The sequence below is a fragment of the Gobius niger genome, assembly GCF_951799975.1.
Source record: "Gobius niger genome assembly, chromosome: 13".
Taxonomy (NCBI): domain Eukaryota; kingdom Metazoa; phylum Chordata; class Actinopteri; order Gobiiformes; family Gobiidae; genus Gobius; species Gobius niger.
In genome coordinates this window covers 18,239,123-18,293,993 of record NC_136864.1, presented here as the reverse complement: position 1 = coordinate 18,293,993, position 54,871 = coordinate 18,239,123, and the positions used below count along the sequence as shown (strand labels likewise).

General features: G+C 40.7%; 8 protein-coding genes across 8 annotated transcripts; 4 read left to right on the top strand and 4 right to left on the bottom strand.

Moving 5' to 3' along the window:
- The first annotated feature begins 22,233 nt into the window (after nucleotides 1-22,233).
- Nucleotides 22,234-27,618, top strand: bcl6ab (BCL6A transcription repressor b). The gene is made up of 9 exons (XM_079569235.1): nucleotides 22,234-22,271; nucleotides 23,812-23,986; nucleotides 24,071-24,292; nucleotides 24,374-25,072; nucleotides 25,631-25,713; nucleotides 25,805-25,972; nucleotides 26,061-26,191; nucleotides 26,328-26,465; nucleotides 26,619-27,618. Exons 1-9 carry the CDS (start codon nucleotides 22,241-22,243, stop codon nucleotides 26,760-26,762), a joined length of 1,791 nt encoding a protein of 596 aa, XP_079425361.1. The 5' UTR covers nucleotides 22,234-22,240; the 3' UTR covers nucleotides 26,763-27,618.
- Nucleotides 27,619-28,167: 549 nt separating this feature from the next.
- On the bottom strand, nucleotides 28,168-31,206 carry cmpk (cytidylate kinase). The gene is made up of 6 exons (XM_079570269.1): nucleotides 30,945-31,206; nucleotides 29,950-30,096; nucleotides 29,722-29,874; nucleotides 29,207-29,283; nucleotides 28,940-29,036; nucleotides 28,168-28,511 (listed from the first exon to the last, which is right to left on the bottom strand). Exons 1-6 carry the CDS (start codon nucleotides 31,086-31,088, stop codon nucleotides 28,470-28,472), a joined length of 660 nt encoding a protein of 219 aa, XP_079426395.1. The 5' UTR covers nucleotides 31,089-31,206; the 3' UTR covers nucleotides 28,168-28,469.
- A 79-nt stretch (nucleotides 31,207-31,285) lies between these two features.
- On the top strand, nucleotides 31,286-35,057 carry fam78ba (family with sequence similarity 78 member Ba). Its single transcript, XM_079570268.1, has 3 exons — nucleotides 31,286-32,408; nucleotides 32,831-33,110; nucleotides 33,554-35,057. Exons 1-3 carry the CDS (start codon nucleotides 32,077-32,079, stop codon nucleotides 33,821-33,823), a joined length of 882 nt encoding a protein of 293 aa, XP_079426394.1. The 5' UTR covers nucleotides 31,286-32,076; the 3' UTR covers nucleotides 33,824-35,057.
- A 1,068-nt stretch (nucleotides 35,058-36,125) lies between these two features.
- slc35a3b (solute carrier family 35 member A3b) lies at nucleotides 36,126-45,675 on the bottom strand. The gene is made up of 8 exons (XM_079568978.1): nucleotides 45,549-45,675; nucleotides 40,970-41,219; nucleotides 40,124-40,278; nucleotides 39,020-39,142; nucleotides 38,779-38,953; nucleotides 36,580-36,698; nucleotides 36,379-36,512; nucleotides 36,126-36,292 (listed from the first exon to the last, which is right to left on the bottom strand). The coding sequence occupies exons 2-8, from the start codon at nucleotides 41,172-41,174 to the stop codon at nucleotides 36,199-36,201; spliced, it is 1,005 nt and encodes a 334-aa protein (XP_079425104.1). The 5' UTR covers nucleotides 41,175-41,219; nucleotides 45,549-45,675; the 3' UTR covers nucleotides 36,126-36,198.
- Nucleotides 45,676-46,180: 505 nt separating this feature from the next.
- On the top strand, nucleotides 46,181-48,059 carry imp3 (IMP U3 small nucleolar ribonucleoprotein 3). Its single transcript, XM_079568966.1, has 7 exons — nucleotides 46,181-46,389; nucleotides 46,552-46,659; nucleotides 46,729-46,803; nucleotides 46,891-46,970; nucleotides 47,060-47,111; nucleotides 47,183-47,255; nucleotides 47,337-48,059. Exons 1-7 carry the CDS (start codon nucleotides 46,253-46,255, stop codon nucleotides 47,361-47,363), a joined length of 552 nt encoding a protein of 183 aa, XP_079425092.1. The 5' UTR covers nucleotides 46,181-46,252; the 3' UTR covers nucleotides 47,364-48,059.
- A 51-nt stretch (nucleotides 48,060-48,110) lies between these two features.
- sec22ba (SEC22 homolog B, vesicle trafficking protein a) lies at nucleotides 48,111-49,444 on the bottom strand. The gene is made up of 5 exons (XM_079568965.1): nucleotides 49,261-49,444; nucleotides 48,837-48,946; nucleotides 48,595-48,755; nucleotides 48,375-48,521; nucleotides 48,111-48,304 (listed from the first exon to the last, which is right to left on the bottom strand). Exons 1-5 carry the CDS (start codon nucleotides 49,333-49,335, stop codon nucleotides 48,150-48,152), a joined length of 648 nt encoding a protein of 215 aa, XP_079425091.1. The 5' UTR covers nucleotides 49,336-49,444; the 3' UTR covers nucleotides 48,111-48,149.
- Nucleotides 49,445-49,690: 246 nt separating this feature from the next.
- Nucleotides 49,691-53,024, top strand: LOC306972188 (uncharacterized protein C1orf21 homolog). The gene is made up of 6 exons (XM_079568708.1): nucleotides 49,691-49,822; nucleotides 50,876-51,010; nucleotides 51,678-51,760; nucleotides 51,890-51,960; nucleotides 52,050-52,113; nucleotides 52,227-53,024. Exons 2-6 carry the CDS (start codon nucleotides 50,920-50,922, stop codon nucleotides 52,263-52,265), a joined length of 348 nt encoding a protein of 115 aa, XP_079424834.1. The 5' UTR covers nucleotides 49,691-49,822; nucleotides 50,876-50,919; the 3' UTR covers nucleotides 52,266-53,024.
- Nucleotides 52,252-54,661, bottom strand: tsen15 (TSEN15 tRNA splicing endonuclease subunit). Its single transcript, XM_079568707.1, has 5 exons — nucleotides 54,487-54,661; nucleotides 54,339-54,420; nucleotides 54,125-54,260; nucleotides 53,312-53,494; nucleotides 52,252-52,372 (listed from the first exon to the last, which is right to left on the bottom strand). The coding sequence occupies exons 1-4, from the start codon at nucleotides 54,532-54,534 to the stop codon at nucleotides 53,320-53,322; spliced, it is 441 nt and encodes a 146-aa protein (XP_079424833.1). The 5' UTR covers nucleotides 54,535-54,661; the 3' UTR covers nucleotides 52,252-52,372; nucleotides 53,312-53,319.
- Nucleotides 54,662-54,871: the final 210 nt, after the last annotated feature.

The following is a 54,871-nucleotide window of genomic DNA, read 5'->3' as shown; positions in this document are numbered from 1 at the left end:
TACATGGCATTACATTCAATTACCCTGTGGTGGCTGTGCATTTGTCTATTAGGAAAAAAGAAGAAGCAGCTAGATCAAAGTTTTGAGGATTAATGACGACGGATTGATTACATAAATATAATATTGATGGTCTGCACAATCATCAGGAAAAAAAAGTGGAAAAAAAAAAAAGATTGGCAATAAGCATTTATTTTAAACAAATGAACTGAAATGGGAGTGTTTTATGCACATGCACTCCTTTTCTTTGTGATATTTGATCATTTTTAACCATGTAATTTGGTCAAATACTCTCACTTATGAGTGGACAGTGTGACCAGATAAAGCTCTGGGCCCATGTTTCCATCCCAGGTGCCCCTCTGAAGTTCTGAACAATTCCTCTGTCGTACATTTGACGCCACCTGGTGGACATGTAGCTTTGCCTGACGTTTCACATTGTGTCGCGTTTCTGTGGTTGCAATATAAACTGCCCACTAGGGGGAGCCGTTACACTCGTTTTCGCGCTTATGGTTTTGAGACAGTTGTGAAATCATTTTGTGCACCCTCTCGCGAATGAAAACACGATTTGAACGATGCTATTAAAACTGTGGTCTGAAGTTCTCCTGTGCATGTGACTCCTCGTTATTAAACGCAGCCATGTTTAGCTACTCTGCTCAAAGCATCTAAAAAAAAAGAAGTGTGCTTTGCTTGCAGACTATGAGTAATACTATTGGGAAGCGAAGAGACAATGATGGTCTAATTTTCTTCCCCACAAATAAGTTGCCGAATTTGATATGATAAATTATACTTTTTCTTCTATTAGATTATCATAACATCTACATTCCTGATATTCTATTTCATAAGAATGCATTTGACTGGTCTATATTAAAGGAACAGGCCACCATTTTTCCATACGGAGATGTTTTTGGCTGAGCTTAGACGAGACGATGCGTACCTGTCTGGTCTTTACGCGTGCGCTCAGTCACACAAAACGACCAAAGATGTTGTTGGCATTTGCCCTCTCCCAATGTATTCCTATAGCTCCAAATGGGGTGAAGCTCTTCCACGGACCACAAGATCAGACAGGTACGTATCAACTCGTCTAAACTCAGGTAAGAGCATATCTCAGTATGGAAAAACGGTGGCCTGTTCCTTTACGTTACGTTTTTTTTTTAATGCTATTTCAAATTTACATGTTTTTTCCCCCACCCATATATTTCATAGGCCTAAAAATATTTTGGGTACACTTTTTTTTTTTGCTGCATTAGCCGTCAGTGCTCAACGTGTCTATGTCTAATAAACTGATGATGTAAAGCGTTGTGTGACAGGACATAAAGGACAACGGGCGTCCAGTTCTGCCACAGCTGAACGTGATAAGGAGACACTCAACAAACTAACAAAACTCTGCTGGAAACAACAAGACTCCACATTTTGCACAAATAAAGGACATATTGTCACATTGAGGATTTTAAAGATGACAAAAAGGAATTATGTTTTTAAATCATGTTCAGTTCATAGTGGAGTAGCAGTGTCCTTTCTGTCTTCTCCTTTTGTATATGACCTAAAGGATCATATACAAACTTACACTAAAACATCACTCTTTTAGTATAAGCTGTTCTGAACTTTTAACATACAGGTAATATTGTTTGTTATTTCCCCCGTCTCAAACCATTTACAGCGGATTAAAAGCCTTGAAACACTGGGATGAATTATTGGGTATCATTTGTCAGTAAGATTTTCAGCAGTCAGTTCTCCACGTGGCAGGCACATGGATCAGATCATGAAACATCCAAATCCAGAAAAACACCCCAGAGGAAAGCATTCACCACTTAAAAAGAAACAGATTTAAAACAACAATATTCTATCTGAGAGTTGTGAAAACAATGCTTTGTAAACATTTCTTTATGTCATACATTAATTATTACCACAGCAATAACTAGAACCACACATAGCCAGCCATATCTTTCTACATGCACTTCTTGAGTTACATTTTAGCTGCACTTTGCGGTTTCTACATGTACAAACATAATAGGTATATATAAAAAATGCTAAAGTCATTATCTGTAAGTGTGTTGAAATATCATCTCCAAGTGTAAAAAGGTAAAAAGGTAAAGGCAAGGTAAAAGGTCAATTAGCTCAGTACATGTGAGCATAGTCACCGTGTTTTATATGTGTCCTATAAGGTTGTATGATTATATGAAATGTGTAACATTCATGTATTCTATTTTAATTGTTTTGTAATTTTATATTGTGTCAGGACCCCAGGAAGACTAGCAACCACTTTTGGGCGCTAATGGGGATCCTAATAAAGAATAAAGAATAAAGAATAAAGTGTCTTTGCAGCTCAAGAGGCTCGATGCCCGTTTTGATGATAAAGTAAAAGCCTGAACCATTGTTTGCTGCGCACAGTCCAACAGTCACTCTCCAAAAGTGTTTGATAGTTACATTTGTCTGTGGCCTATTTACTCCTTGCAGGCTTAATATCCTGTATGTCTGCATACTTCTCAAATAAACAGACAATTCCACGTCGAGATGTTTAATCGCGTCTCGATGCTGATACCAAAGCTCTAACAGCACAGTAAAGACCGATGAGAGTTTGGTCTATTGAGTGAGTGAGTGAGTGAGTGAGTGAGTCAGTGAGTGAGTGAGTGAGTGAGTCAATGAGTCAGTGAGTCAGTGAATATCAAATTTGCAAAACCATCTGTTGAACATAGCCTATACCACTAACATGTGTCCAATGACGGCCCCTTCCCTGACATATATGGTTTTGTAAATGTATGTAGTGCTCACTGGCCAAACAACCGTGCTTTTGTCTGTAGTCACGAGCCATATCAGCAGAGTTTCCCCAAGTCCTCCTCAAAAACCAACAGACTGATAAGAACGTTTTCATAGATACTACAGAGACACAAACGCAATTGTTCTCTGACTTTGATTTGTATGTGGACATTATAATTGTGTTTCGCTCCTTCTGAACTCCCCCAGGCCATTATTAACAGTTATGTAATCTGCTTTATAATGAGGAAAGTTGAAAGTTTTAGCAACATGTTGGGACTTCCTGGAGGAGCCTGCGGGACGTAGCGGGATGTTCAGACATCTCTGGTTTTGGTCGATTAATCATCAAACTTCAAGTGGATGTAATGCTGAGGAGAGAGCTTGTTACTACAGTTATGGCTGGCCACTTTTGAAAGGGTCTAGACTAGAGTCAGGCGCTCCCATTCAGATGTTTGTACAAGGAGGGGGGGGAGTTATTTCATGGGTTGTAGGGTCTTAGTAAAATACTTAAATGGGTTATTAGATCTGTGGGCTGCAGGGATGAGGCTGTAGCAGTGTGACAGTCTCAGCAACACAACAATGTTAAACAGCTTAAAATAGGCCCATATTACTTTTCGCTCATTGGTGTCTTGTTCTACATTCAGGAGAGACAGAGATAGCACTGACTTCAGGCTATACATAAACAAAAATAGCCATTTATTCCATGAACATTGGACCTAAAACTTATATAAACTCCATGGCTGAGGCTCTTATCACAGCTGTCTGCAGTAAATGCTTGTATCTGTGTGTTACAACTGCTCCACATCACTCCTGGCTCTGTGTGCCTGTGGTCATGGGAAGGACACAAAATGTTCTCCTCTGATTTAATTTACAACATGAGAACAGGCAGAGGGCAACGCAGGGACAGCCACTTCCTCTTGCAGGTCTCAGGCAGGACTTCATTAGGTTATAGTTGTAGGAAGTGGCTGATAATTGTTTGTATCTCGAGTAAAGCAGAGTAAAGACCGCTCTCTAAGCATTTTATACAACGCTTAAACCGTCACTAATCGCTGAACCCTTTAATGTTACTCCCTACACCCTTTTTAGTGTTATCTAAGCATTTGGAGGACAAACATCAATGTTATTAGTTCATGTTTATTCATGTTTTTGATAGACCTCTGAGTTACCAGTCCAAACCTGATCTAAACCGGCACACACCAGTCCAGCCAGACCTGATCTAAACCTTGTCGAAACCAATTGAAACCTCATCTAAACCAGTGAAAAACAGCTCTAAACCTGTCAAAATCAGCTTAAACCTGATCCAAACCTGGTCCAAACCTGGACTCAACTGGTCCAAACCAGGCCTAAACCAGTCTAAAACTTCTCTAAACCGGTCCAAAACTGGTCTAAACTGGTCCAAACCCGGTCTAAACTGGTGCAAACATGCTCTAAACCAGTCCAAACCATTCCAAAACTGCTCTAAACCGGTCCAAACTAGGTCGGAACAGGCCCGAACCTACTCTAAACTAGCATAAACCAGCACTAACTAGTCCAACCCCAACCTATACAAGTCCAAAGTGGATATTCTGAGTATTACAAACTTGAACCGAATGGTAGTGATAGGCAGAATTAGAAATAACACATGATTTGATAAAGTGGGCTCTACCAAACGGTTGGGCAAACTATTAAAGGGTTAAGTAGTGTTTTGTGTTGCTGCATTTGACATCTCCACTAAAATGACTCTTTCTTGAGAAACAATAGTGGCTCTACGACCCACCTCTGAACACAAGCCACCCTTTTTTGCTTACGGTACTCTCATAAATCAATGGCGGTGGAATAGACACAGTATATCTCGTGATGGACACTAAAAATGAGCTGGACACCCAACAAAAATCCAGGAAATAAATCAGCGCCCTGCAATAAAGTAAGTCGCTGCTCTCATGACAAAGCAACAAACTGTGGCAAAAATAACAAAATGTGCAAGAATTTAAATAACTGAACAAGGGGGTTGTGCAGATGCATCAAAGAAAGAAATAGTGTCTAAATTTGAAAACATTTTGAGAATAGTTTATAGGACTATGCAAAGGTCAAACTTTAATATGTGTGCATTGTGACATCAACAGCTTCTCTTGTCAAGCCACTCATACAGCTAAATGCATGAAAACGTAACCATTTCTCAAGATTAATTTCTTTATTTGGCTTCAGTGCAGAGTGGAGTGTTGCCTAGTGACACCAGGAAGTTTAAAGGGAATAATATGTGCTGCTTGATTGGACTGATTGTCCATTAAGAGCTTAATATGAAGTCAGGACATGTTGCACTGAGGTCTCTTTCCCTCGTCTGATTACAGTCAATTGTGCCACGCTGTGTTCAGGCCTATGTCCTCACAGCCGGACCCCGGATCATTGATTTCAGCCCTACTTCCAACCGTTGCCAAGTGTTGCACTCATTGGCTTCATAAGTGTCCCTCAGAAAGTGAGTCAACCTTCTGTTTAGAAAAAAAAAAATGTTTGGAAATAGTTTGGCGGAAGCATCTGGCAGCTTGTACCAAATCAGCCAGAGCTCACACTGTCTCAAACAATAGACTAGAAATAGCGGACATTTCATTCACTTGATGAAACTCTCAACCTGTAACAATCTGCAGCTTTATTGTGTCTTAATGGTAGACAAAAGTTCTTGAGAAAACTGAGAGCTAGCACACAAAACATTTTTATTGTTGTCTATTTCAATTTTCTTTAGTGTGTAACACAGTTTACCTCTTTGGACTGCCTTCAGGTGAACAGAGGGGGAGCAGGAGGGGGTTTGTCAGCACTGTTTTGCCTGAAGTCCTTGTTGTATTCTCACTTAAGGTTACAGTATGGCTGACTTCCCTGTGTACAGTGACTTTTAGCCTCATTGCATTGAGAAACTATTTCAATTTATACAGTGTTTTTCCCCCCTGTTTCTATGGAAATGCCGCATCAGAGGCTGAGAAAATGATTACCAAGAATCAGTTAGATATCATTAGAGTTTCTGACAAAATGAGGTTGTATATGACAAGCTGATACTTTTTAGGCTTTGGAAAATGAGTTCAAAGCCAGAAAAATGTTTACTAAATCACTAACATATGAAAAATGAATGGAGTAAATGTTGAAAGTTTAAGCATACGGAAGGTGTATAAAATATATTTGACAAATATGTGTGAAATGCAGTAGCGCAGCCGATTTTATAAATTAATTTCTATCACCATGAAACACCATTGACAGTGTCCCAAGTGGTGGTCCTTTCAGTCAGAGAAGATAGTCATTATCTTGGGCTTTTGACTCTCAGTATCAGTCATTCACTCACTTCTCTTCTGTCAACTGTCACACAACCACAGAGATCCGCCCTCAGCTTCAGGCATCTCTGTATAAACAACAAACTGCTGTGCATCCAATCAAGTGTAGCGTTTTTCCATCTTTATCTAACACAGGAACGTGATCTCCAGATCCTGCTGAACTCCTGTAGCATTGTGCATCATATATGACTTGTTTTAGCACATCCTACAAATCCTTCTAGGCTTAGTTTTACAACTCGGAAAGTGTAGTTTGTTAATTGCAATTTTGGAAATGTCAGAAAAACGTTAAAAGTTACACATCCTCAGATCATACAGTTCCAGTTTCAAGTTACCTCTCTCTTGTTACTTATCCATGCTCCTGCAAACTAATCTGGCCCCGGCACCGAGCAGCTCCAGAGGTCTGTCACCTTTGGGTGTCAAATGTATGCGGTCTTACCCCTCCCACTTAACATGGCAGTTACTCTGCCTCTTCACACCTCTGCCAGCACAGGCCTGTGTGGCAGTTGTTTACCTCCAGATCGGGTTCCTCCTGCCTCTTGAAACCAAAGAGTGACCTGCAACTCTATACCTCTGAACCTCGCGGGCGTTAAAGATGCACTTGCAGCCAAAAGCGTTTCAATAATTACAACCACAATTCCGCAAAAAAAAGCTATGTGTGAAGTATTTTATTATAATTTAAATTTGATCGGTAACAAATGTGCAAGAGATGTGAAACAGTAAGTTAGTTAATAAATCTACTCTGGCACAAGTAAAAAGCAATGAACCAAGCAATTAAAAAAACAAACAAAACATTTTCTGAAAATCTACTTAAAGGCACACTGCGTAACATTTTGGACTATTCTGTTGCCTCAGTACAAAACATGACCAGGTCAACACAGAACATGCTATTTTTGCAGTGGGTGATCAAAAAATGGATTTGGATGGGAACCTAAACTATTTAAATCTCAAATTGTGCTGGTTTTAGTCAACATCACCATGGAGACGAGCAGGAGACGCACCCACTCCCGCTAAAGTTACAGTCAGGTCTTAGGAGAGTTGAGCCGCTCACAGCAAAAGCACATGTTTGTTTGTACATTTATGAGGTATTTTTCAATGATGAAATATCTGTCATCAAATAAATGCTTGTATTTCAATTTTATTTATTTGGTAAAATTCTACACAGTGTGGCTTTAAGTAGAGAGTCCGTGTTTCAGCCTAATGCCGGATCTATGTTGATGTAATTGAACAAACAAAACATGGAACTGTGGATAGACAACTAAAGTTTATATTTGTTAAAATTTTAGTCCTTTCCTTACGTCAGCATGAAAGAGTAGCCCAATACTTTTACTCAAATAAGTAGTAAGTAAAAAGTACTGTGTGAGAAAACTACTCCAAGAGTTACGTCTTGAACTGTGAGTAAGTAAGTACACCGTTTGGAATTTCTGTCATTCAACTTTGGTTTGCGAAAGAGCACTTGGATGGATTTGCATTACTAGTAAAATATTCTGTGGACTGATTAAACCAAAGTTGAATATTTTGGGAGGAACACACAACGTCATGTGTGGAAAAATGGAACAGTACACCAACATCAAAACCCTATCCTCACTGTGACGTATGGTGCAGGAGCATCATGGTGTGGGGCTGTTGTGTTGCCTCAGGGCCTGGACAACATGCTATTATCAATGGACAAATGAATTCACAGGTTTATCAAGAAAGACCTGAGACATTCATAATAGAAATAAGTAAGTGAACCCTTGTATTAAATAGCTGCTGATCCTTCTTTTGCTGGATGAATCTTGGACCATTCCTTTTTACAAAGCTGCTGCAGTTCAAGGAGATTCAGGCGGTGTACTTACTTATTCCTCCCTGTCCTGTGAATGTTTATATGTTGTGGCCAATAAAAATATGATAAAATGTAAATGTTTGGGTGATATTAGTTTAAGCAGACACTGTTTAATCACTCTTGTGATTTAAATAAAGATCAGACCACATTTTATGACCAATTTAAGCAGAAAGTTGAGAAATTCCAAACGGTGTACTTACTTTTTCTTCCCATTGTACTATCCTGAGTACTACCATGTCTGCACAGTCATTTAGAGGATGAACCAACCACTCACTCACTCATTCATTTATTCATTCATTTATTCATTCATTCATTCATTCATTCACTCATTCATTCATTCATTTACTTATTCATTCATTCATAAAGTCAGATTCTTCTTGATGCTTCAGCGCAGTAACAAACATCAGTTTTTTTGGTAATCAACACTGCTTTACAGAGAATTCACAGGGGTGTTTTCATTGTTCAGAGATGATTTATTCAAAGACCCAAATCCAAGTAAACCTGAAGCAATGTATTTTCTGATCACATAACATGCGACAGTTGAGAATAAAAATCTTCTCAGAAAAACTGATTCAACACAGACAAAATTGACCCATTATTGCTCACTTTTTTTTGTAGTTAATACAAAAAAAAAAACTTGCGGCTTGGACGAAACGCACAATCCTGCCGCACATGGTGTCACATGGTCGAACTGGTTTTACCGCCTCAAAGCAGCTTGATAATTGTGGGAATGTGTCCAGCCGTAGACACAGGGTAAACAGTATACGCTGGTTGGGCAAATCATTAGAGACACGGAGTTTCATTTTATGGCATGGTAAACAAGTAATTCTGCCGCAGACATTTGACTATAACCTCCTGGCACTGACGCAACAGTGGTCTGTTCTGAACGTTCAAGGTTTAAAAGTCAAAGGAGGCACAGAGTCACAGACACAGCAGTGAAAATAAACAACCCCCATCAAACACATGGGAAAACAAGAGTGAGAATACCTACATGCAAAATTAGCTCAGATGTTTTGGAACTCTGCCAAACTCTTGTCAGAGCAAGTTCACACACTATATGCAAATTCTGAAGGCCGGGTTAGCATTTAAATCTGAATGATGTTATGTCATGTGTGTCGATTGTACTCAAGAGAATTAACGGTATGAAAACAACACAGGAGAGTCGTTGACCTTGTTGCTGCTCTTACACTCGTCATATCAATCCCCAGTTTCATGATATCACTTTTCAAAATAATGAGTTCTATATAGTTGGTCCGAGCTGAGAGTTGGAACCATATTTTGCGTAGAAAATATTCACAAATAGAAATAAACTGTGATAATGGATCAGGAATCAATGAGATCTAATTTTGAGTGGTGTAACCAAACAACTTGGAGAGATGGTTCAGTAGCATCCCCTCAAACATGCCACACCTGCAACAAAGTGGATGGGGCATGTTTGAGGGGAGGCCTCATGCCACCTGCAACAAAGTGACTTTTTGAAAGGTACAATAAAAACGTGTCTATCTATCAAATTAAATGTTATATTGTGCATGAGGATTATTTGCACAACTCAAAATGGTAAAATATTAAAAAAAAATCCCTCTACAGACAAGAATGCACTATTTTTTGTTTCTCCTAAAATAGTAAAATGGCTGATACAAAAAAATAACCCAAAGTGTGAGTTTGAACCATTTCTTGAGAGAAATAGGTCTTGGTTTCATACTGTTCCTCTGTATAAATCACAGCAGCTTTCATTTGTGAGTTTGACCAAGACGTTTCTCCATTTGATATGTAATTGTTATACCGTACTCTCCTTCTATCTGCTGTTCTGTAGTACATTTGTAAATCCAAACCACTCACGTCGCTGTGTTTTGTCACAACTATTTTATTCTATTTCATTTCTTTCTTGTTATTGCCTGCCCTTATCACATTATTGACACTCATTACACCAAAGAAAATTCCTATAGTTTGTGACAACAGCAACAACAAGGATTCTTCTACAGGGAAGTCAAACCAGTAAGACAACACATGTGTATTTAAGAATATATGAATGCAACTTATCACTGCATGGGTGTGGCTGTCTTACTTTGTAACCAAGATGGCAGAGTGGGTTGCATGCTTGTTTTGCAATCCGAAAGCCCCTGGGTTAGATGCCTGATTACATGGAAGCACAATAGATTGGTGGTGTTGCATTCGCCCCAAATGCACTTGAATGACTATGTAGCCCGACAGCTTGCACTTTCACTCTACTGTCCCATCCAATAAGGCTGTTTTAAAAGTAGATAGCAGGTATAGCGTTATTACTGTAGCAGTGGGAACAACTAGAGCGGCTAAATCATTTTGTTTAGGGAATAAACTGTCAGTATTTCCAGACACACAAGAGGGATTATGGGGTTTGACAGGCGGCCAAGTGTCTGATATTTTATTAAAAGCAAAGTTCATGGACTCCAGGTATGCATTCCTCTGGCAGCCTGCACATCTTTAAAAATGCCTGTTTGCGCCCTGATCATCACATTGTGAACTGACAATGAGTGAGACTAGTTTACTGCTTTAACCCCACGTACACTCACTCCTGTCCTCTGTTTCAAGGGCGCATGATCTTCAAAGACAGCCTGAGTTATGGCCTCTACATAGTTCTGGCGTGCATTGAAAAATGTACTATGCTATCCATTTAGAGGTAGATTGTGATATAGACAAGCATTATGTTTGTACTTTTTATCTAATTCAGCATTCTGGAAGACCTTTGATACTTTGCATGAGGTTTTCTTACTTCTTTTCTTCGTTTTAGTTCAGGTTCATAAATGATATCCTTAAGTAATCTATCATTACAGTTGTTTTGAGTAGTGCAGGTTATCCAAACGGGGTACTTTTTCCTTCTTGGGGCTGGCTTAAACAACTTCAGATCTCATTCTTAATGCGTCATTTAAAAATCACATTAAAAAATTAAATAAACTGCAGAAGTGTTCTGGGATTGCACTGCACCAGCTGGACACAATAAATCAGGAGTGCACCCGAAAGCTCATGTTACCGAGCGGCAGATATCGAAGCGGTGACTGAGAGACGGGGCCGCTGATTCGTTGACATGGTGATGTAGCCCTCGCATGGAGACGGCCAATGGCAATGTCTGAATGTGGTGCATGCACAGGGCTGTAACTGCTGAAGGGGGGGGGGGGGCTATAGGGCTCATGTGAGATGTAAACATACATTTCCATTTACAGAGGGAAGAGTGTGTGAACTGTAACCAGAGTAGGAATCGGTCTGTACATTTGCACGGTAATACATGATCTATTCCTGCTGAGCCCTTTTAACGGCAACGACAGTGGCCTTATTCAGGACGGGCTAAAAGGCGGACTGTTTGGCTGTTAACACGCTCATCCATTTTACATTTCAAGTGAAAATCAATAGTCTTCATGTGACATTCATGGAGGTCAAAACTCCAAGAAGCGCCATGGTGTCGCTTGAATAGCAGGTCAATGTCCCTGCACTGTCCGAAGCACTGTTTACTCAAGTTAAACAATCATCTTTTATATAGTAAGTGTGGATGACTCATCTGCGAAGGGTTATTGGCCATTTTGTTTACAGTGTGTGTGAAAACTATCTACGGAGACACCGAACACTCTCCTGTTTTGTGTGTGTAGTGTGTGTTCCTATTATTACAGAGCTTCATTTTGACATCTCTTCCTTTGTCCTTATTGTGCACATAGAAAAGCATCAGAAGGCTTAAATTGTCTGGTCGTTTTCTATTCAGCTGCTTTTGGGTTACGTCTTTGGTTGCCCGGTTACCGAGGCCCTCTCTCCGCCTGAAGACCTTGATGGAAACATTTTACTGGGGCTAGCAGAGTGGAATAAGTAGCCTACAGTATATTATTGCAGATTTCAGCCCATAACAACACAGTCGACCAGCGGTTCACAGATGAATAGAACACAATGTGGGAAAGACACAAAACAATGACAAAAGAGTAAGTCAAGGCATCTTCAAATACATATATTTTTTTGCTGTCATTCATACAGTATCTGATTGATTTCACAGGCCAAACAAGATGAGGCCTATGAGTGTTTCAATCCCTCTAGAAAATAAAAGGTGGTCAGGAGTTCTTGCTCACCCCTCACGCCACCCCTCAGACAGTCTGTCCGGAGCGACAGGCCCTGACTATAGGCCAAACTCATGCCTCCACTGACCAACGGTTCTGACATGCCTCCACTGTTATTACTCACTACTCACTACTATCACTACTTTTACTACACTGCTGGAAGGCCTATCATCATCTGGTGGCAAGCCAAGCCAGATACAATATCTTCTTTACAACCAAGGTCAGAAACTATCCTCCTATATACATTCTAATGCTTAAAAGTCTATTCAAATAAAAGTGCTATGGCAACCGTTTAAGTGAAAGTTGAAGTGCGCAATGCAGCCACTGTGCATTTAATATTTTCTTAATTTCTTCCTTCTCATTCCGCTTTATTTTGTGTCCTGCATATCTCAGTGTTGATGACTGTTCCCTGTCTGCAGTACCTCACCCACAACCAGTGTTTACATTTCAGTGACATTCACGCAGCTCCAGTTGTGTGTTTCCACAGCCGAAAAACAGTTGTGCACAAGTCCCTAAAGGCCTCCCCGGGACTCCACGAATATTGGGTCAAAAACAACACATGTAGGGCCTTTCAACTGCCAGGAAACAGATCCTGCATGCCTGCATGCAAGTGCTGTGTCTTTATCACCAACATGTCCTTCTGGTTCTAGAGGGGTGTGGTAAATAAAACATGAGGTAAGAGTTTGGAAATATTTGCTGAAGGCTAAAGAACATACTTTCAAAACATTCATCAATACTGAATTTGACCTTGCGGAATGTTTGCTGAGGTATTTTAACGATTTGTCGCAAGTGAAAGATTACAGCTCAAGAGCTTTGCTTTTACTCTGTGTTCCTATTTCATTATTATGTTTAGGGGAATGGAGGCAGTCAACAACAGTATTAAGAGTTACTGCACATAATAAAGCAATAACGTGGCAATAACTAGAGAGGCATGACATGAAAAAGTGATTTTTGAGAACTATCTTAACATTTTCTACATTTTTATATTACATTAATTTGTATTATTCATACTTTCTTAAAGCTTTTTTATTCATGGTATATAAGATACCATTTACTATTTAATTGTTTGCACACTAGCCTGTTTTGATTGCACATTTTTACTGTCTATTTTGCACCACCTGAGTGTTTGTAACATTTTCTCCATTGAGAGATCAATATCAATATCACTGTGTGATTGTCTCATAACTTGGCATCAAATATGGAGACCTCCAGCAGTAGACAACTACGCTTTTTTCAAAGCCATTTTAACACAGTACGTTCCATGACCAGCTAAACAAAATGCTATATTTTTGCAGTGGGTAATCAAAGAATGTATTTGGATGAGGAGTGAACCTATTCAAAACTCATACTTGGCTGCCTTTAGTCGACAGCAGGAGATGAGCTGCCCAGCAAAGTTACCGTCAGGTCTGTGGAGAGCTGAGTCGCTCACAGCAAACACGTTTGTTTGGTCTTTTTTTTTTTTAAATGTAGGTATTTTTCAAACATGAAAATATTTGCCTTTAAATAAATGCTTATATTTTATTCTAATTACTGGATAAAAGTTACATGATGTGGCTTTAAATTTAACCAAATATTGTAAGCAATTTGTATCATTCATCAAACTTTATCAACTAAAAACTATAAAAATACTAAAGCAGAGTCAAAACTGAACTAATATCTACATATAAAAAATCATGACTAAAACTTAACTTTTGCACAGTTTTCTTTTCAAATTTACAAGGCATGTTTGTTTTATAGTTTTGTCGTGATTTGGTGATATATAGTTTCTAGTTTTATGAATATTATGTAACTTATTTTTGCAATAAAGATAATTTGCCAATATAGCCTACATGACCAATTCCAGCAAGTATCATTTCAGTTGAGCGCTTTCCTTTCTAATCCGATGTTATACTTAATGGTTTATTATCACGTTCTCCTCTCAGTGGGTGACAGGTTACCAAGGATCATCCAGTAATTTTCCATGTCTCTTCTATATGTGAGTCCCTGCCCCCTCTTCCCCCTGAGGCATTTCACTAAAACAACAGGGGATTTGCAGCTCTCTCTTCCACACACTCGGCCTGTAGCTCGGACATGTTTTTCCACAGGTAAATACGGAGTGTGTTGCAATACGTGTGTTTATATCAGCTTTTACTGCCCTGCATTCCTCTCAGTGAACATGGCACAGCTGCAGCTAGAGGCCGCAATGTTCTCTGCACTGTACACCTGGACTTTTCCCATTGACACAGACATAACACAGGCTGCTGAAAACAATCACACGTACTCCAGTTTGGCATCACAAAGGGAAACACAGCATGGAATTTTATTACAGGTTTTTAACTGTGTGGTCAAAGGGATATTTTCATGGTTTTTGGTCTGTGGCAGAAGCAGTGCAACCACGTTTGGTTGCAAAAGGGGCAGGTGCAAGTAAAAGTGGTCAGCATAATAAATTTGGTAAATCACAGACAAACTTGACTAAAAGTTCTGAATTTTCATTATACAGCCTACATGTTGTGTCTCGACCTATCCTCCATGTAGCCCAGCACTAACCTTAAAGAAGTAACTTGTTTACCTTAATAAATCCTTTTCGTAGTTCCTCTGGGGCAATACAAGTGTTAATGGGCTGATTGATCTTTTATCTCCCCCAATGTCTCTGGCCAAAAAAACACCCTTGCAACTTTCCCTGCACCGGGTCGGAGGCGCAATACACACTAATGGAATCACGAAGAAGAAGCTAACAGGCTAACGGGCAAAGCTAACTGCGGGCTAGCGCCACTTAAACAGTATTTACAGTATTTAATTGGATGCACATTATCCCTTTCTCCCTTTGTCTTTTCTGTCAGTGCAGTATTTACTCTCACAGACAATTAATGAGTAAGAAACTAAAAAATGCTACGACACTTGCAGTGGAGCCTATGGTTTCTAGGAGCATGAGTTACTTAGTTCTGCAGTAAAACACATAAAACTTATACAGTGGGAGGAAGAAGTGAGTACACCTGCCGAAACATGTAATCATTCACACAGCAGGGAGGAATAAGTAAGTACACCGCCTGAATCTCACTGAACTGCAGCAGTTTTGTAAAGAGGAATGGTCCAAGATTCATCCTGATCATTGTGAACGTCTAATATGCGACGTCAGGAAAGCAGTTATTGCTGCAAAAGAAGGATCAGCAGCTATTTAATACAAGGGTGTACTCACTTATTCACATGCTGTTGTGAATGTCTCAGGCTTTTCTGCAAAATATCTTGATAAACTTAATTTTTCTATTGATCATAGCAAGTTGTCCAGGCCTCGAGGCAACAAAACAGCCCCGCACCATGATCCTCCTGCACCATACTTCACAGAGGAGATAAGGTTTTGACGTTGGTGTGCTGTTCCATTTCCATGTGAAAGAGCACTTGGATGCTCCACAGCACTACTCGCAAAATATTCTGTGGACCGATGGACCCAAAGTCGAGATGAGATGTAAGAAGATGTAAGAAATTCCACACGTGTACTCAGTTTGACAAATGTTTAAAAAAGATGACAATGCTTTGTATTCGTACCACAATCGCTTTACTTGTGCCCATTTGTTTTTATATTAATTCATTTTGTTTTCAAGGCCAAAAACATGCATTTCCCCCTGAGAAAATTGCTCCTTGTGTTGAAGTTTGAACAAGTAATGACATGCTTTGCGAAAGGTACAGATAGCTTTTCTCTTTAAAGGGGGGGGTATTATGCAAAATCGACTTTTTCAAGCTTTACATCATGTTATTATGTCATTCCCTCATTAAAAACATGCCTGAAGTGTTGCCTTGGCACATTCACGTATTTTTGAGTAATCTGTAAAAACTCTGATGGCAGCCATTTTAGGGATAGGTTTGCCTGAGTCCTCCTAGGAATGCCCCCACCTCCTGGAGACGCCTCCGACCTTTCGTCACCAGCCGAGTAACCAACCACTGCACCTCAGCAGAACCCCCTCCCCACTGATGCCACAGACAGCGTGTGGAGGGGGCGTGTCGGAAAGGGTCAGAGGTTCTTAAAGAGACAGAGGCCTATTTCAAGACATTCACTGCAGCCATTTTGAGAGAGCAATTTTATACAAGGCACTTATTCTAATTTTACCAACAGAAGGTTTCATCATCATTGTAGTGTGATATAGACTGATGCTATGTGATTGAAAAAAGCATAATACCCCCTCTTTAATTGTATACTTTCCGCCTATATGTCCATGCCCTCGAGGGAAAGCTACAGCATGTTTAGTATTATACGTCACGCGTGTGTTAGTGTACGGCTGAAACCATTGTGCTAAAGTCATTATGTGTGTTTAGTCCAACCTCAAACAACCTCAATGACATTCACGGCTCTTGTTCAAGTTCACAGGACACACAGGGACACATCCTCCAACTAATCCCGTTGAAACACATGTGAAGTAAGTATACCTTGACCTGACCCATGTTTGACAAAACACGTTACACGGGTTTGTTATCACAGTATGGAGTTGGTATCAGTATGCTGCACAAGAAAACCAATAAGAAATTACTTTTTTTTTAAGAAGTACACAATACTTTAGAAAACATCAAAGCCTACATGGATATTGTCAAGTACAATCATGTAATGGCCAACAACAATCAAGAACTGTAATAAAAATGTAATACTGTGTGAGTGCTTACATTACAAGGGCATTCTAATAGATTTTTCTCTGTTTCATGGGCAAAAAACACAGACTATGAACACGCTGCAGTTCACAATGTGGTCACAAGGGAACATTTCTACAAATGTTTCATCATTAAAACAATCATTGATTTTTATTATTATTATTAAATGTTATTAAATGTTAATATTCCAGCCTCTGTCTATGCGTATATCAAGGTGAGATTTGTGTAGGCTGCTTCTATTGCATACAAACCAATAGGCCTGGCTTTATCACACTGAGGATGCTACATTCTTTGGTTTGCTGCAACAAAGCTTCTATTCATGTTTCCCTCTCAGAACAGTTAATTAAAGCCCAAACCACAAGGACATCGGTTTGCGTCCCTGAATGTCCCGAGACCAAAAAGATGACCAGAATGTTGGACATGTTTAGGCAACAACAACAAAATGCCGGTATGTATGTGTCTGTGTTTTGCATTTACTAAACATATTCAGTGGAACAGTAACAGACAGAAAGTGTTATCTCACTTTTTCACATAATGTACACGTTAGAAGATAGACTGTAACAGCTGTGCTTGTGTACAAAGCTCATCTCTGAGTACTGCTGGTGTCCAGAGCAGGGACTAAACACAGAGAGACAGCTAAAATCTGTAAAAATCTTCCTATGCATGAGAGACAACCTCTGGCACTGTTTGAAACCAGGCCTTTGACGGTACTTTTTTCTGTGATTGTGTATGCTTTATTGGCTTTATTTTTCTTATTTAAATAATTGTTAAGTACTTTGACTTACTCAGTATGAATTGTGCTTTATGAAATTGATGGATGATTGATTTGCAGCCAGCTTTGCAGAGGCTTGACCTTCATGATTCACGTGCTGTTAAGGTACATTTGTGTATGCTACTGGGTAATTGGAAACAAACCACATGTTTTGTGATTGACAGTCAATTTGGATTTGCATAGGTTAATGTACTGTCATTGTCGTATCGGTATCGGTATCGGTATAGCATAGCGATAACAGTAGCAAAGAAAAAAGGCATTCAAATGTCATTGTCAATGGAAGAACTATCTTATTCTTATATCTAATTAAAGAACAAACAATCCACAATGAACTTAAAGCATTTCACTACATAAACACTTAAAGTTGAAAACTGAATTGAAGTTGCAATCTCTGCATCTCCACTGAGAATGTTTTGCTGCAGATGTTTAAGAGTTCTATATAAAAACATGTGAAAATGTGTCCAAAAGATGTACAAGTTATACTTTCATGTCAAGTAATGGTTGCATGTATTGCATTTTCTTCCATAATCTCCTGAATTTACCCTGGTCATATGGCGACATGTTTCTATAGTCTCTCAGGGTGTACATGGGTCACTGAGCGCACATGGACTTTGCATGTTTGTTTATGGTTATCTGCTGAAAATTCACTATGCACCGTTTCCTGCTGTAGATTTGCTGCCAGATATTGAGCGTGTCCTTTTGATTTCTCTGATTTAAGACGTGCCACGAAACCATTTTTGTCGAACAACATTCACTGCTCCCCAAATCCAAGTGCAGGCTCTTGACTCTGGCAGAGAAGCTCATTCCTTTCGGAGTTATTTGCGTTGCCATGACTGGGGTCATTGTGAAGTCATATTTTACCAGCCTGACCTTTGAACCCTGTCATGCAACCATGTGCTGGGGTCATGTTTTGGGACAGGCACGTTGATATCCGTCTGGGCCGGGGTCAGTCGAGTTCGTGTGGCGGGGGGAGGGGCAGGACGAGCTTGTTAACATGAGATCTGCGGACCAGGCTTAAAATCTATCCCACCTTGTTGCCGAGCGGCTACAACATGTTTCAGTATGTGCTTTCCAGAGAGAATTAACAATGATAAAAGAAGGTGGGATTTTAAACATTGACCTACAAGCTTTTTACAGTTTGCACAAAAGTGTCACTTCATCAAACACCAGCACTATGACTGTATGCCTTGTTCTTCTTTGATTGCACATTTTCTGATTATCTGGAATAATAAATTGCCAATTTGCACAAGGGGTTTCAAAAAGCGGCATGGAAACCAAAAAACACACAGCAGGATGGATGACCCGGTCAGACACTGATGAGCACCAGTCACATGCAGCCACTGACTCATTTCTGATGACGAGATAAACCAAATTAATACTTATTTAGAATAGTAATCATGATTAACTGCAAGTCATGGGGCCATAAATGTTGGTGGCAGAGCAGCGGTTTCATCCCTTGCAAATTGTTATTGTCCCTTGGGCAAGCAACTTCACCCAGATTGCCTGTGTCAATGTTCAAGTAATGTAATGCAATGCAATGTAAATACAATGCAATGTAAATACTTTGGGAATCCTGAACGGCACTGTATGAATCAAAGACTATTTGGAAATAAATGTACAGTATTTGGGTATACCTGGATGTTGTTGGAAGGCGGAACGACGCAAAAGACAAACCCATGAGCTTTAAGGTAGAGCTAACTGTGCAGAACCCAGCAACACCACTTTGTTTAAATGTACTGTACTTTGTTTAAATGTACTGGAAGTTTCTGTGGCTATCGCTGGAAACAGATTGGCCACTCCTTAGAGCAGGGGTGTCAAACTCAAATACACAGTGGGCCAAAATGTAAAACTTGAACAAAGTCGCGGGCCACCATTGAACAAATGAACCTTTTAATATGGACCCAAACAAGATCTGCTTTAACATTGAATATGGAACAAGCAACACTTATTACTATACAATATATAACTTAATAGTCCAGATATGCAAAATCTGAAAAAAAATGTATAATACCGGTGGGCCAGCTCGAGTAGTCATTTGGTATAGCCTCGCAGGCCAAATATAATTACATTGCGGGCCAAATTTGCCCCGTGGGCCAGAGTTTGACACCTATGCCTTAGAGGATCCGAGGCAGTACATTCTACATCCTTGCACATTTCTCTTGACTTCTTTCACAGGACACCCTGCTGAAAAAAATCTGAGCCCCTGAAGTGCTTTTTTGTATGTGGCGCTGCACCAATTCTCAGATCCATGTTGTTTCTACGCCCCCACTGTGTATATCACAAGTGAAAACTATGGTACTGTCTGTCCAGGAAACAAGTCACCACAACTGTGTCACTGTTGCATACTGAACATTCAGACCTGCAGCATAGCACAAGGAGGCCAACAAGAGATAATGGAGGTATTAAAAATATATACTGAATGAATGTTCCAAACAGCAACAGTGCAATGTCCATAATGCATTTGCGTGAAGAGCCCGTGTGTCAAGTGTTATAAGTAAGTCAGGTTGCATGTCAAATAAGTATGCATGCTTGTCAGGTTAAAAATATGCACCACGGGGTTATGAGAGGTAACGGTGATGACACGCTGAATACCTTTGAGAAAATTAAACTGTGCAGCTATTCCTGGGAGCTATGGTAACACAAGCAGACAGGTTGGCTCTTGTGTAATTTTTTTCTCATTTCTTTTATAAAGATGTGTACACATGGTCCCTGGCTGACTTTTACACCTGTGAAAAGATTTAGAGCCATTATGTTAATTCCCAATGGCTTAGGCTTTTGTGTATGTGTACAAGCATGCACTGCTTTCAAGGCAGTGGGTAAAGGTAGAGGCTGCTCTGACTGCAGTTGATGACGAGGACTGAATGTGACGACTGAAATTAACTTTGCATGTGTCAGAGGTGGTGCACTTAGGGGAGGCCACGATAAAAACAAACAGTTGTTTTGATGAGAGAGGAGTTGTGAAGCGAGTGGGATGTGGTCTGTTACTGTAAAGTGAAAGTAACACATGATCCGTGGGACATTTTTGCTTTATTACAGGAAAGTCCCACTGGTATTGAGAATCACTTTTTCAGGGGAGTCCTGGCCCCAAAGGGAGACCTATTGTACACATTTTTAGTGGTGGGGGAAATCAGAGCACATGGAGTATTGTATAATACCAAGAATGTATTGATGATATATTGTGATACAATGATATATTGTATACATTGTTTTGTGTCTTTTTGTATCTTAATGTATTTTTAATGCTTTTTTTCTATATGCACATCCCAGGAAGAATGGTGACAGCTGTGTCATCCATTGTGCTGCACCGGTCACAATGGTAGATAGATAGATAGATAGATAGATAGATAGATAGATAGATAGATAGATAGATAGATAGATAGATAGAGAGAGATAGAGAGATAGAGATAGATAGATAGATAGATAGATAGATAGATAGATAGATAGATAGATAGATAGATAGATAGATAGATAGATAGATAGATAGATAGATAGATAGATAGATAGATAGATAGATAGATAGATAGATAGACCATCTTGATTCTAAAATATGATGTTCTGTTTCTGTACTGTTTGCATTTAGGATTATATTACCACTGTCAGCCATGTGATCCCACAAGTTTTCCTGTTTGCACAGCTACAAAAAATGGCCGCACACATAGATTTATATAAGACCTTTATATAAGGACTGGGCACAGGCCAAGGCTTCTTATGTTTAAGAGCAGATTCATAGGAGGGAGATCATTGCTCCATAGACACTTATCAATGTAAATCTCCTGGCCAAGAGCTAGGTATCGTATTACTAAGACATTCCAAGGTGATAGGCTCTGAAGATGGGATAAATCAATCACTACTGAGCTCGAGTGATGGTCTTTGCAATGGTCTGCACTCACTGCCATGTGCACTGTCCTGGGCCTAATTGAGGGCTGTACATTATTATTTAGTGTTCCTTCCTGGATTTGGCCTCACATCTGTTATTGCACAAGTTGTGAGAAAACCGCTGTGCAAAGTCAGGGAGAACTGAGGACATCCTCTGCACACAGTGTACTCATTCCTATAGCACACGTACAACTATAACATGATCTGGGACTGCAGCCAATAAGTTGTACTTTGAGGTTTAACTGTGCCTGTATTGACTGGAACACAGTGTAGAGTCCGCGTTCATTCGTGTGTTTTTCCCCCTCTCATTCAGATTGTTGTTATAAAAGTAATAATATTGTTACTGACACTTTTAATCTAGAACCAATTGGTTCCACAGTGAAAAACTTTAAAATGCACCTAGACCTAAAGCAAAACAACCAATAAATAGCCTGTGCATATTTCTCATTACTTAAATAATGACTAAAATAATTAGGTAACTGGCACCATTTTAAAAGGCTATGATAATTATCTCGACGAGCCTTTTGATTTCCAGGCACCAACAAAACGATCGTCTCCGATAAGTCCATGTCTTAACTATTGGTAATCCAACAGCAGCAAACGTAATGAGACACCAAGGAAACAAAAGAATAGAGGAGGAAAAACAGAAATATTTGGCTTCACAGCTTTTTGGAAAGAGTAAAGTTGCAACAGACAAGCAGTGGCCACAGCTCCGAGAACACACTCTCATGTTCCCCACATATTTATAACTCAGTCAGCTGACCTTGCCTCTGGACGAGTCCATTACGCAGTGAAACTGTAGTCAACGACATCAACACAAAACACAATATAACATCTTATTCCTCTTTACAATAATGCCAATATACTAAATGTCACTAACTGACAGTAAACTGACACATTTGCCTTGCGTTGCGGTTTGTTCCTGCGTAAAGACGCATGAGATGCAGCGCAGCCTCCCCGCCTCTACTCAAGTGGTGCAGTCTTCTGTTGAAATTCCGAGAAGTAAGCCCCTGTGTTTCTTAGAATTGGATTCTGAGAACTGGTGATGCACAGAGTTTCGAGGAAACTTTTACAAGGTGACTGTTTTTTCTATCCTTTCCTATTTCTCAGTAATAGACCAGAAGTTGAGGAGACGCGGAAGGAAGTCTGGGCCAGGGCTGGCATGTGTTTCAGTGTTTTGAACACTTTTAAAATAGTTTTATTTGAGTAAATTAACAATATAAGACCAATAGCCTATATTGTGAAAAATGCTGATGTTTGGATTAAGACAGCGAGCATAGACCTATTTTATCTTTACTGTTTCAGAGATTTACTTTAATTTTATGTCATTGCAGGAGAAAAGTTGTTTAAAAACGAGGGGCTATTGCCCAAAGTGTCAGACTCCTGTCAAGAGTTCTCCGAAAGCAAAGCAAAGTTCCTCAACTAGACTCGACCGTTAATTTGCATTAGGCCACATCAGTAAATAGGCCAACTAATAACTAATCACCAAGTTTATATTATTATGTGTTCGGAGGCAAAAGCGCAGAAGAAAACGGTTCAAAGCTACAACTTGAACTGACTTGTTGAACTTGGCATGTCAACGGGTTACAGAGACAAGTGGCACAAACAGATCTGCGCTGCTCACAAATGTTAGCGCGCTCGGTCTCTCGCTAGACTTATTTTAGAGGCGCTCGAAGATTAGTTGAGGCTGAGAAGTGCTGTGTGTTTAATCCGAGTTGTTACTGCGGAGGAACAGGAAACCACTGTGTGTGTGTATATCTGCGCAACTTAATCTGAGCCAGTCAGGACGGAATGTGCTCAACAGGAGAGGGGCTGCGCCAGTCCATGTGTGCGCCTGCAATACGCTGCGAAAATGAAAAACAAACTAAATCGCGCTTACGTTTACAGCTCATCTAAAAGGCGGCGATTTAGCCTGTGGATTTCTAAAATTTAGCACCAGCGTAAAAAACAAACAAACGAAAAGACTGTTGGCTAAATTGTCATTTTGTTTCCGAGGTTTACTTAAACTGTATTTTCTACAGAGTTAAAAAACAAAGTGTGTTATTTGATACTTTATTAAGTCATGCTATTTGTTACGCAATAACACTGTGTAGCTGCCCGAGCCCTTTGGCAGCTCTTTGAAGTCGATTTAGCTGCGGGATGATCCGCCCCCTGAGTTTTATTTGGGATATGGCGCCGCGTTTCGATCAAACATAGCAATTGCAACATTATACGTTTTGATCGTGGCAATAAATAGGCTACATAAATAAATAATACTAATTAAATGACTACTTGGGCACAGTTGTGTAGCAAGAAGGTCCCGGCTTTGATCCCACCTCGATGGGGCCTTTCTGTGTGAAGTTTGCATGTTCTCCCCGGGTACTCAGGATTCCCCTGCCGCTAAAAACATGTACAATAGTTTCCCTCTGGGGCCCGGAAAAGCGATTTATCTCAGTGGGACTTTCACAGTTAAAGAAAGGTTAAAACTACTACTACTTCACTAATAATAATAGCAATGAACTAGCTAACTAAATAACACATAAGATAGTGTATGTCCTTCATTATAACCGGAAAAAAAGTGCAGATTGTTGTACAGATTCTCATCTTTTAAACTTTTTTTTCTATCATATCCAACAGATTTTGACATGGCCACAGCTGCAGCTATGGATGGCTGTATTCAGTTCACCCGGCATGCGGGTGATGTCCTGTTTAACTTTAACCGCCTCCGGAGCAGAAACATGCTCACTGACGTCACCATTCAGGTGGATGGGCAACACTTTCACGCTCACAAAGCTGTCCTCGTGGCTTGCAGGTATGACCAGTCACTTAAAGCATTTACAAACATGGTTAACTGGTATGTCTTGGCAAACTGTAATTAAAACATGCCATTGCACAGTGGGTTCTTCTACTCGGTCTTCATGGATCCAGAGAATGTAAACCTCAGATCCATCACCCTGGACTCCGGAGTGGACCCGAAGGGCTTCTCCATTTTGCTGGACTTCATGTACACGTCCTGCCTTAATCTCAACGACAGTCACGTCTTAGCCACCTTAAACGCGGCGCTCTATCTCCAGATGGAGCATGTTGCCGACACCTGTGACCGTTTCGTCCAGGCCAGGTACAACACTGCGCCTCCCATGCACTGTAATGCTCATAATTGGCTTGGCTTTATTGTCTTAATGTGAATATGTACTTTTAGGCACACCACCTTGCAGACTGAAGACAACGTACATGCTTGTTCAAACCCAGCCGAGACAAGTGAGAGCTTCAAAAAATCTGAGGAGTGCAGGAGTTTTGGCCCCAATGTTTTCAGAGGAATCAACACCTCTAATTCTTACCAAGTCTACAATGACCACTCAATGTCAGACAGTAGCAGCAAGATCAGCCCGCTCTCCAGAACAGCCGCTTTCTCACCCACACTTGGCTCCGACACAATCCCGATCAGATTTCAAAACTTCTCCTCCATAATCCGTCTGTCTGGCAGCATCCAGGAGCCGGCCACCCCGACTGAAGAAGACAACGTGCACCATCCTCAGGCCAAATGCTTGAGGCTCTCCCCAGTATTCAACAAGCCGCTCATCTGCAGCCCGCAAAGTCCTTTACGGTCCGACGGCCAGCCCAACTCGCCCACGGAGTCGAGCAGTAGCAAGAACGCCTTACTTAGCCTTAAAGAACACTGCCCCAAAGACAGCAAGGCCCACAATTGGAAAAAGTTCAAGTTTATCCTGATGAACCAAACTTCAGATGACAAGGAGACTCAAGAGGCAAACAGTGGAAGCGACTCTCCGACACATAGCCCGCTAAGCCACGAGTCAAGTGGACATCACGAAGGCCAGAGAGAAGAGGAACACAGCAGCCAGAGAGATGAGCTAGGCCATAGCAGCTGCAGCAGTCTCAGGTAATTGTTTTAGTGGATATTGAAGGAACAGGTTTTTCCATACTGAGATATGTTCTTGCCTGAGCTGATGCGTACCTGGCAAAAAGACCATAGATGATGTTAGCATTTAGCCTCTCCTCCTCTCCTCTATGGGGCTAAACGGGGGTGAAGTTAGAACCGACCAAGCTCTTACAAGTTTTCCCTATTTAAATACGGTTACGTGAGTAGTTACACGATTCAAGTATAGTCACACAAAATGAATCCTATCGATTTTCTAAGCAGATAAAAAGGAGCACTATTTTGTAAGGCGTAATTACACCTTAGGAGCACTTCGACGTCCGCGCAGTGATATCTTCACTTTACTGTGCGGACGTTGAAGTGCTTCTAATGTGTTATTACTAGGCTAAATGCTAACAACATCTTTGGTCCTTTTTTTTTGTAAAGCCCAGACAGGTACACATCAACTCGTCTAAGCTCAGTTAAGAACATATCTCGGTATGGAAAAATGGTGGCCTGTTCCTTTAAGAGTGATTTCTGTTGAAACTAAATGGGATTTATTTATTTTTATTTTTTTGACAGCTGTGACAGTCCCCAGCGCCTCTCTCCAGATTTGGCTTCTAGTAACGACATTTCAAGAATGGACTCAGAATATGCAAACTGTGGTAAGTGCCATTTATTTCTGCCAGTGTTAGTAACTTTATCTTTTGCTAAACATTGATGTACCTGGACTAATCAGCGATTTCCTCTCTGTAGAAAAAAACACTTACCTGTGCAACGGCTGTGACTCACAACTTTCGGAGGGAGAGTCCGCGGGGGAGAGATCAGGCGGCCCGCACAGTGACAAGCCCTACAAGTGCGACTGCTGCCAAGCCTCCTTCCGGTACAAGGGCAACCTGGCTAGTCACAAAACAGTCCACACAGGTACAACTGCGAAAAGATTACAAGATATTATTTTTACTATAACTGTTTCTATTGACTGTTTTTGACTAACCTTTGGAAAATCCCCCAGGCGCAAAGCCGTACCACTGCAACATCTGTGGAGCTCAGTTCAACAGACCAGCCAACCTCAAAACACACACGCGCATCCACTCGGGAGAAAAGCCATACAAATGCGAGACGTGCGGATCTAGATTTGTACAGGTACGTCAAAAGTCTGATAATGGACAAGTGTTGCTATTAGTAATTGGTTGTGTTCAAGTGATGCCATATTGGGGACCTTTTCGATTGCTGTCAGCCTCTCTACTCCCCCTGCTGACTCTTGTGCGCTTATGTTTAGGTGGCCCATCTCCGAGCTCACGTCCTCATCCACACCGGAGAGAAGCCTTACCCCTGTGAGATCTGCGGCACACACTTTCGCCACCTACAGACCCTCAAGAGCCACATGCGCATTCACACAGGAGAGAAGCCTTATCATGTAAGCGTCCTAGTCCAGCCCTTTATTTGACCTCTTCATGCCGCTGTCGATCACTTTCCATGTCGTTAAGACTTCTACACTTTTTGGTATTTGTCTACAACGCAACTAGCCATTTTGTGCAATGTTAAGTTATTTTTCTTTTCTGTTTTCCAGTGTGAAAATTGTGATCTCCACTTCAGACACAAAAGTCAGCTGCGGCTCCACCTGCGGCAGAAGCACGGGGCAGTGACCAACACTAAAGCCCAGTATAGGAGGGGCAGCGGTGGTCTAGGGATGGGCCTGGTCAAGGCGAGCTGAAAATATAAAAATCAAACCGAGAAAATTATATATTTGAGATTTAATGTATTTTTAAAGAATGCTCATCAGTATATGTAAGCTTTCTGCCTGTCTACAGAAACCAGAAATTATCAAAATGTGAATTTCAGCTGGTACTCATATTTTACAGTAAAATGGAGCACTGAAGAGCTAATTTTCCTCGTTTTTGTTTAGGAACCTGCTACAGTTCTCATTTTGAGATTAGTGCCCAGTGGTGGTCAAATCAGATGTGTTGTAGAGATATATTTTCACATAGCCATCTCTGAGCATAGTATGAATGTAAGCATGTACAGACTCATCAAAAGTTTATTTTTTAAGTAAACGGTACGTATTGTTGATACTAAATGTTTTGTATATTTTGTGTTTTAGCTTGACTCTTCGCCCCCTTTCTTTGTATTTTTGCACATATTCAAAGATCATTTTATTTTTTAAGAGAAACTATTTTTACTAAGCTATGCTCTTGTGTTGAACGTCTGAATGTATTCTGAGGTGCTGCAAAAGGTCCGATATTTGGGAGGGGGATTATGAAGACGTGGTTGTATTTTTCTAGACTTACATGATGTTTCAAACACATGTCAGACTCTAGAGTGATAGTGCCATACAATCATGGATTTCTAATCTCCGTCTCCCAAATTGTTCATGTATAAGCTTCACGGCTAGCCTAATGTTACGCATTAATTTTCAAAATTAGTTTCTAGTACTTAGTCCTTTTGTCAGGTACGATGGTTCATCTGCTTCTGCAACTAATGTTTGTGTGGTGCTTTGTAACACGCTCAGGAATATCTCCAAAATGTAAACAAACGCCTTGTAATATTGTACATAAAAGAAGAGAATAAAACTGGTCATATCACACTTTGTTCATTGTGTTATATTGTGCATCTTCCTGGTATTTGTACTCATAAATATTTGAAACTGCTGATGTTACATACAAGAGGAAACATAATTTTTTAGGCTATTTTATTCTGCAGTTTTAGTTATCATTCATTTTAATCAGAAATGATAACATTTAGCTTCCTGTCCATTTTAGACATAACTTAGTGCCATTTAGACCAGTTTTTGATACAGTTTAGTCCACCTTGATCTTGGTCCAGTAGTACCTGAAAGGTTAAAAACTAAAAGCCCGTACTTTGTGTAAAGATTATAGAGCCACAGACATATTTCACATGGGAAATGGACTCTGACATTTCATTTACAAAGGTGACTGGCGCCCTCTGCCGGTTCATTGTATTAAAGACAAGAAAATGGCAGTTGATTGTGTTGGGAGTTTCTCCTGTACACTTCAGGTCAAGGGGTGAGAGGTATATGAATTTCTAAAGAAATATTTAACACCTTGTGCAAAAAAAAACACTGTCAGGTTTTAATTTCATACTGTTTATTCATCACCGGATAAAGAGTGCAGATTGAAAGCATCTTGATGAATCAGTGTTCTGGCTACACAAGATATTAACTGACGTACAGTATAAGTGCTGCATTGTTTCATAGAAAAACCCTAAAACTTATTGTGTTATTCATGTAACAAGTCACTATGGTATTTCTAATCACATATACCAATACATAATGTACACGTATACAGACAGTGCAAAAATTACAAAAAAAGACACACAAAAAAGTAAAATTGACAGAAATTCAAAGAAGCATAGCTAAAGATAAAATACAATTAAAAGGTAAATGCGTAGACCATTGGTCAAGTCAACCCTCCTTGTCCAAGATGGCTTTCACATCGGTAAACACCTGCAAAAACGAGAGCATAGATTTTAAAATTTTAAAAATGCAATGACTGACATGGTTGAACCTTTGAAACTGATTCCAGTCTTTTTGAGTGACTGAGCGTAAAGACCAGACAGGTACTCATCAACTCGTCTAAGCTCAGGTAAGAACATATCTCAATATGGGAAAAACGGTGGCCTGCTTTTTTTTAATGTGAAAGTGACTGCGACTAATACTTAAATAAGCACAATTGCACAATTTAGAACAGATACGGTCAAAGATAGGCACATATTTCAGTCCTAAATTTATGCTAAATACTCAGCGTAGCCATTGGTTGCACTGAATAGGGATATTCATTAGACCGGAGAGCCCCCACTCTGAAAGCCCATGAATGTCTCTTTCACTTTGAAACGTCCTCTGCTTATGCACCATAAATATAGGCCAGGACTTACTTCATCTACAGCCCGAGAGGCGTCCACAGTGCGCACCTTGCCTTTAGTTTGATACAGATCAATTATTGGCCGTGTAGACTGTAGGTAGGTTTGGATTCTGCATCAGAAGAAAAAGAAACTCATTATTGGGGTCAGATGACACAGGGGACATGCAGGGAAGACGAATTAGGTCAACAACGCACACACAGGTGTCTGCTGTAAAATAGGTCAGGTCTAGTCAAAGTACGTGACAAGTGAGTGAAGTCTTCATCTGTCCCAGCACTATACCTTTTCTGCAAACTCTCTCTGTTGTCATCTGTGCGTCCACTGCTCTTCCCCCGTTCGAGACACCGGTCAATGCAGACCTATGGATACCATACAATTAGAATGTCTTGTATGTTTATCAATGTTATTGCCTGTTTCAGACGAATTACTTCATTTTATAATGAACTCCCTTGACTTGAATTCCAATGGAAACTTTTACATAAAATAATGGCTAAATTGAACAAAAATAAATGTAAATGTTCCCTTTATCTTGCATTCAAGATTCAAGATTCATTTGTCAGTCAAACCATGTGACTGGTTTGAAATTATGTTTCTCTCATCCTTGATTGTGGAGCCTGGGGAGGGGGAAGAGGGGTGAGAGGGAGGGCAGGTAGTTCAGGGTAAAGCAAGTAAAGCAAAAAGTAAAGCAAAAAGTAAAGCAAAAAACAAACAAAACAGTAGTGCCTATATATAAATAACAGTTCTGTAAATGCTTCACTATCAGGTGGTGGCTTCAGAGGGTGCTCAGTGGTGCTGACCTCATTGGTGCAATCAAAGAAAAGCACAAATTTGACATCTGCTTTTCCGTCCATCACTGAATTCCATCCTTGAAGGTTGTCCTCATTACGAGGAAATCCATCTATAAGAAATCTGAACTTTTTCTCATCTTTCTTCATTGTTTCTTCCATTGCCTGAACACAGAATGTTAAATGATCTAATCAGAAGTGCTTCCAATAATATTCATGTGTAACTGGCACTAGACATACCTGCTTTAAAAGGTTGATGGTAATCTCCACAGGGACAATCTTTCCCTCCTTGATGTAGTTTGCAATAAGCTGCCCACACTCTGAGCCCTCCCTGGCTCTCTCTGCCCTCAGCAAGTCTCCTGCCGACAGGTGGGTGTAGTTGTAGTTCTGTGAGTAACACAGGGGAAGTACAAGAGTTTTATATTTACAATTTCATGATCAACATACACTATAGCATAGTCAAAACGGTTATTACAATTTAATAGCGATAAATATCTGTTTAGGCACAACTTTGTGGGGAATAAACATAGCATAATAACATCAACATGAAGCATAAGAATCACAATTATTTGGTGATTTGTTGTTCCAAGTAATGCTTGGCGTCACCCAGCATTGTGTTTTTCTCCAGTAAATTATTTAAAAAAAAGACATGGTACAAAAAAAGACGTTACTCATACAGAAATAATGAGTCATAATAAGTCCCATGGTGAATATTTGTCTTGGCTGGAGTAGTGTAACTTCACGGCCGAGTGGGTGTGTAACGTGGAGGATTGTGTTGACTTTACAAAAACAGGACCATGACCATGACCATGACCATGACGAACATCGTCTTTGGAAGAAAAATTAGTTTGTCCTAGCAGTTCAACAAGAAAGACAAGTGCCTCAACAATGGAACCGATGATAGAGTATGCAGTCACGTCCAATGGTGCTTTCGGTGTGCCCTGTATTGTACTGTACTGAAATTGTAGCTAAATTGACGTCCTGTACCAACTTTTCCCCCCCATCGAATCATTACCTAATATCTCAAGCCTAAATCTCACACACGGACAGCAGTATCCTGATGCTAAGTGGCTACGTGGCTAATTCGGGTATATTTAGAGGACAACCGGAAGTAAAAATCACAGCGTTGGAAGGAAAACCAAGGAAAAAGCCTACAGCCTACTAAAAACAAAACGCCACTACAACGATCGAGACTGTGTTTAACTACCAATCTGGAGTTTTAATTGTCTTCATACCTCTATTATTTTGGAGCATTGAGTCCCTTTACCGGCGCCAGGCCCGCCTAACACAAACACCACCTGCGGCTTCATCATCAGCGACACCCGGTAGAGCCAACGAGGCACTCTCTCAGACACAAATCCAACAAACCGGACGAACATAAACTGGCCCCAACACCTTTAGACAAGCACAAGTGGGACAGAGGGCAAAAAAAAAAAGGGACGAGCTGCTGGATGAATGCGTGTCAGCCTCGGCGACCACTCAAACAGCAGTGCTTCCGCTATTGATGCTAAGGACCAATGAAAGCTCCGGGTCACTATGACGCAGGGACGTAGCCACGCCCACTTGCGCTTGTTATTTTTTTCCTGTGCGGAGCTCGGGTGACGCCCCGCCCTTGCTTCTTCAGCATCAGCACCTTCGTCAATAAGGCTCTACCCGCGGCGAGAAGATGCTCCGGTACTGAGATTAAATTGCGGAAAGCAGGCAACAACGGGGACAAGTGGTCGAAACTAGCTGTGGGTACATTTATGGCTTTATTCTGGTCCTTTTTGCTGCCTGGGTGCCTCCATTCACGATGCACCATTCATGCATTTCTAAGGATGGAAACACAGTGTCCGGGACGCATTAAAGATCCAGCCGCAACCCTGTTCACTGAGACTCACTTCAAGCGTTTTGTCTACATGTAGGTTTGGGCGAAGTCAGGATGAAACTACTGTCCTTCTTTTGATGTGAAATTCGGGACAAGGCGAACAAACAAAAGGCAATCTGACCCCCTCCTCTGTCGCACCTGCCTGCCCTGTCGCCGCCTGACATGACAGCGGCGCGGAGCCGGGAGCACATCAGCAGGTTCAAGGGGCAAGGTGTGGACGAGTCTGGAACCAGAAGCGGATCAGGACGCGGGTTGGACCACCAGCGGCTGAGGCCAGGCCGAATTTTAGTTTGTGGGGACGAGCGCCAAGGGCAGTGCGGCACCAAGCGGGAAGACCGGGGGGAGGAGGCTGCGAGAGCTGTGATACCTCTTCCCCTCAGAAATCATCACCCAAATACCATGCTAGATGTTTGTGTGGTTCATACTTATGCCCTCTCCCTTCCTCAATAATGATGAATTAAACCGTGTCGACTCGAGACACCGGTGAAACTGGGGGACTAATGTCCATACTGTGCAGGAATATTTTGCTGCCTTCTTCTGTGGTATTGCTCGTTTTGCTCGCCTGCGCAATGGGCTGCCTCCAGAGCATCGCCTGCAAGCCCCGCATCAGACGGGAAAACATCGTGGTGTATGAAGTGTCAGCCTCCATCGACCAGTGTCCGACAGTCATAGAGGAGAACTCCCCCATCGTGCTGCGCTACAAGACGCCTTACTTCAGGGCTTCTGCTGGAGTAGTGATGCCACCGGTGCCCCGCAATGAAACATGGGTAGTCGGCTGGATCCAGGCGTGCACACAGATGGAGTTCTACAACACATATGGGGACATAGGCATGTAAGTGACTTTATGTAAGTGACAGATATAGTAAAGGCGTGCACAGTGTGGGAATAATAGGTGTATTTAAATCTTGTAGGCTGTTTTAGGGGTCACACTTTCCCAATAAGTAAACCTTTAGCCTGTAATGATTTGGTGTTTTGTTTTTGGGGTTGACAAACAATCTTATGATAAATTAGGCTAAATTCCACACACACATTGACATGTGGTTGTTTAATGCTGCAGCTACTGGTCATTTCTGTAAAAAAACAACAACAAAACAAGAAAAAGTAATTCAACAGAAACTAATATAATTGAATAGTATCATTTTCTTTTCTTCTCAAGTGGCCAAATGTTGTTTCCCTGCCTACAGAAGTAACGACCACATGTCCTCTCATGCATCTGACGGTTTCATCCCTCTCTCTGTGTGTCTGTGTGTGCAGGTCGAGTTGGGAGCTGCCCGAACTACGTGAGGGACGGGTCAAAGCCATCAGTGATTCGGATGGTGTCAGTTACCCCTGGTACGGAAACACCACAGAGACCGTCACTCTGACCGGACCCACCTCCAAACCGTCCCGCCTCACCGTGAGCATGAACGACAACTTCTACCCCAGTGTCACATGGGCCGTCCCGATCAGCAACAGTAACACCCCCATGCTCACCCACATCACCCGTGATCAAAGCTTCATCACCTGGCTTGTGGCTATGAACACCGTCACAAAGGTATGGTAATTTACATCTTAAATTCAAACAGTTGGCTACAATAAAGTTACTTAAAGATGTTTTCAACCTAAGGAAGATATTCACAATGTAAATTACTGATGACAATCAATGAATGAAATGGTTGCTCCTCTAATTCTCATTGTACACTGGCTCAGCTCTCGACTTGAAGTTTAAAGTAAAGTACAAATGATCTCTTCGTCTTGATTTCAAGGAAAACCCATAAAGTCGAAGCAGAAATGTTTCCCAGCAGCATGTGAGCATCAGATTTTGTTAAGCACTAAACACACCGCACATGTCTATATGACAGGGTGAAAACATGGATAAAGAACAATCACCAAACCTCTTGCAGCCAACTGATTGAACTGTATATTACACACACACCACCAAACTCAGAGAATAAATACAGTAGATCTGAGTGTTCTTGTATGATGTGACCTCTACAGGAGCGGATCGTCCTGCAGACGGTGCGGTGGCGGATGCGTGTGGACATCGCGGTGGACCCAGAAATGCCTCTGGGCTCTCGAGCCTCTTTGGTGGGACGTCCCTGTCAGGAACAGCCACACATACTGAACTATCAGGAGCCCATTCCACCAAACGCACTGGGCAGACCTAATGCCAATGATGCTCAAGTACTGATGTGGAGGCCGCGCAGGGGGGCTCCACTTGTTGTTATACCACCCAAAATCAATGAAGGTGTAACACACATGAAATAATGATTGTTTTATCAGAAATGAAGAATAAGAAGAAACTGTGAAGAGACAGTTTAACAGAATTTAAGGTTTAAACAGAGCTTCAGAAGAGACAAGGAACATTTAACAGAGTGCGTTTTACAAAACTGACTCAGGTCAAAGAACACTCGCTGAGGGTGGACTGCTTTAAAGAGCTCTTTTGCCTTTTAGAAATACATTGTTTTTTCATTGCACTGCTGGGGTATTGCCCCAAAACAGAACTGCATCCCAGTGTAGATCTCATTGCATGAATGAGCAGAGACTGCTCTTAATGAGCATCAGAATAGCATTTGTTTTGTATTTTTACCTGGAGACATTTTGATTGCAGGATGGAAAACCTCATCAGAGCCAACCAAGGCCTTCTCAGTACCAGAGTTTAAACAGATGTTCACTTATACAACAGAGAAAACAGTATTATACAGAATTTAGGTACAACATTTAGCTCATGCTTCCATTTGATTGTATTAAGAACATCCACATGACATAAAAAATGCTATAGTTTCACAGGAGTTTTGCTAATACACCAAAATAACTGAGCAACATGTTGGAAACTCACGTCCCGTTTGGCAAGTGAATAAATGTAGTCAGCTATGCTTTCGATAAGTGCAGTGTAAGTGAGTTGGAAAAGTGCCATACAACATATTTAAATGGGGATGAGGGCGAAACAGACAGTGATTGCAGCTGGAACAGGGCTGACTATCCATCTAGTGTTAAACACTTTATCAGTGAATCGCAGAGGGATTTAATGGGTGTTTAGGAACTCCCTTTGAAGTAATGTGTATTAGATACTGTGGTAGAAAAAGACTGGCGGCAATCAGTAAAGGTTCAGGGGAATTAGCTTATGACCCCTGTGAAAACATTTTAAATGCCCGTATCACAGCAGAATTCTGAAAACTACAAACATACATTGCAATAAATAAAGGTCCAAAAATGCATAATATCCAGTAATATATAATGTGAATGTTGGTGCTGGGTCTTGGTGCTGTTTATGCCCAGTGGCCCTTCAGTGACTCACGTCCCATCTGCGCCTCTCGACAGGTCCATGCTGCACCTTTACCATCTGTCTGTCCCATCACTACACCCTTGGCCCACAACTCCCACCTCCTCTCACATCCACAACTATGCAAATTGTGTTGTCATACGAGAAGCCAGATCAGATTTGACATCATTTTGTGTTCATTTTGTGGGATTAATTGTTGAATAAAGACAACTGCTTCTACTACGGTGTAAAATAATGAGCAACGGTTTGTGAATTCAGGGTGTCAGCTCGTGTCACTGCGGCTCATCCAACCATCTGTTGCTATAGAGACCGATTTGGTTTCCTCAAATGTGCAGCGACTGTAAGAGGGGGAAAAAAACAAAATATTGAGGGTGTGCCTGTGTGTGTGCGCACTCTGTAATAGTCTCTTTGATGCCACATGAAAGATTATGGCTCATGGTTTGAGTATAAAAGGTGCCTCTAATTTATTCATTTTCTCTTTTGCATTTAAAAAGCAGAACGTTTTGATACAAACACTCACACTGTGAGCAACAAGGTCAAAAACAGTCAGAGTATGTATCATCCCATTTCAAAGGCAAAAGCAGGGGTTGGGAGAAAGTAAACTAACATAAAATATGTAAATAAGGCAAATGCAAACCCGTAATGCAATATAAATAAGAAAAAAAATAATAATAATATTCACCCATTTTATCAACTAAGCATACATTCCAACAATAGGTTAATCTCTGCATGATGATATGTAGAACCAGTTACTGTATTTAAGTTGTGCCCCTCAAACAAAACAGCATCTGAATTGTTTTATATATTACACATTTTACAAATAAACAACATTATGACACACTTCACCCTTCACAAAAAATGTTTCACCTTAAACATTTTGGATTCAGGAACAAATATTTTCAGTACATTATTCAAGTTCAAGGTATCTACAAATAATAATAATATCCCTTTGTTGGACACTCAAAAATAACTTTGCATAGTGAGTCGAACAGAACAGAAACATGGTTCTGCTTTTCATTACAGCGACTTAAAAAAGGTAGTCTGTAGTTGCAGTTTGTAGCCCCGACATGTGCACGTTTGACATTGTTCATGCTTCTTGCGAGGCGACAGGTCTGGACCAGGGCAACACTAAGCCCCCTGGACAGACAGTATAACAACACAGTATTAAGTTCAAATACTGAGGGAGCAGCATTTCCCACATTTTGACAATCAATTGTAAACAGTATTCATTTCTTTTCTTTGTAAAAAAAAAACATTTTACCGCCCAAATGGATCTTGCTTTCAACAGAAAAACAACTGTCCTGCTCCAGATACAACTGGAAAACTGTAGAGTCCTTGAACACCTCCTTGAAGTGTTTTGTCATACTTTTACCGCAGTTGAAGAGGATGCGTTGACCTCATAATTGTACAGAAAAGTTGCAGCAATGACCAGCACTGCACCACTGAAGAATACGCTGGAAGACAGAAGAGAAATTATTTCATAAGTTACACAATCTGGTTCAATAATGGTAAAAAAAAAAAAGGAAAACATATTAATTACCTCGTTGGATTGAAGTCCACTAGTAGAAAATATGAAATGAGTGTGGACAAAATGATGGACAGAGAAGTCGCAAATCCTTTGAGGATGTTGTCGGCATATTTGATGACCACTGCTACAACTAAGCCCCCGAGAGCCTGCACATAGAACAGCACTGACTGAGTTGAAGCATTCATCATTAGAGGACGGTTGTGTTGTTCTCACCTGTAATACCACAACCACGCAGGTGATGGCGCTGTACCCTTGAAACATCCCAGATTGTCTGACACTCTCTCCATCATAGACAAGCATGCCTATGAAGCCCAGAACAAAGCTGAACAAACCTGCAGACAATGGGGAGAATACAATTGAGGAACTAATCAACTGTATGTAATATATGCAGGACTTAATCCATGGTTTATATAGATCTGTAAATATAGCCATCTCTGTGAGCATAGTCAATAAAGTTTAGACATGAATCAACTCAAGCTCTTTTAATAAAACGAGTCAAGGGCAGTCCTAAATAAAGTGTGTATAATTAGCAGACAAAACACATGACCAGTCGAGGACGCCGTAAGTCACACAAAAACCTGTCCTGACCTTTACTGTCCTGAGTAGGGAAGAACGTGCCATACACACACACACCCCACTCTCTGTTCCCACACCCCTGTTGTCCCAGAGTCCCAGCTTTCACTGCACCACTCTCTCCCGTTCTTAATGACAAAGACTGCGGGAGAATTAAGGCGTCCCACTGTGACCTTATGACCTTTCACCCCTGCAGAGCTCTTGTCCGGTGTCGTAAAACAAGATGACCTCAATTCAGAAAATGAACAATAATGACAGGGTAGTGAGGGAGCAGGAGGACCGTGACTTGTAATTTTGTTTTCATTCTGAGTAGGGCTTTGGCTCGTAAAAGTTGCCCAACTGGTTTTGAGCAAAAATCAGTGATCAAAATTGAAATACAGTAAGTTATTGATGTGTGTGCTGTGTAGTCAATAACATGCTGTAAATACATGCAGACTCTAAAGATCCAATGCAAAGACAATGAATGCTCCTAACCTGTTACTTATGCGGGGTAAACAGCTACAATCTTCGGCTAAGTGTTGAAACAAAACTTGCTGTGATAAAAAGGAACAGGGCACAAGGATTGCATCTGCAGATAAAGAGGTTTAGTTACATTGTTTTCAGCCGTTTAGTGTTTCCTCAGTGAAACCGGAGGTGGGTCAGGCTTTAACATGTACAACTTCATTTGTTCATTGCCCCGGTCATTTTGTAAACAGTTGTGAAATATGAAGGGTTTTGTGGGATTTTTCTACTAAGGAGTAAGAAATGTTCGTAACCAATCTATTTTCTACTTTCGTCAGGTGCCAGTTTCTGTGAGAGGCCAGGGCGTTTGCTGTTCATTGTTTGCTGAGTGTTTGCAGAAGGTTTAATGTGTTTAAAGTGCAGTGAAAGGCAGTGTACAGGTTTTAATCATCTTTAATGATAAGACCCTACGCACACAAGGGTTTTGGCCGTGCAAACCTGTGCTGTTGGCCTGTACAGCCATTTTAGCGGTTTAAAAAAAAAAGTTTGTCACCTGATGTCATTGTAGTGTTTTGTTTTTGGTTAGTTCGTTCCGCATTCAGTTTGTAAGGGCGGACTAACTTATCTATATACATTTTTTTATATGTTCGTTTGTCTCGGGTCACTTCCCTTCTATACCTACATCCTGCCGACAACGCCAAATGTACAAGTGCCGATTTATGAACGAGCAGAATCAGAACTAAAGTTTACGTTAGCAGTAATAGGCGAGACTACAGCCCATTTTACTGCACTGACCAGAGGTAGTTTATGATTTATACGAATGTACCACAAACATGTGTAAGGCAGGCAAAAATATAAAAGAAATATATAGATAAACTAGTTAGTCCGCCCTTCAGATTGAACTCCCGAGCACAGATGAGCACAGGACGGACTACCTAAAAACACAAACGATGAATCACAAACAAACATGGCGTGGGCACAGAAACTGGCACCTCACAGGGAAACACCAAACGTCCTATTTAACCCAGTTCCAACAGCAACACCCCGAAGTACCACCCAAAACATCGGGATATGTTTTCAAATAATAAATGTCCCCTCTAATGTCACATCTATATCTGGTAGGCCATGATGTGGCCATGAGGAAGCTCCCTATGGTTAGCAAAACTTTTATATTTGCACCTTGTTAGGTACTCAGAGCACAGTACATTGCGGATCTTTCTTCGAGACGGTAACCCTAAAGACACAAAAGCAACTGAACACTGGTCTCTCCGGCCATCGTCAATCATACCGAAATCCAGCCAAGAAATTTTTGACTGAAATAGATAGTAGAGTCGAGTACTCACTGGAAAATGGCCTGAATCAGAAAGTCCCTAAAGTAGCTCCTCATCGTGCACTCACCCAGTTGTATGTTTCTGACCCAGACACTCTGCTTGGTCTCTTTGAGGATCTTCTCGAAGTAAACGCCAGCGAAGCCACTAGACACGCAGGCCATAAGCACGGCCATCACCCCCACAAACCGTGAACTGGCAGAGAGCACCTTCTGCTCCGACTCCCCCATCGATTCCGTGGGCCACTGTGAAGGTCACACAGAGGGTCAACGGTGACTCCACTACTGCTGAACACATGGCCACACCTGTACCTGTACTAAAGTAACTCCAGCCATCAGGACGAGCAGTGAGAGCCACTGGTAGAATCCCAACTTCTTTCCCAACATTGAGACTGAGAAGAGCGCCGTGGTGAGGATCTTCAACTGGTATGTGACCTGTTTGAGACACAGTAGGGTAAGAGACTATGCCCAGTCGCTCTGGAGCTGAAGAAGGTCTCCCGCCCAAGTTCAAGTTGCTCCTCTAAGGCTTTCTACATGTCATATAAATGGGAAACTCAAGTCACAGTCTTTAAAGGAATAGGCCACTGTTTTTACATACTGAGATATGTTCTTATATGCACCTTGACTTTACTGCACAGACGTCAAAGTGCCCCTAAGGTATTATTACACCTTACAATATAACATAATATAATAATCGGCTTAGAAAATCGACCTGTTTAATTTTGTCTAACTTCACCCCTTTGGAGCTATAGGAACATGCTGGGAGAGGCTAAAGCTAACAACGTTTTTGGTCTATTTATGTGAGCGCACGTAAATAAAGAACATATCTCAGTATGTAAAAACGGAGGCCTGTTCCTTTAAATGTGTCAAGAGTCATCTTGGCTTCTAACTTTGTGCCAGCCCTAAGCCCAAGTTCAGAGAATGAAGCTAAGGCGCTAAAACGAACATGTAAAATGTATTGTGCAAATCAATGCCCACAAGAAGGCAGAAGTCCTCAGAATTAAAACGGTGAACATACTGATCAAATTTAGCCCCCGAGCCAATATTCATTGTTAAAATGATTATGATCAATAGAAAAAATGGTCTATATGTGTACAGCTGTGTTTATAGCCTCTTGTTTTTGAAGCAGACAGTAAATACTTCAGTACTTTAATGTTCCATTTGAGGCTGTAGATGCCATGGAGCCAATTGCAGTAACTGTGTTAAAAAACACTGGATTGTGGACAGCATTCTCATCATCATTTGACTTTTCCATTCCCACTGAACTACTAAAATACATTTACCTTGCTGTAAGTTTAAACAGACCTGTACACAGATGGACAGTAAAAATGGATGAATCTGATGAGCCTACAGTCAGACAGCTCAGCGATAAATCTCATAACAGAGGAAAGTGCAAGCAGCATATTTGAGAGCAACCTGATAGGTTGCTGCGTCGAGGTTAGACAAGGCCACATAGAGGAGGTTGTTCTGCAGCGTGTAGATCCCAGCAGGTACTGCCAATTTCAGGGTCTCTGACGATTTGCTCACTATCTCCTCCTTCAGCTGCTGGTTCATGGCCCGCACGCTCCAGTCTGCAAAGAGAGAGGGCCACCCAGTGAGAAAGTACAACAGACATAGGGAGTACATTGTTCTGACTACTACACTCCTCTCTACTCAGTGCAATGCTTTATATCTGAACAAATACAACAAAGACATATTTTATCTCATAAACTTGAACAAATGGGAGAGTTTTCTCTGATGATGAATGATGTTGCTGGAGTGAAAGAAATAGAGCAGGGGGGTAAATTACTTTTATTCAGGACAAACTTGAAAGGAACGCGATATCACAAGACACTGCATGATCTTAGGAAGTTCTCTGCCTGTGGAGTGGTCGGCTGGACTTAAGATTATATCCTCCGCCCATCTGCTCTCGCCGATCATCCAGGCGAGACGCAGAACGAGCATCTTGTCAACGCGAAAGTCTAGTCTAAAGCCTGTGTTTAGTAACACTTGTAAATAAGATTTAATTGAATTTTACATGATGTTTATGGAAGCAGTTTTTGTTTTGATTCTGAAACATGTTGTCTAATCAGAATTTGAATTAAGCTCTGTAATGGGCTCCTCAGTCCTACAACTAAAACTAACAGGCAATATACACAAAATGACCGCCGACATATTTTATGATTTTACTGCACTGTAAATAAACCATAAACCAGTGAGAGCTCATGCCGCAAACCTTCCATTCAAACACTTCCCTCCCACACATACAAAGGGCAAACTTACTGTTCTGCACAAGCACGATGATTGTGCATGCAGTGATTTTGAGCAGTTCAGCTGACACCACAGCAGCTGATGGCAGGTATCGGGGACCGTCCTCTTTCAGGGTCCGAGAGTACCGCATGGTGAGGACCAGGGAGGTGGTCTGCAGCACGAGGATGCCCAGAGACAAGTATTTCAGCCTTTGAGATTGAGGAGACGACAGCACCATAACAAGGGCTTCAGGGACAGCCAGAGAAGGCGGAGGGGAGGAAACCTATGGAAGTAGAAATAATGGAATCAGTGTCCATTGCTTAATTACGTACCTGCACAATGTGAGGCTTATATCTGAAAAACAGTTTTACGTGTGAATGATGTGGCATATTGTTTACTGTTTATAATACTGTTAGGGGACATTTTGCACCCCAGTGTGCCCCAGTGCCATAACTTTCAGGGAGGCATCCCACTCCAAAGGCCTATAGTTGGGGCAGAATAGAAGATGATTAAATTTATTATGTCATATCTGTATTTTATCTTTGGTATAGTTAGCCGACTAAAAGAAAAGCATCTGAAAGCAAGTTTATGACAAGTCTAAAGTGTTCCATTGCACAGCTGTGTTTTGAGACAGGTGTGTCATTAGAGGTGCTTTGAGAACCGTCAGTCTGAGGGAGGTGTTTAAAGATGGCGCTCAACAACACGAGTTACACCGACACTGACATCCAGAGGTGGGCAAACATAGTTTACATGGAAGTACATGTATCTGAGTAATCTCATGACATCATAATACTTACAATCATATTTTGAAGTACTTGAGTAAAAGTCTTTAAGTGTCTTCTTATCGTTTTCTCTGAATATTTCCTATTTTTCCACATTCTTCTTGCCTATTCTATATTATTCTATTCTATTCTGCCTATAGTAGCGATACTGTTACTCTGAGTGCACATACCCACGTGTCCTGAGTGATATTCCAGTATGGCCTGGTACAACAAGAAAATGTAAATTACAAACACGCTGAGGCCAGCTAGAACTCAGGTGACACACACAGGACATGAGAAAGCAGGAAAAGGTTAGTCATTAAGCTACGTGCACAAATTAAGGACCCGGAGGCACATTTTTCAAGACGACGACCTGCTACAAGGTCAAGCATACAGTACCCGCCTAAAGTATGGAAACACTTTTTTTTATTTATTTCTTTTCTTTAATTTCAGACCATTGTACATTTTCACTGAAGGTATTAATTTAAGAATGAACACGTATGGTTTATGTTTAAAGCCACACCACACATCCCAGACTGTTATTTTGAAGCTCACTGAGAAAATGCCCACAATAAATAGTGGCAATTTCCCATGTGTTCATTCATAGTTTAATGTCTTCAATGAGAATCACACAATGTAAATAGTGCTGAAAATAAAGAAATGCCAAAACATAAAAAGTGTTTCCAAACGGGTATTGTACATCTACTGACAATAGTAAGGAGTGCACACCTGTAAGTGTAAACTTTGGCCCTTTTGTTACTGCAAGTATGTGTAAACAGTCAGGGCTTAAAATAAAAGGGTGTAAAAGACATTTTCAGGTTCATGGACATAACCACAGTAGACCCTTGAAATACACCTCTCAGCTCAAACTAAAACATAATGCTTTCTACTCCAGTACCTTTTACAGCAAAAAACTCCTCCAAACTACAAACAGGTGCTGTTACTGCAGTAGAATTAGCGGCAGATTAAAAAAAAAAGGTTAATCATTTATATTGTCCTTGTTATCATTGCGTTTTCGATTTAATTTAGATAGATCACTTAGCATTTTAGCAGGAAACTCAAACAATAAAAGCTGAAACAAGTCAGTTCAACAAAATAGAGGCCATTTACTTTACACTGTGTTCTTGGGCTGCACAAAATCACAAAAACTATTGTTGGTGCAAAATCCTAAAGCAGCCCTAAAATCTAAAATCTATCCAAACAATATGTACAGTTAATAAAATAATTACTATACCACTGCTCCAGACTCCAAAAGACACACAGGCATTGTGATTTCATCGTTCTCTTTTTCAGTGTACAACATATCATGGAATCCACACAGCAAGTGGCTCTCACTTTACAAGACGCAAGCGACATGTATTGTCTTTTTACGAGATAAAGATGATGGGGGGTTCAAAGTTCACAAACCAGCGCCATATGTCACTCGCAATTAAAGTCATGGAGAGGTTGGCTTAGGTTAAGGGGAAATTTGTCTTGGACTTGCCATGCCGTGGTTCCTGTATTGCACATTTCTTTAATTTATGCATGTTTGAGAAATCCTGTATTTAATCGGCTTCCTTCTTAGGAGCTCGAAACGCTTGCCCGTCATCAAGCATTTTGATCTCTGAAGAAGCAGATTTGTTGGTGCTTTTTTTCTGATCATTTCAGCGTTCAAATCACTTTCACTGCATATCATTTCTTGCCGTGAAACTAATCATGGCTTTCTTTCTTCTGCTTCTACCTGGCCTGTGTGAGCAGAGGGAGAGTCAAAGTGTTGTGTTTGCTCAGTTCCTTTTACCTGTTCTTCCCCCTATAGCTTTTAAAACCTGTCATCTGACCTGGATAATTTTCATTAGAAGAATTTCTCTCTTGAATGCTTCTTTTCTATCATGGAAAACTCCTGGACGACCGGGAGCTTATAATGCAAACATGAAACACAACACTAGGTTTCTAATCTGTAATAGGACTTTTAATATAAGGCATACACTTTTGTTGCGCCGCTTTGGGAGGACATGAACGTTTGGAAGAAGTAAAGGTCAGAGCTGTAACAGGACAAGCAAACAGTGGAGTTCTTATGCACAGCAGAGGGCAGAGCAGCACAATCCCCGCCTTGTATTTGGCTGAGGGAAAACCTACAACTCCCTCTGAGCAGGTACAAGCACACTGCTGCTGGTTGTTCAGAGAACTAACTGGGCACTGTTGCAGATACAGATGGTTTGAGCAGTATTTCTAGTTTTTATATTATAAAATGCAGAAGTCAGTGTAAAATGTTACCTCGAGAAAAAAACTCCTTAGACCTTGAGCTTGTGGCTTTGACAGATAATTAGCCCAGAGATAGGTAAAAACAAATAACAAAGCCTTAAGGTTTGAGCCTCCTAAGAAAGAAGAGACAGGTGGGTCTGAGGTGACTTTCACATATGTGCCAAGCAAATCTCACAGCTGGGTTAAGGCTTCAAAGCATTTAACAGAACTACAGTTATGTATTTACATAATGAAACACCTTGTTATCAATGAATATCAAACCTCTGATCCTCAAAGAGCACTTGCTGGGCAATTTTGGACCCTTCGATGCACTCACCCATCCCGTCCACCAACCTTTTAATATACCATTGAGATTCCATCATCTCCAAAAGAACTAATGACACAATTTTAGTATCAGGCAAATTAATAAAATACAAACAACTTAAACAATGTCAAAACTTTGTGAACACCCTGAACATTCTTATTTTGAGGACTTTTATCTTCTAATAATAAACACAGTGATTAGGGTTGGAGTTGGATGTTCCAAATGACGTCTCGTATAAACATTGCTCTCGTGAGATTGACAAGTTAAATCCTTTTTTTGTTTTAACCCAAGCATTGGACAGGAGTTACATTAAAATCATGATTTTAATGGATTGTTCCTTCACGTTGCTTTGATGTGACAACTGTGCCCGACTTATCCTTGAAACCAACAATAAGTATCAAAGTGCAAACATTTCCACTCAAGAGGCATACTGAAAGGGACTTGATTATGGACTATAGGCGCCTATTGATTCAGAACACTTAGTCACAGACAGTTATTGGCTCGCTAACTTTCGCCAAATATTTTTTTCTGCAATTTTATGGAAGACTAACCAAAGCCATACATTGAATTTACAGAAACTGAACATACATTGAGGAAGCCTTAGTTTTGGCTTCTCAACTGCAGAGAAAATGAAGAGGGGGCTTTTATACTTCAAACAGACCAGAAACGTAAAAATATAAGACACACATAACCTCTTGTTACTTCTGAGAAGATGTGAATTTGATTAGTTCCATTGGAATCAAAAGGTCCAACACGCCATTATCTATTGCAGTTGACAAAAGCAAATATCTGACTCAATATTACCACAAGGACATTGCTTTAGAGGCGTGCCAAGTGAGAATTTTGGTTAATCTCAATAATCATCGTGGAACTTTATAATGGTCAGATTTACAGCCACATCTTTGACAGAAACATCACCTAGTTTTGGACAGTGGAAGATTTTTATGTGTAAAATGAAATTGAAGAAAGGCATTTGTTTTAGTTTGAGCTGTGTGAGGTTTGTCAATGGTCCATGAAGGACATTGATTTGAGGACCCCCTTGAAAACAAGTTGATTCAGTTCATGGGGCTGATCCTCCAATAAAAATATGTCCATAGATGAATAAGCCACATATGGCTATTTATTTTTAATGTGCAAAAATACAATTGAAATCGATTAATATGAGTATTTTTCCCACTCCCATATCGTCCAGCCCTAAAACCCATTAGTGCACAGTATGTGATTCAAATAGCCTTATGGAACTGGCAGCGCACTTACAAACACGAGCACAGAATCAGAAATGATCTAAGTCAAAATCCAAACTTACGGCGACAACGAGAAAGAAGGCAACACGTGGACAAGCCAATGCAGAAGGACTCCCCGTGCAGTGTCTCCCCACATGCGCTCGCAAACAAGTACCGCTAAAGTTGGCTCCAAACTATCACTCTGTAGCAGCTCCACAGAGAGTAGACTCGCAGTGACAGCTACACTCAGAACTATGTGCGCGCCAGATGTGTGGCGATGGTGGTGACGCGACACCTACTGGAGGATAGCAGGTAAGATACACTAAACCACCAAGATGTTATAGTGTTATACTGGCTTTTTTTTTATCTCAGGAAATAGCCAAAACAATAACCATTACCCTTTTTTGTGTTTGTTCCGAAAGACGCTGAAGTAGTCCATTGGCTTGAACAATCTTAATCAACCGTGTGAACATAATGTCAATCCGTGTCACAGATTGCGATTTGTTCCAACAACATTTCACCAACAATATTGAACAGTTTGAAATTGGTTCAATGGTTCAATTGATCCATCTTTATTATTGATCTTTGGGTTCATTCTTCAGATTGGTAAGACATCGTTATGATCTGTAGGGGGCGCTGCTTTTCGAAGATCGTTTCATGCTCTCGGGAGGAAAAAAAAGAAGAAATAGTCCACGTGCTTCCGGTTTTACGTTGATAACTTCCGGTTTCTACTTCCATCAAAAGAGACGCACGTTCAGTCAAAACTATCTTTTGCAAAATCGTGACCATGGTTCGTAAACTGAAATTTCACGAGCAAAAGCTACTGAAGAAAGTCGACTTTATAAACTGGGAGGTGGACAACAATCTTCACGAAGTCAAAGTGCTACGAAGATACCGCATTGAGAAGCGAGAGGACTACATGAAGTAAGACTTGATTCACCTACTTATTCCTTACATTGAATAAAATATGTGGTATTGGCAGCGGCCTTGATATAGGAGTGACGAAAATACACGTGCCAGGTTGTGTTTGTTACAATTTGAGGAAGAAAAAAAAAAGAAATTAAGTCCTTGCTCTTCTTTCTTTAGGTACAACAAGCTGAGTCGTAACGTCAGAGACTTGGCTCAGAGAATCCGGGACCTGGACGAAAAGGACGGTTTCAGAGCTCAGAGCACACACAGGCTGCTGGAGAGACTGTGAGTCCATCAGATTGATTCACACTTGATAACCCCATAGATTTACTTCACGCTGTTCATTTGTTTTAGGTACAATATTGGTTTAATTCCCACCAAGCAGAATCTGGCCCTCACTGAGAAAGTCACAGCCTCCTCATTTTGCAGGTCGGTTATTTTTTTGTTTTTTTTTACAGTCTAATTAAAAACATAACATGAACTGATTTAATCATCTTTTTTTTTTGCTGTTTTTAGGAGGCGGTTGCCAAGTATAATGCTCAGTCTGCGCATGGCTCAAAACCTCAAAACCGCCATCACCTTCATTGAACAAGGACGTATCCTTCACAGAATGCATTACCTGCACTGTAGTAAACATGTAACGCCAAGGTCATATTCAAAAGGAATTTCCTTAATTCAGTTTCAGATGTGCGTGTTGGTCCAGAGATTATTACTGACCCAGCTTTTCTTGTTACAAGGTAAAATAATTCAAATGTAGTAAAAACAGTAAGTGTACAATGTGTGCAATAATCTGTTTGTCAATTGGCAGAAACATGGAAGATTTCGTGACTTGGGTGGATTCCTCTAAGATCAAGCAGCATGTCATGAACTATAACGATGAGGTATTCAGAAATATTTTACATTTGAAGCATACAGTAAATTGTGCTACATTTTTTTAACATTTTTTTTAATACGTTTTACAGAGGGATGACTTTGACCTTGTGGCGTAATTTTGCCAACTCTGAGACGAAGTGCATTCATCTTTTGTGGACAAGGACGTCTATTCAACACACCGTAAAACAAAACTTTAATGCCATTAGGAGCGAGGCACACTGGATAAGTCATACTTTTACATGGATTTTCCAGCCCATCCACTACGCCACCATCGATTTATACCCTGGCGCCGTTACTGAGCCTGAGCGCAGCGGCTTCTGCCTCAATGGACTGAGTTGCATCAATTTTGCAGCCTTGAGGGTGGATCTTAAGAATGATCAAAACCACACACCTGATCCAGCAAGGTCCTTTCTTTTTGCTTTCCCCACATCATACGTCTGTCCCTCATATAGATGTGTAGATGTGTACCTTTGACTCCGGTCTTAGGATTTAATGGACTTAGCAGAGGCACAAGGACTACATGGACTGAGGATGTTTGCTCTGGATTTGGCCTTTTGTGAACAGAATGTGATATGTAGTGTTTTCTTTGTATGACAGAGACAAGAACTGCATAACTTGTTAGAAAGTTTTATTTGATAAATATATCTCCTGTAAACATCTCAAATCCTTTGTCACAGTTAAGACTTTTACTAAGACCCTGCATTAACATTTCTGGTACTCCCAGTGCTCCACCCTTTCTATATATTAAAAAAAACACCTATAGAAAGTAAACAATTTCCCAGCTTCACACAAAGAGACCTAAACCGGACATGTTGCTTGGCTTTAAAGTGAACATGAAACCAGGTAAACCACAAGTGATTAAACGACAATTGTAAAAAAAACCAGTTCGATCAAAGTCCATATCAGAGCCACCAAAAGCGCACGTAGATGATGAGCGTCAAAAGAACCACAGCGGCGGCGGCCAACTTGGCATATGTGGAGCGAGTGTTGAGGTATTTTGCATCACTGTGGTACTTTTTTGCTAATGAAGACAAGTTGCTGGCTTTTGTATCTAGAGCTGAAATTGAGTGAATTCGTGGATCAGCGTTTGTGTAAGATTCCGGAAATGGTGACCAAATTCAACTTACCAGAAAGGGCTTCCCCGCGTTGCAGAACTTCCTCGATATTTGCTACCATTATCCTCTGGACGTCCTGCAACTCTGTGTTGATGCTTCCCATGTTTCTCCTTGCCCTGCTGTCGACATACGTCTTCTTTGTTTTTTGGATGTAATTGTCTGGAATAAATTGAAGCAAACAGTTGAGGCACTGGAAAAAAGCATTTAAGAGAAAAGTAGACTTTTATCTTACCAAACTCAATAAAAGAGTAGGGTCTGGTCACTGTTTGCACTTTCCTTCCATATTGATCAAAGAACTCGCTGTATAGATCATCCAGATATGCAAAAGCCATCTTTTTTGGAAAGGACGCCTCACACAGGCACAAATAACACACTCCCTCTTGTATTAAATAACTGAAATATGGCACAAAAGTAAATTACAAGTAATATTGTGTTAATGCAGATACTTTGGTGAGGTTCAGTGTTTATTCTTACTGAAAGTTTAAGTTTCCAGCCTCCAGTGTGCACCGGTCAGGGCTCTGAGCGTTCAGTCTGCGGAAAAGCTGCTTTGCTTGACTCTGGTACTGCTGGAGATCCCTTTCAAACTGAACAGGTTAATCAATTATATGTGGGACAAATACATGTTGGAAGGCAAGCTTAACAACCAGCACCAAAAACTGCTCCGATTATTAAAATGATCTGAATGTTGAAATAACTACATTTAGGTAAGCAGAGTTAGTATAGTCCCTTTAACACGTTATGGCCTGTACATTTATTGAAACTATATAAAATATGACTCGGCAATCAAGTTTTGATACGACTTAAGAATTAGGGCCACAATGATTGTTATTGTTATTTTTTTCTTAAGACAAAGTAGATGAGTGTCGTCTGTTTGCTTTGATCAGACTTTGACATGTACCTGTTCGTCTTCCTGAATTGACGCGGCCAGCGGCAAACCGTCTGCCACTCGGGCCAGCATCGTCAATAAAATCATCGCAACTACACTGTCTGACTCAAAACTACTATCGGTTTTGGTCTGTGAGTAATAAATTACTGCCAGGAATCTTTGGACTAAAGTTAAAACAAGTGTGAAGAGCGGAAGTCCTGGAGTGCACCACCTCAAGTCTTCCGTGTAGGACAAACAAACTAGGCTATATATATATATTTATTTTTTCTTCCCACAAGGTAATAAACAATGTAAAAAATAACCCCCAAAAAATTTCATTGGAATCATCGCTCCCGTAAACGTTATTTCTGTGAAATGGTCTGATATCCGCCGCGACTTCCTCGCCGGGTTATTTATGATGGCTATGATTAGGGCTGTGCTCTGTGCGCCCCCTGTCGGTGCAGCAGAAAACTGCAGCTGCAGACAGACGGTCGGCATCACGGCTGAACAGAGAGAGCTGCAGCTTATCGGCTCCATCCGAGCATCTCTGGTCAAGACCAATACAATGCGCCTGGGCCATGGACGAACCTCAAAGGTAGATTATTTGATTCACCGCTCCGTGATGTCCTGCCGTTTAATGTTAGGCGTGTTTTGCTTTAGGCAAAACACCCTTTATTTTTCTTAAGTGTTTGATTTAGTTGTGTTTTTCCCCACCAAACTATAATAGCATACTATTGGTAATAACTGTTAAAATCGGGTGATTTTTCACGATGTTCCTAGGATTGCACTCAGATTCTACCAGAAAGTGATCTGTGTGATTCGATTCAATGGTTTGTCCCAAGCATCCGACCGGCAGACACTGTTGTCCCGGATCAATCACCCCTCTCCTCCAGGATGCAGAGCTCATTCAGGGCTGTGGACCACAGCACATGGACACACATCATGGAGCCATTTTGCTGGGGCACTCGAGGCATTATAATTTTTGAGCGTTTAGTATTATTTTACTTAAAGACTCATGCCGAGAGCTGTGCTTGGCACAGCGGCACCGACAGATTGAAAGGCCTCATTGTTGTGAAGCAGCTGGCACTGATCTGATTGGTTTCCCTTCAACGCAGCATGTACCAAATGAAGTCCTCTGTTTTATGTCCTTTTGTCACAAACCGATTTGTTTTATTCCAAGGCAGACCATAATTGTTTAAAACACATAGGCCGCAAGGTGCAGCTGGATTATGCACTCACTACACCTTTGCATCTCAAACAGTGGTACGTGCGCCACTAGGGGCACAATGACCTTATCAGGTGATACTCGAACATCTGTGATTTTTTTTTTTATTGTTATTATTTATAATTATAATTAATGCTTCAGTAAAGCATTCAAATTTACGTTTCGTCCAATTTAGACCTTATTTATCTACATTCTTGACCCCTTTTGACCCGGCATATACTGATCTCTTGATCAGGTACTTGGATGGGGATAAAGGTGGTGCTTGTGAAAAGAACCACTTCATTAGACAATATAGGAAAACATACAATTCACTATTTAGTCAGATCTCCACTAAAATATGAAGTTTATCTTAAACAAAGGCCGTATGACCAGAGATACAATCACTCCATTGTTGTGCTTTGACCACTTTTCCGTCTTGTTCAGGTACAGAATGTGTGAGGCTCGGGGCTGAGGAGACTCATTAGGAGATGGGCTGTACGTCGGCCAAACAGGTGTCTGCAGTACCCAACGGAGAGGAGGAGAACAGCAAAACCCAAAGCAACGGGGACCTCCTCTCTGGTCAGTCACAGCTCTTTTGTTTTGGCTCAGAACAAAGCAGTTTATGACTATATTCTAAAAAATATTGTGATGTAAGATGTGACAGGAAAATTACCATTGTTAATAATTCATATTTTCTGGTACACGTAGATAAATACAGCAAGAAAATAAACTTTGCAACTATAAAGATTAGGTTTCAGTATTTTGAACTATGTATTTAAATATATTTTGTGGCCACTGCATACTAAAACAGTTCACCCACACTGTCTCCAGGTGTACCTGACAACTACAGTCCAATGTGGCACGCTTACATGTATGTCGTAGCACGTTCACAAATCTAAACCAGTGTGCTGAATCAAAAAACCGCACAACTGAGTAGTAGTAGTACGCTCACCGACTTTATTTGCTTCACCACAAAGACGTTTTAAATGACAGTGACAATATCTGAAGATGCATAAACGGATTTCAATGCTTAAATGTTCAGTATGTGTCTGTTCAATAAGAAGCACAGTCTCATATTTAAATAAATAGGTTAATTTAAAAAACTGAAAAATATTAAATCAATACATGTTTGTGGACGGCCGCTCCTGGGTCCGGAGGCACTGCCCTGGTATTATCATAATCGTGATGTGAGCTGGGAGAATATCTGCCGACACGTTTCTGTAATATTTCTGCTGCTTTGTCACAGATGAGTACAAAATGAAAGGAGTGGAACAAGTGAAGTACTTCAGTGGAGAAGAGGGAGGAGAAGGTGACACTCAAGACTGTACGGTGCGTCAAAGTTTAGTTCTTTCTTTACACTGCTGTAGAAAAAAGAATGTACTCATTGATTTCTTTTATAGTAAAATAAGGAATGATGTATTGTTCGGCACAAGTGACACTGACATTTGTGACATACAGGAAAACAATGCTCTGCTGGGCGCAGCTGAGCCGCTGGAACAAACCGAATCAAATGGCGATGGAAAGATCTTGTGAGTTTAACATAATATATAAAATGTGATAGATTATGTTCACATTTGTGTTATTGGTTCTATATTTGTCTGCAATGGTGTCTCCACAGGAGCATTCACTCGTCTGAGAGCCAGCAGGAATTCTTTAAGATGTTGGATGAAAAAATAGCAAAGGTAAAGATCACCTTCATAATAATGCATGATATTGTCCAGTATGAAGCTTTAGTTACATGTAGCTTATGTTATTGTGACCCATTTGTCTGTACACCTCACAACTGATATTTTAGGGACGCGACTACTGCTCAGAAGAGGAGGATTTGACGTAGCACTGTGTCTTCAGCCATGAGGAACTGTAATGTTTTGTTGTGACCGTCCAGCTCATGCGTACGCCTCAACGACTCTATGTTGACCAGCCCAGAAACTTCTCAATCCACTGCGATTCAAAGAAAAGACAGGTTTACTCATGAAGCCATTATTGGGGAAAACAAACATTTCGGCATGGACTGAAAACTTCCAAGATGTAAACAGAGATATCTAGTATTAAGACACACCGGAGAAACTACCAATTTGCCTCTGAAGATTTATTTTCAACAGTATACATTTTGTTTGTGTTTTTGGTTAAGCCTGTTTTCCTAGCACTGTGTTTTTCTATTTCTGTTACAAATTTGAGTTTGATCTCAAAAGACTCAGGGCTGTAGTATTATCACAACTCACATTCGCACATGTACAAGCATCACACAAAACTAACTCCATTGTACACACTTCAGTCACAGTCTGTTCATGTGTTATGCATTTTGCATTGCAATAATTAAAGCCTTTTTTAAATTTAATTAACAAATTGTGAAGAGTGCATTTTGAATTCTGTGCTGATATAATTTACCACATTTGTGTCATATTCCTGACTTCAACCCTTTAGCTGGACTAAATGTTCTCAACTTTTCCACCTACACTAGGCACTCAAAGAGCTTTACAGCAAGGAGCCACTCACACATTCACCAACGTATGCAGACACTGGAGTTGTCTGCGAGCTACAGGAAGTGAGATGCAAAAAGGCACATTGTTATTGTTTATTGAAGAGAATTGCCTTTGGTTAGTACTTTTTATGTGGGGAAAAATATTAGTATTTGACCTTTTAGTGACCCAGTGCCTGTATGACAACCTTGCTTTCTCGGTGGCCTCTATGACGCTCCAGGATCACTGCTGATAGAAACGTCTCCATGGTTACGCATCCACAAATAAATATATATTTTATCTTTCGCAACCATCATAATAGTTGAGGTCTTGTCACGATTTTTGTCATTTTACCAAAGATATGCAAACATTTTCACCCTGCTCACAAAACCAGGTCTCTAGTTCGAGTCCAGCGCTGCACCTTGTTATTCATTGGGGCTGGTGCCGTCTCTTTCTGTGCTGCCGCTGTCCCAAGTCCTGGAAGGGGCCCACGGGGGGCTCGGGTGTCACCAGTCCATTGGTGATCCTTTGGTACACAAGAGTGGAGTCTGACGCCACAGCGCACAGCAGCATGGGAAAGCCTCTGTCCAGAACGCTGCGTATACTAGACGTGAGGATGAAAAAAATATCAGCTTTGCTTCATGATTGTTGTGAGATTGGTCATTGAATTTTTTTCACTGACAGGGACAAAAATACTTAAATCCTCTGCTTTCATTTCAGTTTATACCCAATAGCAGATAACCATAATCCAGTATCCAACAGCGTTACGCAAAAAGCACAACAGAATTATTACAATTAGTTCGACTCTTCCCAGGCCATTGTTGCCCTGGGTAGAATCATGGCTGCAAATCTACGCCATCAGCCCCTCTGACCACCTCCAACCACACACACAGCAGTCACCCGAGCAACAATCTCCCACCCAGGTACTAGCCAGACCTCGCCCTGCTTGACTTGCCAGATGTGCAGAGATCTGTATTTTTAATGTGTTATGGCAATTCAATAATTAGTACATTTTCACTCTGTGGGCTACTTTTAAGTAAAAAAAACAAGAGAACTACTTAAACTCCAGCAGAGACTCTTGTGTAACTAATCAAGTAAAGACAGAGTTATTTCACTGAGACATTTCGGTATAATTAAATAAAATGACTGCGTATCCTTTCTGTATTTTACTACATTTGCGTAAGTCCAAAATAAACGCATACAAACAATACATACAGTACTTGTCATCCCTCACCTTCTGTGGCTGATGGTCTGATGGGCAGACAGAGGAAGTACAGAGTGAATAGGCCCCTCTTCTTTCTCTCTCGCCTCCAGCAAAACCGCCTGCAGATCTGAGCTCTTGACACAGGACACTTTTCTCCAATGACGCACTGGAAAGGATAATATGGATAAAAAGCAGTTCTTCACACGTGGTAGTGGCATCTGTGTGAGTTTGATTGTTTGCTCACCCTCGGTCAGATCCATGTAAACCAGGAAGGCAGCGTGTATCTGAGCGCTGTCCTCCACTCCAAGGCTTTCCATGTGACGATACTACAATTATCAGCAATGTTGGTTATCATTATGAACGCCCTGACGAGAAACACCGCGTAAACTCACCACGGGGTGCAGAAGGATCCAATTATCGACTGGAGCCGGAGCCGTCATTTTTGTACAAACAACCTGAACTTTCTTGGTACAAAACTACATCAATACATATTACCAGCCGCCTGTCTGAATAAATAACATTGTAGCGACATGTTGAAGTTTACAGGTTTTGATGTTTGCCGGGGTGTCACAGTAAACGCCGTCCGGGTTGAACATAATTTATGATATATGTTCCTGGAACACTGGGGTTTTTATTATTATTTTTTTATTATTATTATTTTATTATTAATATTATTTTTATTATTTGTATTATTATTTTGAGCATTATAATAATTATTATTATTGTTGATAAATATTATTATTATTAATAATAATAATAATAAACATATTCAAACCA

Coding starts and splice junctions, on each gene's coding strand:
- sec22ba (XM_079568965.1), bottom strand. CDS start 49,335: ATGATTTTATTGACGATGCTGGCCCGAGTGGCAGACGGTTTGCCGCTG. Junction 48,947..49,260: donor CAATTCAGGAAGACGAACAG/GTACATGTCAAA, acceptor TAACCTGTTCAG/TTTGAAAGGGATCTCCAGCA. Junction 48,305..48,374: donor ACGCGGGGAAGCCCTTTCTG/GTAAGTTGAATT, acceptor ACTCAATTTCAG/CTCTAGATACAAAAGCCAGC.
- fam78ba (XM_079570268.1), top strand. CDS start 32,077: ATGTCCATACTGTGCAGGAATATTTTGCTGCCTTCTTCTGTGGTATTG. Junction 32,409..32,830: donor ACATATGGGGACATAGGCAT/GTAAGTGACTTT, acceptor CTGTGTGTGCAG/GTCGAGTTGGGAGCTGCCCG. Junction 33,111..33,553: donor CTATGAACACCGTCACAAAG/GTATGGTAATTT, acceptor TGACCTCTACAG/GAGCGGATCGTCCTGCAGAC.
- tsen15 (XM_079568707.1), bottom strand. CDS start 54,534: ATGACGGCTCCGGCTCCAGTCGATAATTGGATCCTTCTGCACCCCGTG. Junction 54,261..54,338: donor TTACATGGATCTGACCGAGG/GTGAGCAAACAA, acceptor TATCCTTTCCAG/TGCGTCATTGGAGAAAAGTG. Junction 53,495..54,124: donor CAGACCATCAGCCACAGAAG/GTGAGGGATGAC, acceptor CCTCACGTCTAG/TATACGCAGCGTTCTGGACA.
- LOC306972188 (XM_079568708.1), top strand. CDS start 50,920: ATGGGCTGTACGTCGGCCAAACAGGTGTCTGCAGTACCCAACGGAGAG. Junction 51,011..51,677: donor CAACGGGGACCTCCTCTCTG/GTCAGTCACAGC, acceptor GCTTTGTCACAG/ATGAGTACAAAATGAAAGGA. Junction 51,961..52,049: donor AATGGCGATGGAAAGATCTT/GTGAGTTTAACA, acceptor GTGTCTCCACAG/GAGCATTCACTCGTCTGAGA.
- slc35a3b (XM_079568978.1), bottom strand. CDS start 41,174: ATGGTGCTGTCGTCTCCTCAATCTCAAAGGCTGAAATACTTGTCTCTG. Junction 38,954..39,019: donor CTGGAGTTACTTTAGTACAG/GTACAGGTGTGG, acceptor TGACCTTCACAG/TGGCCCACGGAATCGATGGG. Junction 36,699..38,778: donor GGTCAGAAACATACAACTGG/GTGAGTGCACGA, acceptor CATTGTCTGCAG/GTTTGTTCAGCTTTGTTCTG.
- cmpk (XM_079570269.1), bottom strand. CDS start 31,088: ATGTTCGTCCGGTTTGTTGGATTTGTGTCTGAGAGAGTGCCTCGTTGG. Junction 30,097..30,944: donor AATGCTCCAAAATAATAGAG/GTATGAAGACAA, acceptor TGTTACTCACAG/AACTACAACTACACCCACCT. Junction 29,284..29,721: donor TCTTTGATTGCACCAATGAG/GTCAGCACCACT, acceptor TGGTATCCATAG/GTCTGCATTGACCGGTGTCT.
- bcl6ab (XM_079569235.1), top strand. CDS start 22,241: ATGCACAGAGTTTCGAGGAAACTTTTACAAG. Junction 25,073..25,630: donor AGCAGCTGCAGCAGTCTCAG/GTAATTGTTTTA, acceptor TTTTTTTGACAG/CTGTGACAGTCCCCAGCGCC. Junction 26,466..26,618: donor CAGGAGAGAAGCCTTATCAT/GTAAGCGTCCTA, acceptor TCTGTTTTCCAG/TGTGAAAATTGTGATCTCCA.
- imp3 (XM_079568966.1), top strand. CDS start 46,253: ATGGTTCGTAAACTGAAATTTCACGAGCAAAAGCTACTGAAGAAAGTC. Junction 47,112..47,182: donor CCAGCTTTTCTTGTTACAAG/GTAAAATAATTC, acceptor GTCAATTGGCAG/AAACATGGAAGATTTCGTGA. Junction 47,256..47,336: donor TCATGAACTATAACGATGAG/GTATTCAGAAAT, acceptor TACGTTTTACAG/AGGGATGACTTTGACCTTGT.